The 72089-nt window shown below is 35.0% G+C and overlaps 2 protein-coding genes across 2 annotated transcripts; both read right to left on the minus strand.

Annotated features, from left to right (window-relative positions):
* Positions 1 to 46082: 46082 nt before the first annotated feature.
* Positions 46083 to 54864, minus strand: LOC142236074 (waprin-Thr1-like). Its single transcript, XM_075307330.1, has 4 exons — positions 54672 to 54864; positions 54517 to 54582; positions 46474 to 46647; positions 46083 to 46401 (listed from the first exon to the last, which is right to left on the minus strand). Exons 1-4 carry the CDS (start codon positions 54673 to 54675, stop codon positions 46298 to 46300), a joined length of 348 nt encoding a protein of 115 aa, XP_075163445.1. The 5' UTR covers positions 54676 to 54864; the 3' UTR covers positions 46083 to 46297.
* A 15332-nt stretch (positions 54865 to 70196) lies between these two features.
* LOC142234516 (uncharacterized) lies at positions 70197 to 71365 on the minus strand. The gene has a single exon (XM_075305677.1). The coding sequence runs from the start codon at positions 71118 to 71120 to the stop codon at positions 70359 to 70361; it is 762 nt and encodes a 253-aa protein (XP_075161792.1). The 5' UTR covers positions 71121 to 71365; the 3' UTR covers positions 70197 to 70358.
* Positions 71366 to 72089: the final 724 nt, after the last annotated feature.

Consider the following 72089-nt stretch of genomic DNA (forward strand, 5'->3'; position numbering starts at 1 on the left):
GGTTGGGACATCTCCCTTGTTGCAAACTACCAGATTAGTACGCAAAATAAACTCTATTAGCGACTCTCCCCTTGCATTAGTATCACTACTTCCCCATATACTATGATGTGCATTCGCATCGCATCCCATAATGAGTTTCGCCTTTGTTTTCAGTGACTCCTCCACTAAGGTCTTAACGGCACATGGAGGCATCTCCCTGTCATGTCCCATGTAGACCGAAGATACCCAATATTTGCATTTGGCTATTTCTAAACTTGCAACGACAGTGTCTGTATTGCACATTGAGGGAAGCAGAAACAAATTGAGCTCGTTTTTAGCAATTATACAGGCTCGATTTACATCATTACCAGTATACTGCAATAGTTTGAACCCCGGAGTACTTAATTCACATATTTTGTTTTTGTAAACATATGGTTCTTGAATAAGAACTATATCTATGTCCCCTTTCATCAGGAGAACTTTTAAGGCAGCACATGCAGCCTTACAATGATGAAGATTTATCTGGAGGATCCGTAGGACCATCGAGATTTTCAACAACCGTCACATCAGCCGCTTCGATCGAGTCATCAAGAATGTCCTCTTCAGAGATATCGGTGACTCTCGCAATAACCATAGGTTCGACTTTGGTGAGTTCTGAGGCAATAGAAGCCTCCTCACGCATACGGTATCTATCCATGTCTTCAACTTTGGTATCTCCCTCGACTTCGCAAGAGGATCCGCTTACTTCTGATTCAGACAGAGGCTTGTCCATTTCTGAATCCTTTAGCTGATCGTTTTTATACACCTTCATTTGGATATAATGAAAGCCATAACATACACGGCCCTGGGACTTTGCCAGATGTGGCAAAGACTGAGTGTTCAATATAAACACTGCATGCCGTCTTGGTCCATCCACTTCATCCAAACGGCCAACCTTCCAATCAGCTATTGGAAGATCTGGATTGCATCGTTTCAGTCTATTTAAAATAGATTCAGGGTCAGAAGGGTTTGCAGGTATCCAGGCATGTGCTCTAGGTCTAGCCGGTATGTCTTTCTTCTCGACTAACTCTAGAGCAGCTCCTTCCCAAACTTCACCAATTAGTATCAGAGCAGCTTTAAAACATTCTATAGACCTCTGGTCCTCAAATGCGACTAGCTTAAATCGTCCTTGATACCAACCAGCCTCTTGGTGTCGAGGATCTGGGCCGGGAAACTTTTCCAGTACCTGTGAGTAGACGACAGATAGAGCATTCTCAATTTCCCCCCATTTTTGCTTTGGAACCATACCGTCCAATGCTCCTTTATTAATGATAGCCATCACAAGGCTATCTTTAGCAACTGAGGCAAACGATCTTTGATCCCTTTTGGAGGATGGCAGCTCATCCGGCGATCGTTCCCTTTTTCCAGTCTCAAGAATTCCTTGAGCCCATTTAAGGAATCGCTTTGTTTAGCCGACAACGTGCTTGGGTCGACTGATCCTAACTTCTTTAGGATAAACAAAGCATTTCTGCGTTCCTTGAATCTCTTTCGTGAGGGATTACCTCCTTTTGATGTCGTTACCTTAGAAAAAGTTCGACTTGTCAGTGTGTCGCCACCTGTCGACCCGTCTACAGGTCGACTAATTGGGCCTAACTCTTGGTCATTGCCCAGATTTATAACTCCAGTCGATACCCGTCCACTGGGCCCTGAAGTTAGCAACCCAGTGGATGACTTGGAATTTCGCTGCATGGTGGCTTAATATCCCACCACACTTGAAATTCGTAGTAGGTACCTATTACTATGAGTTTATCCGCTATTGAAAAAACACGTCCGTTCCGTTCGACGGTTGAATAGGAATAGGAATAGGGTATGATATAGTCGGCCCCGCCCGACTTTCTACTTTACTTACTTGTTGAATAATGGAAGCAATATTAGTGGCATACTAACTATGTAGGTTCAGAATCAACTACACGCAAAAAAATAATTCTTTCCTCCCAAACGAAATTTTAGACAGAGTTCGTTTCTCATTTGCTTTTCATTGAAAGGAAGTATATTTGGAAGAAAAGTATATACTTTTTGTGATAAACGTTTATTCTTGTCCAGGATGTAAAAACAATTTCATAAAGACTAACTGAAAAAAAAATTTTTCTGGCTAATTGCATTTTCCCTCACATCTTTCTCACTTCCACGAAGTTTTTTAGTTCACCCAAAAAAAAGTGAACCCACCATGGAAGATAATGTAGGTTTATTATAGAAAATTTTAACTAAAATAGTTTATTTTTGATTTTTTTCTGGTGTTTAAGAAAATTTCATATGTTGAAAGAAAAAATTGGATTCAAAATTGTTAAAATGTCTTTAGCGCTGTATGAAGTTCAAGACAGGTACAATTTTAGTAAAATTTACTTATTTGAGAGATTTATGAACTCAATTTATGCAAACTTCTGCCATTTTAGTAAAATATGAACTAATTTATTTTTTAGTAAAATTGTGCACTATATTTGTATACAACTTTTTTTCTTGTTTTTAGTTCACGTCATTAAAGTTAGCAAAAAATTATTCAAATAAAGAACATTTGCTCATATTGTACAAAATCTAACTAAAATCAACTAATCTTCATGAACTAGGTTAGGTTAGGTTATGTGGCAGCCCGATGTATCAGGCTCACTTAGACTATTCAGCCCATTGTGATACCACAGTGGTGAACTTCTCTCTTATCACTGAGTGCTGCCCGATTCCATGTTAAGCTCAATGACAAGGGACCTCCTTTTTATAGCCGAGTCCGAACGGCGTTACACATTGCAGTGAAACCACTTAGAGAAGCTTTGTAACCCTCAGAAATGTCACCAGCATTACTGAGGTGGGATAATCTTCATGAACTAAACTAAAGTCCAGTTGGCTTTAGCGCCCCCTTTTTTGGGTGTTCCTAGCACCTTTTTCTGTAATACAAACAATCTAGAAGAAATTATACGATTTTATACATTTTTACAATTTTTATACCCTCCACCAAGGATGGGGGTATATTAACTTTGTCATTCCGTTTGTAACACATCGAAATATTGCTCTAAGACCCCATAAAGTATATATACCCTGGGTCGAGGTGAAATTCTGTGTTGATCTGACCATGTCCGTCCGTCCGTCCGTCTGTTAAAATCACGCTAACTTCCAAACGAAACAATCTATCGACTTGAAACTTTGCACAAGTAGTTGTTATTGATGTAGGTCGGATGGTATTGCAAATGGACCATATCGGTCCACTTTTACGTATAGCCCCCATATAAACGGACCCCCAAATTTGGCTTGCAGACCCTCTAAGAGAAGCAAATTTCATCCGATCCGCCTGAAATTTGGTACATGGTGTTAGTATATGGTCTTTACCAACCATGCCAAAATTGGTCCGCATCGGTGTATAATTATATATAGCCCCCATATAAACCGATCCCCCGATTTGGCTTTCGGAGCCTCTAAGAGAAGCAAATTTCATCCGATCAGGCTGAAATTTGGTACGTGGTGTTAGTATATGGTCTTTAACAACCATGCAAAAATTGGTCCACATCGGTCTATAATTATATATATCCCCCATGTAAACCGATCCCCAGATCGGTAAGATAAGAGAAGAAAATTTCACCAGATCCGGTTGAAATTTGGTACACGCACAGAAAAAAATTTCACGAAAACTTTTTCACTTAAAATTTTAATTGAGTTTTAAAAAATATTCAATTAAAAATTTAATTGATTCAACAGTTTTTTTTAATTGAAACAAAAAACAATCGCAAAAGTTAATAGTATCAATTAATCTTTTAATTTGATCAATTAATTTTTTAATTGACCTTCAATTAATTTTTTAATTGATACCATCATTAATTAGATCACTTAATTTCGTGATTGAATCAGAAAACTTTTTTTTTTCTGTGTGGTGTTAGTATATGGTCTCTAACAACCATGCAAAAAGTGGTCCACATCGGTGCATAATTATATATAGCCCCCATATAAACCGATCTCCAGATTTGACCTCCGGAGCCCCTTGGAAGAGCAAAATTTATCCGATTCGGTTGACATTTGGTACGTGATGTTAGTATATGGTATCCAACAACCACGCAGGAATTGATTCATATCAGTCCATAATTATATATAGGCCCCATATAAACCGATCCCCAGATTTGACCTCCGGTGCATTTTGGAGAAGCAAAATTCATCCGATCTGGTTGAAATTTGGTACGTGATGGTAGTATATTATATTTAACAGCAATGCCAAAAGTGGTCCATATTAGGCCATAATCATATATAGCCCCCATATAAACCGACCCCGAGATTTGGTTTTGGAGCCTCTTGGAGGAGCAAATTTCATCCGAGTCAGTTGAAAGTTGGTACATTGTGCTAGTATATGGCCGTTAACAACCATGCCTAACTAGGTCCATATAGGTCTATAGTTATATATCTCTCAGATAAATCGATCCCCAATCACACAAAAATTGGTCCATATCAAGTTCATAATTGTATATAGCCTCCATATAAGCTACCCCCATATATCAATTCTGGCTCGTATTCGTATTTATTTGTAGACTTACCTACACATACCATTTTTGTCTAATATATACCACGTATGGACTAACTCTCAATTTAGAAAACGATTTAAGATACCACAACCCAAGTATTTCGATTGTGGATGACAGTCTTTCGTAGAAGTTTCTACGCAATCCATGGTGGAGGGTACATAAGATTCGGCCTGGCCGAACTTACGGCCATATATACTTGTTTTTTTTTTACCTTTCGCCTGGACGGAGAACCGAACCGCGGACCATGAAATTTGCAAGCCAACACACTATCCACTGAGCTATGTAGCCGTTATTGTCATCAATAGACAATTACCCATATAAGTTATATTTATATAGCATAGCTTGCGGCGCCCACGAGCCTATTAAACAAAGTTTATTTAACAGAAAAATACATTTAGTTGGACACCGTGGAGCAGAGGTTGCTAGGTCCGACTTGCATGCCAAGGGTCGTGGGTTCGATCCGTGCTTAGACCAAAGTTTTTTTCTCTTTTTTTTACATATATTCTAGATATGGTCGGAAGATTCTGAAAAAATGTTCAACATTACATTCAACTATATTAAATTTTTACTATGAACTGTAAAATGTGTCTTATTAAAAACCTAAAGTCAGAAAAAGACATTGTTTGATATAAACGAAATGGACTGTGTTGTTGGTTCAAAAATAACTTTTTTATTGAAAAAATAAAAATTTTGTAACAAACGAATTTTTCGAAGCAATTCAAAAAACTCTAACAAAAGAAAAACGTTTTCGGTACACGTTTTCCAAACGTTTTTTTTCTTTGCGAGTATAGCTCCTAATATTAGGCATTTCTTTTCAGATTGTGATAAAACTCCCATAACTATGTACCCCTTAATGTTCTTACATAAGGAAATGCGGGTTATCTCCCAATCCTATACCACTTATACCCCATAAACAATGTTTACTAATTCAGTAGGGGTGGTTTAGGGTATGATATAGTCGAACTAACTTCCAATTTGGAAGGAGTTTTAAGATACCTTGCAATCGGCAAGTATTACCACAACTCAAGTAACTCGATTCTGGATGACAGTCTGTACTAGAAGTTTCTACGCAATCCATGATGGAGGGTACATAGGTTAGGTTAGGCAGCCCGATGTATCAGGCTCACTTAGACTATTAAGTCCATTGTGATACCACAGTGGCGAACTTCTGAGTTAGCCACTGTGGCGAACTTAACATGGAATCGGACACTGAGTGCTGTCCGATTCCATGTTAAGCTCAATGACAAGGGACCTCCTTTTTTATAGCCAAGTCCGAGCGGTGTTCCACATTTCAGTGAAAACACTTATAGAAGCTTTGAAACACTCAGAAATGTCACCAGCATTACTGAGGTAGGATAATCCGCCGCTGAAAAACTTTTTGGTGTTCGGTCAAAGCAGGAATCGAACGCATGCAAGGCGGGCATGCTAACCATTGCACCACGGTGGCTCCCGGCCTGGCCGAACTTACGGCCGTATGTACTTGTTATATATTTATATTTGAATAATCGAATCAATTCGAATGTCGACTCTTTGTTTCTGAATTCCACAAATCGCTGATATCATTCCCACTGTAGAGTGATGTATGAAGAAGGATTTGATGGTGTAGAAATAAAATCATTTGATGGGATGGTGAGGTATGGTATATCGTTTAACTGAAGTTGAAGCTACTGGCCAAACTGAAAACAAACAAACTAACAAACAAAGCAACAACAACAAACATTTTTCATACAAAAATTGTCAAAGTAAATCATTTATGGTTGTTTTTACTTTGAAGTAAATGCTGCTGCTATTCAGCAATTCCAGCTGCTGCTGAGAGCAACAAGAAAATTTCGTCGTCGTCATACATAAACAAGTAAGGAAAGTCTAAAGTCGGGCGGAGCCGACTATATTATACCCTTCACCACTTTGTAAGTCCACATTTTCGATACCATATCAAAGCCGTCCAATGTGTTGGACGCTATATGAATCCATACACATATATTCTGTATATCTGAGTAGATCTGTACAGAGTTCTGCAATACTTATAGATTTTACATTTGAGTCGGCTAATGCGCTGAGGTGGAACACAATGTTAGTAAAAAACCAGTAAGGAAAGTCTAAAGTCGGGCGGGGCCGACTATATTATACCCTGCACCACTTTTTATACCCACCACCATAGAATGATGACGGGGGTATAATAAGTTTGTCATTCCGTTTGTAACACATCGAAATATCGATTTCCGACTATATAAAGTATATATATATTCTTGATCAGGGAGAAATTTTAAGACGATATAACGATGTCCGTCTGTCTGTCTGTCTGTCTGTCTGTCTGTCTGTCTGTCTGTCTGTCTGTTGTAATCACGCTACAGTCTTCAATAATGAAGCAATTGTGCTGAAATTTTGCACAAACTCGTCTTTTTTCTGCAGGCAGGTCAAGTTCGAAGATGGGCTATATCGGTCCAGGTTTTGATATAGTCCCCATATAAAACGACCTCCCGATTTGGGGTCTTGGGCTTATAGAAATCGTAGTTTTTATCCAATTTGCCTGGAATTTGAAATCTAGAGGTATTTTATGACCATAAAGAGGTGTGCCAAAAATGGTGAATATCGGTCCATGTTTTGGTATAGCCCCCATATAGACCGATCTCCCGATTTTACGTCTTGGGCTTATAGAAACCGCAGTTTTTATTCAATTTACCTAAAATTTGAAATCTAGAGGTATTGTAGGACCACAAATACTTGTGCTAAAAATTGTGAGTATCGGTCCATATTTTGGTATAGCCCCCATATAGACCGATCTCCCGATTTTACTTCTTGGGCTTATAGAAACCGCAGTTTTTATTCAATTTACCTGAAATTGGAAATCGAGAGGTACTTTAGTACCATAAAGAGGTGTGCCAAAAATGGTGAGCATCGGTGTATGTTTTGGTATAGTTCCCATATAAACCGACCTCCCGATTTGGGGTCTTGGGCTTATAGAAACCGTAGTTTTTGTCACATTTGTCTGAAATTGGAAATCTGGAGATATTTTAGGACCATAAAGGGGTGTGCCGAAAATGGTGAGTATCGGTCCATATTTTGGTATAGCCCCCATATAGACCGATTTCCCGATTTTACTTCTTGGGCTTCTAGAATCCGAAGTTTTTATCCTATTTGCCTGAAATTGGACATCTAGAGGTATTTTCGGGTCATAAAGAGGTGTGCCGAAAACGGTGAGTATCGGTCCATATTTTAGTATAGCCCCCATAAGAACGATCTCCAGATTTAACTCCTTGGGTTTCTAGAAACCGTAGTTTTTATCTGATTCGCCTGAAATTGTAAATATTCTGGTATTTTAGGCTCACAAAATCGTGTATCGGATTAAGTTTTTATCGGTCCATTTGGTAATGCCTCCATATAGACCGACTTCACTTCTTGAGGGTGTAGAAGGCGCACTGATTATGAAAATTGCTTGAAACTCAATGTAAAATTTCCAGATTTTACTTCTACAGATTTAAGATTTCAAATCAAGACGTTGTTTTATAATTTTCTTGCACACTTACAAGAGATGTTAATGATTCCTCTAAAATTCAAACAAAAATGGTTCTTATAAATCCAGAATCTTCGGGAAGTGTCATCAAGCCCTCCTGAAATTTCTAAGGAAACCCTAATATTTGGTTCATGGTGGTGGGTATTAAAGATTCGGCCCGGCCGAACTTAGTGTGTATATACTTGTTAGATCTAAATTTTCGATACCATACCACATCCGCCAAATGTGTTGGGGGCTATATATAAAGGTTTGTCCCAAATACATACATTTAAATATCACTCGATCTGGAAGAATTTGATAGACTTCTACAAAATCTATAGACTCAAAATTTAAGTCGGCTAATGCACTAGGGTGGAACACAATGTTAGTAAAAAACCAGTAAGGAAAGTCTAAAGTCGGGCGGGGCCGACTATATTATACCCTGCACCACTTTGTAGATCTAAATTTTCGATACCATATCACATCCGTCAAATGTGTTGGGGGCTATATATAAAGGTTTGTCCCATATACATACATTTAAATATCTCTCGATCTGGAAGAATTTGATAGACTTCTACAAAATCTATACACTCAAAATTTAAGTCGGCTAATGCACTAGGGTGGAACACAATGTTAGTAAAAAAATATGGGAAACGTTTAAATCTGAAGCAATTTTAAGGAAACTTCAAAAAAGTTTATTTATGATTTATCGTTCGATATATATGTATTAGAAGTTTAGGAAAATTAGAGTCATTTTTACAACCTTTCGACTAAGCAGTGGCGATTTTACAAGGAAAATGTTGGTATTTTGACCATTTTTGTCGAAATCAGAAAAACATATATATGGAAGCTATATCTAAATCTATACCGATTTCAACCAAATTTGGCACGCATAGCAACAATGCTTATTCTCCTCCCTGTGCAAAATTTCAACTAAATCGGAGTTAAAAATTGGCCTCTGTGGACATATGAGTGTCAATCGGGCGAAAGCTATATATGGGAGATATATCTAAATCTGAACCGATTTCAACCAAATTTGGCACGCATAGCAACAATGCTAATTCTACTCCCTGTACAAAATTTCAACTAAATCGGAGTTAAAAATTGGCCTCTGTGGACATATGAGTGTAAATCGGGCGAAAGCTATATATGGGAGATATATCTAAATCTGAACCGATTTCAACCAAATTTGGCACGCATAGCTACAATGCTAATTCTACTCCCTGTGCAAAATTTCAACTAAATCGGAGTTAAAAATTGGCCTCTGTGGTCATATGAGTGTAAATCGGGCGAAAGCTATATATGGGAGATATATCCAAATCTGAACCGATTTCAACCAAATTTGGCATGCATAGTAACAATGCTAATTCTACTCCCTGTGCAAAATTTCAACTAAATCGGTGTTAAAAATTGGCCTCTGTGGTCATATGAGTGTAAATCGGGCGAAAGGTATATATGGGAGATATATCTAAATCTGAACCGATTTCAACCAAATTTGGCACGCATGGCTACAATGCTAATTCTACTCCCTGCGCAAAATTTCAACTAAATCGGAGTTAAAAATTGGCCTCTGTGGTCATATGAGTGTAAATCGGGCGAAAGCTATATATGGGAGCTATATCTAAATCTGAACCGATTTTGCTGATATTTTGCAAGTTTTTCGAGACTCATAAAATATTCGGATGTACGGAATTTGAGGAAGATCGGTTATTACACACGCCAATTATGACCAGATCGGTGAAAAATATATATGGTAGCTATATCTAAATCTGAACCGATTTTTTCCAAAATCAATAGGGATCGTCTCTGAGCCGAAACAGGACCCTATACCAAATTTTAGGACAATCGGACTAAAACTGCGAGCTGTACTTTGCACACAAAAATACATCAACAGACAGACAGACAGACAGACAGACAGACGGACAGACAGACGGACAGACAGACGGACAGACAGACGGACAGACAGACAGACGGACATCGCTAAATCGACTCAGAATTTAATTCTAAGCCGATCCGTATACTAAAAGGTTGGTCTATGATTACTCCTTCTTGGCGTTACATACAAATGCACAAACTTATTATACCCTGTACCACAGTAGTGGTGAAGGGTATAAATATGGGAAACGTTTAAATCTGAAGCAATTTTAAGGAAACTTCAAAAAAGTTTATTTATGATTTATCGTTCGATATATATGTATTAGAAGTTTAGGAAAATTAGAGTCATTTTTACAACCTTTCGACTAAGCAGTGGCGATTTTACAAGGAAAATGTTGGTATTTTGACCATTTTTGTCGAAATCAGAAAAACATATATATGGAAGCTATATCTAAATCTATACCGATTTCAACCAAATTTGGCACGCATAGCAACAATGCTTATTCTCCTCCCTGTGCAAAATTTCAACTAAATCGGAGTTAAAAATTGGCCTCTGTGGACATATGAGTGTCAATCGGGCGAAAGCTATATATGGGAGATATATCTAAATCTGAACCGATTTCAACCAAATTTGGCACGCATAGCAACAATGCTAATTCTACTCCCTGTACAAAATTTCAACTAAATCGGAGTTAAAAATTGGCCTCTGTGGACATATGAGTGTAAATCGGGCGAAAGCTATATATGGGAGATATATCTAAATCTGAACCGATTTCAACCAAATTTGGCACGCATAGCTACAATGCTAATTCTACTCCCTGTGCAAAATTTCAACTAAATCGGAGTTAAAAATTGGCCTCTGTGGTCATATGAGTGTAAATCGGGCGAAAGCTATATATGGGAGATATATCCAAATCTGAACCGATTTCAACCAAATTTGGCATGCATAGTAACAATGCTAATTCTACTCCCTGTGCAAAATTTCAACTAAATCGGTGTTAAAAATTGGCCTCTGTGGTCATATGAGTGTAAATCGGGCGAAAGGTATATATGGGAGATATATCTAAATCTGAACCGATTTCAACCAAATTTGGCACGCATGGCTACAATGCTAATTCTACTCCCTGCGCAAAATTTCAACTAAATCGGAGTTAAAAATTGGCCTCTGTGGTCATATGAGTGTAAATCGGGCGAAAGCTATATATGGGAGCTATATCTAAATCTGAACCGATTTTGCTGATATTTTGCAAGTTTTTCGAGACTCATAAAATATTCGGATGTACGGAATTTGAGGAAGATCGGTTATTACACACGCCAATTATGACCAGATCGGTGAAAAATATATATGGTAGCTATATCTAAATCTGAACCGATTTTTTCCAAAATCAATAGGGATCGTCTCTGAGCCGAAACAGGACCCTATACCAAATTTTAGGACAATCGGACTAAAACTGCGAGCTGTACTTTGCACACAAAAATACATCAACAGACAGACAGACAGACAGACAGACAGACAGACGGACAGACAGACGGACAGACAGACGGACAGACAGACGGACAGACAGACAGACGGACATCGCTAAATCGACTCAGAATTTAATTCTAAGCCGATCCGTATACTAAAAGGTTGGTCTATGATTACTCCTTCTTGGCGTTACATACAAATGCACAAACTTATTATACCCTGTACCACAGTAGTGGTGAAGGGTATAAATATGGGAAACGTTTAAATCTGAAGCAATTTTAAGGAAACTTCAAAAAAGTTTATTTATGATTTATCGTTCGATATATATGTATTAGAAGTTTAGGAAAATTAGAGTCATTTTTACAACCTTTCGACTAAGCAGTGGCGATTTTACAAGGAAAATGTTGGTATTTTGACCATTTTTGTCGAAATCAGAAAAACATATATATGGAAGCTATATCTAAATCTATACCGATTTCAACCAAATTTGGCACGCATAGCAACAATGCTTATTCTCCTCCCTGTGCAAAATTTCAACTAAATCGGAGTTAAAAATTGGCCTCTGTGGACATATGAGTGTCAATCGGGCGAAAGCTATATATGGGAGATATATCTAAATCTGAACCGATTTCAACCAAATTTGGCACGCATAGCAACAATGCTAATTCTACTCCCTGTACAAAATTTCAACTAAATCGGAGTTAAAAATTGGCCTCTGTGGACATATGAGTGTAAATCGGGCGAAAGCTATATATGGGAGATATATCTAAATCTGAACCGATTTCAACCAAATTTGGCACGCATAGCTACAATGCTAATTCTACTCCCTGTGCAAAATTTCAACTAAATCGGAGTTAAAAATTGGCCTCTGTGGTCATATGAGTGTAAATCGGGCGAAAGCTATATATGGGAGATATATCCAAATCTGAACCGATTTCAACCAAATTTGGCATGCATAGTAACAATGCTAATTCTACTCCCTGTGCAAAATTTCAACTAAATCGGTGTTAAAAATTGGCCTCTGTGGTCATATGAGTGTAAATCGGGCGAAAGGTATATATGGGAGATATATCTAAATCTGAACCGATTTCAACCAAATTTGGCACGCATGGCTACAATGCTAATTCTACTCCCTGCGCAAAATTTCAACTAAATCGGAGTTAAAAATTGGCCTCTGTGGTCATATGAGTGTAAATCGGGCGAAAGCTATATATGGGAGCTATATCTAAATCTGAACCGATTTTGCTGATATTTTGCAAGTTTTTCGAGACTCATAAAATATTCGGATGTACGGAATTTGAGGAAGATCGGTTATTACACACGCCAATTATGACCAGATCGGTGAAAAATATATATGGTAGCTATATCTAAATCTGAACCGATTTTTTCCAAAATCAATAGGGATCGTCTCTGAGCCGAAACAGGACCCTATACCAAATTTTAGGACAATCGGACTAAAACTGCGAGCTGTACTTTGCACACAAAAATACATCAACAGACAGACAGACAGACAGACGGACAGACAGACGGACAGACAGACGGACAGACAGACGGACAGACAGACAGACGGACATCGCTAAATCGACTCAGAATTTAATTCTAAGCCGATCCGTATACTAAAAGGTTGGTCTATGATTACTCCTTCTTGGCGTTACATACAAATGCACAAACTTATTATACCCTGTACCACAGTAGTGGTGAAGGGTATAAATATGGGAAACGTTTAAATCTGAAGCAATTTTAAGGAAACTTCAAAAAAGTTTATTTATGATTTATCGTTCGATATATATGTATTAGAAGTTTAGGAAAATTAGAGTCATTTTTACAACCTTTCGACTAAGCAGTGGCGATTTTACAAGGAAAATGTTGGTATTTTGACCATTTTTGTCGAAATCAGAAAAACATATATATGGAAGCTATATCTAAATCTATACCGATTTCAACCAAATTTGGCACGCATAGCAACAATGCTTATTCTCCTCCCTGTGCAAAATTTCAACTAAATCGGAGTTAAAAATTGGCCTCTGTGGACATATGAGTGTCAATCGGGCGAAAGCTATATATGGGAGATATATCTAAATCTGAACCGATTTCAACCAAATTTGGCACGCATAGCAACAATGCTAATTCTACTCCCTGTACAAAATTTCAACTAAATCGGAGTTAAAAATTGGCCTCTGTGGACATATGAGTGTAAATCGGGCGAAAGCTATATATGGGAGATATATCTAAATCTGAACCGATTTCAACCAAATTTGGCACGCATAGCTACAATGCTAATTCTACTCCCTGTGCAAAATTTCAACTAAATCGGAGTTAAAAATTGGCCTCTGTGGTCATATGAGTGTAAATCGGGCGAAAGCTATATATGGGAGATATATCCAAATCTGAACCGATTTCAACCAAATTTGGCATGCATAGTAACAATGCTAATTCTACTCCCTGTGCAAAATTTCAACTAAATCGGTGTTAAAAATTGGCCTCTGTGGTCATATGAGTGTAAATCGGGCGAAAGGTATATATGGGAGATATATCTAAATCTGAACCGATTTCAACCAAATTTGGCACGCATGGCTACAATGCTAATTCTACTCCCTGCGCAAAATTTCAACTAAATCGGAGTTAAAAATTGGCCTCTGTGGTCATATGAGTGTAAATCGGGCGAAAGCTATATATGGGAGCTATATCTAAATCTGAACCGATTTTGCTGATATTTTGCAAGTTTTTCGAGACTCATAAAATATTCGGATGTACGGAATTTGAGGAAGATCGGTTATTACACACGCCAATTATGACCAGATCGGTGAAAAATATATATGGTAGCTATATCTAAATCTGAACCGATTTTTTCCAAAATCAATAGGGATCGTCTCTGAGCCGAAACAGGACCCTATACCAAATTTTAGGACAATCGGACTAAAACTGCGAGCTGTACTTTGCACACAAAAATACATCAACAGACAGACAGACAGACAGACAGACAGACAGACGGACAGACAGACGGACAGACAGACGGACAGACAGACGGACAGACAGACAGACGGACATCGCTAAATCGACTCAGAATTTAATTCTAAGCCGATCCGTATACTAAAAGGTTGGTCTATGATTACTCCTTCTTGGCGTTACATACAAATGCACAAACTTATTATACCCTGTACCACAGTAGTGGTGAAGGGTATAAATATGGGAAACGTTTAAATCTGAAGCAATTGTAAGTAAACTTCGAAAAAGTTTATTTATGATTTATCGCTCGATATATATGTATTAGAAGTTTAGGAAAATTAGAGTCATTTTTATAACTTTTCGACTAAGCAGTGGCGATTTTACAAGGAAAATGTTGGTATTTTGACCATTTTTGTTGAAATCAGAAAAACATATATATGGGAGCTATATCTAAATCTGAACCGATTTCAACCAAATTTGGCACGCATAGCTACAATGCTAATTCTACTCCCTGTGCAAAATTTCAGCTAAATCGGAGCAAAAAATTGGCCTCTGTGGTCATATGAGTGTAAATCGGGCGAAAGCTATATATGGGAGCTATATCTAAATCAGAACCGATTTCAACCAAATTTGGCACGCATAGCTACAATGCTAATTATACTCCCTGTGCAAAATTTCAACTAAATCGGAGCAAAACATTGGCCTCTGTGGTCATTTGAGTGTAAATCGACCCAAAGCTATATATGGGAGCTATATCTAAATCTGAACCGATTTCAACCAAATTTGCCAATTCTACTCCCTGTGCAAAATTTCAACTAAATCGGAGCAAAAAATTGGCCTCTGTGGGCAAATGAGTGAAAATCGGGCGAAAGCTATATATGGGAGCTATATCTAAATCTGAACCGATTTGGCTGATATTTTGCAAGTTTTTCGAGACTCATAAAATATTCGGATGTACGGAATTTGAGGAAGATCGGTTGATATACACGCCAATTATGACCAGATCGGTGAAAAATATATATGGCAGCTATATCTAAATCTGAACCGATTTTTTCCAAAATCAATAGGGATCGTCTTTGAGCCGAAACAGGACCCTATACCAAATTTTAGGACAATCGGACTAAAACTGCGAGCTGTACTTTGCACACAAAAATACATCAACAGACAGACAGACAGACAGACGGACAGACAGACAGACAGACGGACATCGCTAAATCGACTCAGAATTTAATTCTAAGACGATCGGTATACTAAACTCAGTCTCAGATTTTTCCTTCTTGGCGTTACATACAAATGCACAAACTTATTATACCCTGTACCACAGTAGTGGTGAAGGGTATAAATATAGGAAACATTTAAATATGAACCAATTTTGAGGCAACTTCGCAAAAGTGTATTTATGGTTTATCGGTCGATAGATGTGTAATAGAGTAATAGGAAAATTTGAGTCATTTTGATAAGTTTTCGACTTGGCAGTGGCGATTTGATAAGGAAAATGTAGGTATTTCGGCCAGTTTTGCCTAAATAGGAAAAACATATATATGGAATCTATATCGAAATCTGAACCGATTGCAATCAAATTTCACATGCATAGTTACTATGTTGAATCTACTCCCTGTGCAAAATTTCACGTAAATCGGATAACAACTTTGATCTCTGTGGTCATATGAAGGATAATCGGGCGAAAGATATATATGGGAGCCATATCAAAATCTGAACCGATTTCAACCAAAATAAACACGCATATGCAGAACCTTAATTCTACTGCCTGTGCAAAGTTTCAAGTTCAATTATACTCCCTCTGCAAAATTTCACGTAATTCAGTGTAGCACTTTTCCCTCTGTGGACATATTAGTCCAAATCGGACGAAAGATATATATGGGAGCTATATATAAATCTGAACCGATTTCAACTAAAGTTGGCACAATTAACGATACTATTAAACGTACTCCTTGTACAAAATTTTAATCAAATCAGGCCAAAACTCTGGCTTTTGAAGCCATATAAGTCAAAATCGGACGAAAGATATATAGGGGAGCTATATCTAAATCTGAACCGATTTCAACTAAATTTGGCACAATTAACGATACTATTAAACGTACTCGTTGTGCAAAATTTGAAGCAAATCAGGGCAAAACTCTCGCTTTTGGGGCCACATAAGTCCAAATCGGACGAAAGATATATATGGGAGCTATATATAAATCTGAACCGATTTAGCTGATATTTGCCAGTTTTTACGGGACTAACAAAACATTCAGATGTACAAAATTTGAAGAACGTCGGTTCATAAATACGCGAATTATGATCAAATCGGTGATAACTATATATGGCAGCTATATCTAAATCTGAATCGATTTTTTCCAAAATCAATAGCGATTGTCTTCTATCCGAAGAAAGGCGTTATGTCAAATTTGAAGACGATCGGACTTAAACTGCGACCTGTACTTTGTGCACAAAATTACATATACAGACAGACGGACGGACAGACAGACTGACGGACATCGCTAAATCGACTCAGAATTTAATTCTAAGCCGATCGGTATACTAAAAGATGGGTCTATGACAATTATTTCTTGGCGTTACATACAAATGCACAAACTTATTATACCCTGTACCACAGTAGTGGTGAAGGGTATAAAAACAGACAGACTACTTTGTACAGGTAAACACAAGCTTAGGAACATACCACAAAAATCCCATATTCCCCTCGCCTTTAACCCTTCATTCGCTGTGCTACTTCTCGACCCATTTACCAAACTAGCAGCCTATCGACTACAACTCTAAGGATGAAGGCAAACAAGACATGAGTCAGAGTTAGATTTGTAGTCGTAGTTGGAGTCATAGTAAAATGTTGGAATTGTTAACCAAAGGTACGTCCGTCAATTCCACCGTTCGTCACTTCATCAGTCAGTCGCACGAAATATGTAGTTGTTTGTTCGCATAAATGTCCCAGACGATCTGAATGGAATCGTTGGTATTGAAAAAATAAACCATTTGAATGATATACATATGTGTGGAACATATCAGTTAACAATGATGCCAATGCTACTACAACAATGTCGAGTATGTATGAGGATGTATAAGGATGGTCGAAAAAATTTCGCGATCAAGAGATAGAATAATTTTGTTGGCAAAAAACTGATCGTTTTCTCCTCCATATTCATGTTCAATAAAAATATTTGTCATACCCACGGCCGTGGAGCCGGAGCCGGAGTCGTAAACATTTTGATCGACTCACAGTTAGTAGAATTCTACCATAAATTTTTGATTATTTTTTTTTTTGGGTAGATAGATAGGTAGAATTCCTGAGGTTTTTGCTGATTTTCAATTCAAAAATATTTTTTTTTTATCAAATTTTCTATAAGAACAAAATTTGACAAAATTTTCTATAGAAACAAAATTTTGAAAAAATTTCTATAAAAATAAAATGTTGACAAAATTTATTATAGAAACAAAATTTTGACAAAATTTTCTATAGAATAAAAAATTTTGTAAAATTTTCTGTAGAAAGACAAAATTTCCTATTGAAATAAAATTTAGCAAAAAATTTCTATAGAAATAAAGTGTTACCAAAATTTCTACACAAATGCAAATAAATATATAGAAATAAAATTTTGACAAAAATGTGATGAAGATTTTTTAAATTTGGTATTTTTTATACCCACCACCAATCCGATTTGCCTGAAATTGGAAATCTAGGGGCATTTTAGGAACAAAAATAGGTGTGCCGAAAATGGTGCCTATCGGTCGATTTTTTGGTATAGCCCCCTTATAGACCGATCTCCCGATTTTACATCTTGTGCTTCTAGGAACCGTATTTTGTATCCGGTTTGCCTGAAATTTGAAATCTAGACAGAGGTATTTTAGGACCACAAAGAGGTGTGGCGAAAATAGTGAGTACCGGTCCATGTTATGGTATAGCCCACATATAGACCGATCTCCCAATTTTATTGGAAAATTGCCTGAAATTTGAAATCTAGAGGTATTTAATGACCGCAAATAGGTGTGCCGAAAATTGAGTGTATTGGTCTATGGTTTGCTATAGCCCCCATATAGACCGATCTCCCGATTTTACTTCATGGGCTTTTAGAAGCCATAGTTTCTATCCGCTTTCCCTGAAATTGAAAATCTTGAGGTATTTGAGGACCATGGTCTATGGTTTGCTATAAGTCTAGATTTCTATACGTCTGGATTTCTAATTTCCGGCAAATTGGATAAAAACTACAGATTCTAGAAGCCCAAGAAATAAAGTAGGGAGATCGGTCTATATGAAGGTTATACCAAAAAATGGACCGATACACCTAAATTTCGGGTCCCAAAATACCTCTAGAAGTGATTTTTGGAGCAAACTTTTCAAATTATCAAATTTATGGTCTCTGTTTAAAAGGCGCTTGAGATTACACTAACGAGCACCAAAAATAGCGATCAGCTCTAGCGCCAAGTTCAGATCAATTAGTCGGATATTCCAAAACAAATAATAATAAAACTTAGTTGAATATGTCATGACGAGTTGAAACTCTTATTAGAAACAAAGTACTATGGGCTAAATACTAAAACATTCGATTTAAATGTATTATGCAAAAAATGCAAAACAGGATGAAAGCTTACTTATATTTTATTGTAATAAATGCAGTAATATAGATATATAATTTATCTGAATGTACAGTTTTTTTTTTTTTGTCAAGAAATTAAATATAAATGAAATAAATTTTGTTACAATTGGACTCAATATACGTTTTTATACCCAACACCATAGAATGGTGACGGGGGTATAATAAGTTTGTCATTCAGTTTGTAACACATCGAAATATCGATTTCCGACTATATAAAGTATATATATTATTGATCAGGGAGAAATTCTAAGACGATATAACAATGTCCGTCTATCTGTCTGTCTGTATATCTGTTGTAATCACGCTACAGTCTTCAATAATGAAGCAATCGTGCTGAAATTTTGCACAAACTCGTCTTTTGTCTGCAGGCAGGTCAAGTTCGAAGATGGGCTATATCGGTCCAGGTTTTGATATAGTCCACATATTTACCGACCTCCCGATTTGGGGTCTTGGGCTTATAGAAATCGTAGTTTTTGGGCTTATAGAAATCGTAGTTTTTATCCAATTTCCTGAAATTTGGTGAGTATCGGCCCATGTCTTGGGCTTATAGAAACCGCAGTTTTTATTCAATTTACCTGAAATTGGAAATCTAGAGGTATTGTAGGACCACAAATACGTGTGCCAAAAATTGTGAGTATCGGTTCATATTTGGGTATAGCTCGATATAGACCGATCTCCCGATTTTACTTCTTGGGCTTATAGAAACCTCAGTTTTTATTCAATTTACCTGAAATTGGAAATCTAGAGGTACTGTAGGACCACAAATACGTGTGCCAAAAATGTTGTATCGGTCCATGTTTTGGTATGGTACCCATATAAAACGACCTCCCGATTTGGGGTCTTGGGCTTATAGAAACCGTAGTTTTTATCCAATTTGTCTGAAATTGGAAATCTAGAGGTATTTTAGTACCATAAAGAGATGTGCCGAAAATGGTGAGTATCGGTCCATATTTTGGTATAGCCCCATATAGACCGATTTCCCGATTTTACATCTTGGGCTTCTAGAATCCGAAGTTTTTATCCTATTTGCCTGAAATTGGAAATCTAGAGGTATTTTCGGGTCACAAAGAGGTGTGCCGAAAATTTGGTTTGCCCACACGTTTGCCACTCGTGCCAAAATTCGAAGAAAATTTTACCACAAGTCCACCAAATTTAAAATGAAAAAAAATTACCAAATTTTAACAAAAAATCGTTTTTAAAAAAAATTTGTACACAATTTATTTCCATAGAAAATTTTATCAAAATTTGATTTCTATAGAAAATTTTGTCAAACATTTTTTTCTATAGAAAATTTTGTCAAATTTTTTTTCTATAGCAAATTTTTGTCAAAATTTTATTTTTATAGGAAATTGAAGTACATCTTAGTTGGAGAGGAATATTTTTCTTAAAATTTCATTTCTATGAGAATTTTGTCAAAATTTCATTTCTATAGAAATTTTTGAAAAATGTCATGGTTAAAAAAACAACTTTAACTTCACACCCTTAATTATACATATCCCCCATCGGCAATTGTTACCACAACCCAAGTAATTCGATTGTGGATGACAGTCTTTAGTAGAACTTTCTATGCAATCCATTGTGGAGGGCACATAAGATTCGGTCTTCTCGAACTTACGGCCGTATATATGTGTTTTCTTTACGTTTAGTTCAGTTTTAAGAACGCATTGTGAAAACTTCAAAAAATGGAATAATGGATTTTAATTTTCGCACAAGGTAATTCATTCTTCCCATAAAATACCCAGCAAAGTACTTCTAAAGGAACATCTTTAAAAGCACTTCCAAAAATGAACTACCACACATGTTCTTTTTTTAACTACTCAGGAAGATCTTTTGATTCAGTTCTTTATAACTCGCCTTTTTCATATTTTTAAAGGGTAATTTTTACTTTTTATACCCACCACCATAGAATGATGACGGGGGTATAATAAGTTTGTCATTCCGTTTGTAACACATCGAAATATCGATTTCCGACTATATAAAGTATATATATTCTTGATCAGGGAGAAATTTTAAGACGATATAACGATGTCCGTCTGTCCGTCTGTCTGTCTGTCTGTCTGTCTGTCTGTCTGTCTGTCTGTTGTAATCACGCTACAGTCTTCAATAATGAAGCAATTGTGCTGAAATTTTGCACAAACTCGTCTTTTTTCTGCAGGCAGGTCAAGTTCGAAGATGGGCTATATCGGTCCAGGTTTTGATATAGTCCCCATATAAAACGACCTCCCGATTTGGGGTCTTGGGCTTATAGAAATCGTAGTTTTTATCCAATTTGCCTGGAATTTGAAATCTAGAGGTATTTTATGACCATAAAGAGGTGTGCCAAAAATGGTGAATATCGGTCCATGTTTTGGTATAGCCCCCATATAGACCGATCTCCCGATTTTACGTCTTGGGCTTATAGAAACCGCAGTTTTTATTCAATTTACCTAAAATTTGAAATCTAGAGGTATTGTAGGACCACAAATACTTGTGCTAAAAATTGTGAGTATCGGTCCATATTTTGGTATAGCCCCCATATAGACCGATCTCCCGATTTTACTTCTTGGGCTTATAGAAACCGCAGTTTTTATTCAATTTACCTGAAATTGGAAATCGAGAGGTACTTTAGTACCATAAAGAGGTGTGCCAAAAATGGTGAGCATCGGTCTATGTTTTGGTATAGTTCCCATATAAACCGACCTCCCGATTTGGGGTCTTGGGCTTATAGAAACCGTAGTTTTTGTCACATTTGTCTGAAATTGGAAATCTGGAGATATTTTAGGACCATAAAGGGGTGTGCCGAAAATGGTGAGTATCGGTCCATATTTTGGTATAGCCCCCATATAGACCGATTTCCCGATTTTACTTCTTGGGCTTCTAGAATCCGAAGTTTTTATCCTATTTGCCTGAAATTGGACATCTAGAGGTATTTTCGGGTCATAAAGAGGTGTGCCGAAAACGGTGAGTATCGGTCCATATTTTAGTATATCCCCCATAAGAACGATCTCCAGATTTAACTCCTTGGGTTTCTAGAAACCGTAGTTTTTATCTGATTCGCCTGAAATTGTAAATATTCTGGTATTTTAGGCTCACAAAATCGTGTATCGGATTAAGTTTTTATCGGTCCATTTGGTAATGCCTCCATATAGACCGACTTCACTTCTTGAGGGTGTAGAAGGCGCACTGATTATGAAAATTGCTTGAAACTCAATGTAAAATTTCCAGATTTTACTTCTACAGATTTAAGATTTCAAATCAAGACGTTGTTTTATAATTTTCTTGCACACTTACAAGAGATGTTAATGATTCCTCTAAAATTCAAACAAAAATGGTTCTTATAAATCCAGAATCTTCGGGAAGTGTCATCAAGCCCTCCTGAAATTTCTAAGGAAACCCTAATATTTGGTTCATGGTGGTGGGTATTAAAGATTCGGCCCGGCCGAACTTAGTGTGTATATGCTTGTTTTGTTTCAAATAGGTTAAGAAAGAGTAAGGATTAATAAAATAATAAAATTTTTTATTTTTTTTTTTTTCAAAAAAATGCAAATACATTCTAGAAAATTTGCGAATTTTGGAAAATATTTAAGGTCAAGCGTTTCACACAAGCGTTAGAATGCATTAAAAACCATAAAAAATTTAAAAATTATTTATTTATCAAAATATCACAACATTTTTGTTAAATTAATCGCTTGGGAGCCTCCGTGGTGCAATGGTTAGCATGTCCGCCTTGCATACACAAGGTCGTGGGTTCGATTCCTGCTTCGAGCGAACACCAAAAAGTTTTCAGCAGTGGATTATCCCACCTCAGTAATGCTTGTGACATTTCTGAGGGTTTCAAAGCTTCTCTAAGTGGTTTCAGTGCAATTTGGAACGCCGTTCGGACTCGGCTATAAAATGGAGGTCCCTTGTCATTGAGCTTAACATGGAATCGGGCAGCACTCAGTGATAAGAGAGAAGTTCACCAATGTGGTATCAAAATGGACTGAATAGTCTAAGTGAGCCTGATACATCGGGCTGCCATCTAACCTAACCTAAGTTAATCGCTTCTGCCCCAATTTTTCACCACTTCCGGATCCAAAAAGAAAATTTTCACTACTTTTTTTGCGACACTTTTCTTACTGGGTAGTACACTTTTTTCAGTTCAAATTCTCAATCCTTCAGCAAAACAAAAAACGCCAAAATGAGCATCACTGATCACGCTAAAGCCTTGTTTTCGTGTATCGTGGCATTTGTATCCATCTCATAGACATGTGTTCGTGTTAAGTATCCAGAAGATATCCCGCATAGGACTGGTTACAAGTACAAAAGAATTTTGCCATGCATCAACCACCATGTCTAGGTGGTAACACAAAGCCAACGTACCAGTGAAATTAGTTTGGAAACCCTTTTGTTAATGGTTTAGGCATAGACCTCTATCGTTCATAGACTATAAAGTTTTTAAAGTTGGTGGGGAGGTTCAGGAACTATTCAATTCGGTTTCGTTGAATTTCTATAGAAAAATAAAAAACTATTTTTTTTTACTTTAAGTCCCGCTCTCGATAGAAATGATCGAAGAGGTGGAGCAGCATGATGGGTAGGGTTTATAAGGGTGCTGCTATATATGTTTGTTCTTGTTGTTGTTGTTGTTGCTGTTGTGTACTCTATTATTGTTGACGTTTGTTGTTTTTATTTTAACAACTTGCGATAAAAATCTAGTGACACGATCTTTTGGCCCAAAGCAGGCGCCAGTAACCCACTTTAATAGATTTTCATTTAAACTTTGTGGCTTCGATTGGATTCGTTTCGATTTCGTTTTGTTGCTTTACCATTTGTCAGGGCATAAAAGCTGTTTCTTTTTTCCTCTCTTGACCTGCCGAAATTTTATAGAAACCGAAAAGGGAGTTTTTCTTTCTTTGGCGTGCTATTAGAGCCAAGTTTGTGTATATTTGTCAAATGGATATATAGTATGAAGAGCTTTTTCTTACCCTCCATCATTGGATGACGGGCATTATAAATGTGCCGTTCCTTTCGGCCGATTCTACCATGTTCGCCCATTCGTCTCAGAATTTCCAAAAGAAAAACAAGTAAGGAAAGTCTAAAGTCGGTCGGGGCCGACTATATTATACCCTGCACCACTTTGTAGATCTAAATTTTCGATACCATATCACTTCCGTCAAATGTGTTGGGGGATATATATAAAGGTTTGTCCCAAATACATATATTTAAATATCACTCCATCTGGACAGAATTTGATAGACTTCTACAAAATCTATAGACTCAAAATTTAAGTCGGCTAATGCACTAGGGTGGAACACAATGTTAGTAAAAACAAGTAGGGAAAGTCTAAAGTCGGGCGGGGCCGACTATATTATACCCTTCACCACTATGTATATCAATATTTTTGATACCATCTTAACACCTTCAAATTTGTTAGGAACTATATAAAGGTTTATATTCACATATACAAATATTTAAATATGAACCGATTTGGACCAAATTTTCACAAAATGTCTGGACTTAAAATTTAAATTGGTTGATGGCCGGGGCGGACCACAATGTAAGTAAAAAATATCGAAAATATTTAAATTGCATAAAATTTAGCAAATCTGCATTTATGATTTATAGGTCGATATATACATATTAGAGTATAGGTAAATTTGAATCATTTTTGCGAGTATTCGACTTAACAGTGACGATTTTACAAGGAAAATGTGGGTATTTTGGCCATATTTGCTAAAATCGGAAGAACATATATATGGGGGCTTTGTCTAATTCTGAGCCGACTTTGATAAAATTTGGCACACATTGCTAAAATTTTAATTGAACGCTCAGTGCAAAACTTCAAAATTATTGAAATGAAACTTTGGCCTCCGTGGTCATATGAATCTAAATCGGGCGAAAGATATATATGGGAGTTATATCTAAATCTGAACCGATTTCAACCAAATTTAGCATGTGTTGCAAGAATATTAGTCCTACTCTCTGTACAAAACTTCAAGTAAATCGGCGTGAAATTTTGACCTCTGGGGCCATATAAGTTCGTATCGGACGAAAGATATATATGACAGCTATATAAAAATTTGAACCAATTTCAACTAAATTTGGCATGCATAGTAAAAATGTTATTTCCATTTTCTGTGCACAATTTTAAGTAAATCGGAGGAAAATTTTGATCTACGGTGGTCATATCTGTAAATCGGACGACAGATATATATGGGAGCTATATCTAAATCCGAACCAATTTCAATTAAATTCGGTTCGCATATTTATAATGTTAATTCTACTCCCTGTGAAAAATTTCACGTAACTCGGAGTAAACATTTGGCATCTGGCGTCATAGGAGTGTAAATCGGGCGAAAGCTTTATATGGGAGCTATATCTAAATCTGAACCGATTTCAACCAAATTCGGTGTGGACATTTATAATGTTAATTTTACTTACTGTGCAAAATTTCACGTAAATCGGACAAAAGATTGGCCTCTGAGGCCATAGGAGGGTAAATCGGGCGAAAGCTATAAAGGGTGATTCTTTTGAGGTTAGGATTTTCATGCATTAGTATTTGACAGATCACGTGGGATTTCAGACATGGTGTCAAAGAGAAAGATGCTCAGTATGCTTTGACATTTCATCATGAATAGACTTACTAACGAGCAACGCTTGCAAATCATTGAATTTTATTACCAAAATCAGTGTTCGGTTCGAAATGTGTTTATCGACAAATTTTGTTCAGCGATGAGGCTCATTTCTGGTTGAATGGCTACGTAAATAAGCAAAATTGCCGCATTTGGAGTGAAGAGCAACCAGAAGCCGTTCAAGAACTGCCCATGCATCCCGAAAAATGCACTGTTTGGTGTGGTTTGTACGCTGGTGGAATCATTGGACCGTATTTTTTCAAAGATGCTGTTGGACGCAACGTTACGGTGAATGGCGATCGCTATCGTTCGATGCTAACAAACTTTTTGTTGCCAAAAATGGAAGAACTGAACTTGGTTGACATGTGGTTTCAACAAGATGGCGCTACATGCCACACAGCTCGCGATTCTATGGCCATTTTGAGGGAAAACTTCGGAGAACAATTCATCTCAAGAAATGGACCGGTAAGTTGGCCACCAAGATCATGCGATTTGACGCCTTTAGACTATTTTTTGTGGGGCTACGTCAAGTCTAAAGTCTACAGAAATAAGCCAGCAACTATTCCAGCTTTGGAAGACAACATTTCCGAAGAAATTCGGGCTATTCCGGCCGAAATGCTCGAAAAAGTTGCCCAAATTTGGACTTTCCGAATGGACCACCTAAGACGCAGCCGCGGTCAACATTTAAATGAAATTATCTTCAAAAAGTAAATGTCATGGACCAATCTAACGTTTCAAATAAAGAACCGATGAGATTTTGCAAATTTTATGCGTTTTTTTTTTTAAAAAAGTTATCAAGCTCTTAACAAATCACCCTTTATATGCGAGCTATATCTGAATCTGAACCAATGTGAATGGTATTTTGCATTTACGAGACTCACAAAATATTCGATTATACGAAATTGGAAGAAGATCGGTTGATAAATACGTCATTTCTGACCAGATCGGTTATAAATATATATTACAGCTATATTTAAATCTGAGCCGATATATATTGGAGCTATATCTAAATCTGAACCGATTTCAACCAAATTTGGCACACATACCGATACTATTAAACGTACTCCATGTGCAAAATTTGAAGCAAGTCAGGGCAAAACACTGTCTTTTGAGGCCATATAAGTGCAAATCGGACGAAATATATATATGGGAGCTATATATAATTCTGAATCGATTTCAATCAAATTAACCAAGCATTGGTAGAATGTCAATTCTACTCTCTGTGCAAAATTTCACGAAAATCGGTAGTAAACTTTGGCCTCTGTTGCCATATGAGTCTAAATCGTATGAAAGATATATATGGGAGCTATATCTAAATCTGAACCGATTTGGCTGATATTTTGCAAGTTTTTCGAGACTCATAAAATATTCGGATGTACTGAATTTGAAGAACATCGGTTGATAAACACGCCAATTATGACCAGATCGGTGATAAATATATATGACAGCTGTATCTAAATCTGAACCGATTTTTTCCAAAATCAATAGCGATCGTCTTTGTTCCAAAAAACGACCCTGTGCCAAATTTGAAGACGATCAGACTTAAACTGCGACCTGTACTTTGCGCACAAAAATACATGAACAGACAGACAGACAGACGGACGGACAGACAGACAGACAGATAGACAGACGGACATTGCTAGATCGACTCAGAATTTAATTCTAAGACGATCGGTATACTAAACGATGGGTCTCCGACTCTTCCTTCTTGGCGTTACATACAAATGCACAAACTTATAATACCCTGTTCCACAGTGTGGCGCAGGGTATAAATATGGGAAACATTTAAATCTGAAACAATTTTAAGGAATCTTCGCAAAAGTTTATTTATGATTTATCGCTCGATATATATGTATTAGAAGTTTAGGAAAATTAGAGTAATTTTTACAACTTTTCGACTAAGCAGTGGCGATTTTACAAGGAAAATGTTGGTATTTTGGCCATTTTTGTCGAAATCAGAAAAACATATATATGGGAGCTATATCTAAATCTGAACCAAGTCCAACCAAATTTGGCACACATAGCAACAATGCTAATTCTACTCCCTGTGCAAAATTTTAACTAAATCGGAGTTAAAAATTGGCCTCTGTGGTCATACGAGTGTAAATCGGGCACAAGCTATATATGGGAGCTATATCTAAATCTGAACCGATTTCAACCAAATTTAGCACGCATAGCTACAATGCTAAATCTACTCCCTGTGAAAAATTTCAACGAAATTGGACCAAAACTCTGGCTTTTAGGACCATATTAGTCCATATCGGGCGAAAGATATATATGGGAGCTATATCTAAATCTGAACCGATTTCAATCAAATTTTGCACACTTGACTATACTACTAATTGTACTCCTAGTGCAAAATTTCATCCAAATTCGGTGAAAAGCCTGGCTTCTGGGGCCATATAAGTTCATATCGGGCGAAAGATATATATGGGAGCTATATCTAAATCTGAACCGATTTCAATCAAATTTTGCACACTTGACTATACGACTAATGGTGTTTTCTTTTCTGAAAAAAGTGCTTTGCCTTCATTTTGTCTGTACAGAATGCGCATTTTTAAAATGTTACCAGCAACCTAAAAAAATGCTCTCATTTCAGCGGGCAGAAAAGAATTCAAGGAAGGAAACAGGGCAATCGCAGCACTCTCGTTTGTTGGCAGTGCTGAAAATGCCCGTAATTTGCCCCTATGCGTGGCGATATTTTCACAACAGAATTCGAAGCCTTTTCGCACTTTTGCCTGTTTTTTTTAGAAAAGAACCTAAAAAGTACATTTTCCGGGCAAAATGCAAAAAAAGTGCGCATTTTTTACAAGAAAAGAAAACGCCATAAGTGTTATGTTTGTACAAAATTTCAAGCAAATCGGTATAAAACTCTGGCTGCTGGGTCCATATTAGTGCATATCGGCCGAAAGATATATATTGGAGCTATATCTAAATCTGAACCGATTTCTTCTAAAATCAATAGGGTTCTATTCTGACCCAAATTAGGAATATGTGCCAAATTTGAAGGCGATTGGACTTAAATTGCGACCTAGACTTTGATCACAAAAATGTGTTCACAGACAGACGGACAGACGGACATGGTTATATCGACTCAGGAATCCACCCTGAGCATTATTGCCAAAGACACTATGTGTCTATCTGGTCTCCTTCTGGGTGTATGCACTAACTTATAATACCCTGTTCCACAGTGTGGCGCAGGGTATAACAAGTATATACGATCGAAAGTTTGACGCTGAATTTTATATACCCTCTACCAAGAATTGAGTATAAAGTTCGACAAAAGACTGTCATCCACAATCGATTATTATGTACACGCAAAAAAATAATTCTTTCCTCCCAAACGAAATTTTAGACAAACAAGGTTCGTTTCTCATTTGCTTTTCGTTGAAACGAAGTGTATTTGGAAGAAAAGTATATTCTTTTTGTGATAAACGTTTATTCTTTTCCAGGATGTAATAACAATTTCATAAAGACTAACTCAAAAAAAATTTTTCTGGCTAATTGCATTTTCCCTCACATCTTTCTCACTTCCACGAAGTTTTTTATTTCTTAGCACCTTTTTCTGTAATACAAGCAATGTAGAAGAAATTATACGATTTTATAAATTTTAAATTTTTTTTACCTTTCGCCAGGACGGATAATCGAACCGCGTACCATGCAATTTGTAAGCCAACACACTATCCACTGAGCTATGTAGCCGTTATAGTCATCAATAGACAATTACCCATATAAGTTATATTTATATAGCATAGCTTGCGGCGCCCACGAGCCGATTAAACAAAGATTATTTAACAGAAAAATACATTTAGTTGGGCACCGTGGTGCAGTGGTTGCTACGTCCGACTTGCATGCCAAGGGTCGTGGGTTCGATCCCTGCTTCGACCAAAGTTTTTTTTTTGTTGTTTTTTTACATATATTCCAGAGATGGTCGAAAGATTCCGAAAAAATGTTCAACATTACATACTACTATATTAAATTTTACTATGAACTTTAAAATGTGTCTTATTAAAGACCTAAAGTCAGAAAAGAACAGTGTTTGAGATAAACGAAATGGACTGTGTTTTTGGTTCAAAAATAACTTTTTTTATTGAAAAAATAAAAATTTTGTACCAAATGAATTTTTTTGGTGATAAAAGTGTATACTTTTCGAAGCAATTCAAAAAACTCTAACAAAAGAAAAACGTTTTCGGTACACGTTTTCCAAACGTTTTTTTTCTTTGCGTGTAAGAGCTACATGTAAGTCTAAATACGATCGGCAAGTACATACATCAAAATGGTGGCGGGTATAAAAAGCATAAAATATAACAAGTATATAAAGCAGCAAGTTCGGCCGGGCCGAATCAAATATAATGAATCACCACCATGAATCAAATATAATAGTTTCCTTTGAAAACCCTTCGTCGCTGCGGGTTACTTGATAATATTATAGGATTCCAGGGGGTTTGATGACAGATATTATCCCAAGCAGATCAATTCAACCAGTACACTTCCCGAAGATACATTTAAAGATTCTATCTATGAAGACTAGATGCAATTCTGAATTATAAAAAAAAAGAACCATTTTTATTTGAGTTTTAGAGGAGTCATAAACATCTCGTGTAAGTGTACAAGAAAAAGATTAAATAACGCCTTGATATGAAATCTAAAATCTGTAGATTTTTACCCCTATTATTCAAATGATTACTAGAAGTAAAATCTGGAAATTTTACATTCAGTTTCAAGCAATTTTCTTGATTAGTGTGATTCAATACCATCAAAAAGTGAAATCGGCCTTACCAACAACCACGGTTTATATACGACCAAAGACTTAATTGGAAGATCAGTCTATATGGGTGCTGCGCCAAAAACACGCACCGATACACACAAAATTGAACACACCTAATTGTGGTTCTGAAACCCCTACAGAATCCAGACCACAAATAGGAGGGCGTGTTTTTAAAGGGGATATATCAAAATCTGTACCGATACAATATATATTCGGTACACCTACTTATGGTGCTAAAAAACCACTAGATTTTAAATTTCAGGCAAATTGGATAAAAAAGCTCAAGAAGTAAAATCGTGAGATGGGTCTATATGGGGGCTATAGCAAACCATAGATCGATACACACCATATTGTAGATTACAAATTTCAAGCAACTTGGATAGAAAATTCAGTTTCTAGACGCCCAAGAAGTAAAATTAGGAGATCGGTATATATGGGGTTATACCAAAACATGGACCGATAGGCTCCATTTTCGGCACACCTATTTGTAGTCCTGAAATAGTTTTGGATTTCAAATATCAGGCAAATCGGATTGAAAATACGGTTTCTAGAAGCCCAAGAAATAAAATCGGGAGATCAGTCTATATGGGGGCTATACCATAACATGGACCGATATACCCCATTTTCGACACACCTATTTGTGGTCCTAAAATACCTCTAGATTTCTAAATTTCAGACAAATCGGATAAAAATTACGGTTTCTAGATGCCAAAGAAATGAAATCGGGAGACGGTCTATATGGGGGCTATACCAAAACATGGACCGATACTCACCATTTTCGACACACTTAGTTGTGGTCCTAAAACACCTCTAAATTTCTTATTTCAGACAAATCGGATAAAAACTACTGTTTCTAGAAGTCCAAGAAGTAGAATCGGGAGATCGGTCTATAAGGAGGCTATTCCAAAAAATGGACCGATTCAGTCCATTTTCGGCACATCTATTTGTGGTCTTCAAATACTTCTAGATTGCCAATTTTAAGCAAATCGAAAAAATACGGTTTCTAGAAGCCCAAGACCCCAAATCGGGGGATCGGTTTATATGGGAGCTATATCAAAACCTGGACCGATATAGCCCTTCCTCGAACTTGGCCTGCGTGCAGACAAAAGACGAATCTGTGCCAAATTTCAGGACGATAGCACCATTATTGATTGTCTTAAAATGTCTCCCTGATCCAGAAAAGATATACTTTATATAGTCGGAATCAGGGCCGTGGAGTCGAGCCAATTTTGCTCGACTCCGACTCCAGCATTTTTCATCAGCTCGACTCCGACTCCGGGTAATATAACTAAATCTCATACCACTAATTTGTAATTCTATTGTACCGTAAGTGGATCGATATAAAGTATCGTATTCATTTATGTGTGCAAAAAAAAAGGTCTTAATTTCACATTAGATGCCAATTAAACTCTATATTTCAAATTTAGGGCAATGTTTAATAAATAAAATAATGACATAAATACCCATCATAATATGAGAAGATAACAACAGTATGCATTTGTGGACCAAATTTAAATTTGTTGCGAGCTATATAAAGGTTTATATTCCCATATGCATGAATTTGAATCTGAATCGATTTAGACAAAATTGTATATACTTCTACAAAATTTATGTACTTAAAATTTGAATCTAACGTTATGGGACGTAACACAATTTTAACAAAAAATAAAAATGCAAGGAAAGTCTAAAGTCGGGCGGGCCGAATATAATATACTCTGCACAACTTTGTATTTAGATCTACATTTTGTTAAAATCTCAAATCAGACTTCTACAAAATCTCGGGCAATATTTTTATTTAGACAATTTCGCAAAAATGCATTTATGATTCATTCATTAAAAAAATTGAAAATTTGAGTCATTTCTACAAGTTTTCGACTTAGCAGTGAGTATCAGTGAGCATACAATTTTGGAAAAATTTTGTCTAGTAAATACATCAAGTAGTTTCTACAGAAACAAAATTTTGACTAAATTTTCTATAGAAATAAAATGTTGGCAAAATTTTCTATAGAAATCAAATTTTGACCAAATATATAGAAATAAAATTTTGAATAAAATTTTTATAGAAATAAAATTTGGCAAAATTTTTTATAGAAATAAAAGTTTGAAAAAATTATCAATAGAAATACAATTAAAAAAAATTGTGTAGCAAACAAAATTTTGCAAAATATTATAACATATAGAAACAAATTTTTGACTAAATTTTCTATAGAAAAAAATATTTCTATAGTAATAAAATTTTGAATACATTTTTTATAGCAGTGGGTATTCGTGAGCATCAGTAAGAAAAAAATTTTGAGAAAACTTGTTATAGAAATAAAATTTGACAATTTTTTCTCATAGAAATAAAATTTTTAAAAAATTATCAATAAAAATACAATTTTAGAAGAACTTTTGTGTAGTTAATAAAATTCTGAAAAATATTCTACAGAAACAAAATTCTGACTAAATTTTCTATAGAAATAAAATTTTGACAAAATTTTCTCTAGAAATAAAATTTTGACCAAATTTTCTAATAAAAAAATCTTTACTATAAAATTTTGCCAAACTTTTCTAATAAAAAAATCTATTACTATAAAATTTTGGCAAAATTTTCTATAGAAATAAAATTTTGACATAAATTTTTATAGAAATAAAATTATCAATAGAAATAAAATTTTGAAAAAAATTTTGTGTAACAAACAAAATTTTGCAAAATATTATTTCTATATCAATAAAATAGTAATAAAATTTTGAATAAATTTTTTATAGAAATACAATTTTGACAAAATTTGCTATAGAAATAAAATTTTGACAAAACTTTTTATAGAAATAACATTGTGACAAAGTTTTCTATAAAAAACAACTTTGAAAAAATTTTCTGTCAATATTCCACATATGTATATGGCCTTTAAATAAAATTAAAAAAAAAAACAAGTTCGGCCAGGCCGAAGCTTATGTACCCTCCATCATGGATTGCGTAGAAACTTCTTCTAAACACTGCCATCCACAATCGAATTACTTAAGTTGCGGTAACGCTTGCCGATGGCAAGGTATCTTAAAACCTCCTAACACCATCTTCTAAATTGTATGGAAGTCCATACGTGGTATAAATTAAATCAAAAAAGATCGATCCAATACGTATAGAATTCAGTTTGACAAAGTAGACATAAAATTTTGACAAAATTTTCTACAGAAATAAAATTTTAACAACATTTTCTATAGAAATAAAATTTTCACAAAATTTTCTATAGAAATAAAAATTTTGACAAAATATTCTATAGAAAGAAAATTTTGACAAAAATTTCTGCAGAAATAAAATTTTAACAAAATTTTCTATAGAAATAAACTTTTGACAAAATTTTCTATAGAAATAAAATCTTGGTAGATTATTTGTGACTCGAGTGGCAACCATGATTATGAACCGAATAAAATTTGAACAAAATTTTCTATAGAAATAAAATTTTGACAAAATTTTCTATAGAAATAAAATTTTGAAAATGATGAAAATTTTATTATGAACCGAATAAAATTTTAACAAAATTTTCTCTAGAAATAAAATTTTGACAAAATTTTCTATAGAAATAACATTTTGACAAAATTGTCTATAGAAATAAAATTTTGGTAGATTATTTTTGGCTCTAGTGGCAACCATGATTATGAACCGATATGGACCAATTTTTGTGTGATTGGACCAATTTTGGTATGGTTGTTGGCGACCATATACTAACACCACGTGCCTAATTTGAACCGGATCGGATGAAGTTTGCTCCTCCAAGAGGCTCCGGAGGTCAAATCTGGAGAACGTTTTATATGGGGGCTATATATAATTATGGACCGATATGGACCAATTCTGGCACGGTTGTTAAAGATCATATACTAACACCATGTTCCAAATTACAACCGGCTTGGATGAAATTTGCTTCTCTTGGAGACTTCGCAAGCCAAATCTGGGGATCGGTTTATATGGGGGCTATATATAATTATGAAGCGATGTGGACCACTTTTTGCATGGTTGTTAGAGACCATATACCAACATCATGTACCAAATTTCAGCCGGATCGGATGAAATTTGCTTCTCTTTGAGGCTCCGCAAGCCAAATCTGGGGATCGGTTTATATGGGGGTTATATATAATTAAGGACCGATGTGGACCAATTTTTGCATGATTGTTAGAGACCATATACCAACACCATGTACCAAATTTCAGCCGGATCGGATGAAATATGCTTCTCTTAGAGGCTCCACAAGCCAAATCTGGGGATCGGTTTATATGGGGGCTATATATAATTAAAAACCGATATGTACCAATTTTTGCATGGTTGTTAGAGACCATATACCAACATCGTGTACCACATTTCAGCCGGATCGGATGAAATTTTCTTCTCTTTGAGGCTCCGCAAGCCAAATCTGGGGATCGGTTTATATGGGGGCTATATATAATTATAAACCGATGTGGACCAATTTTTGCATGGTTGTTAGAGACCATATACCAACACCATGTACCGAATTTCAACCGAATCGGATGAAATTGGCTTCTCTTTTAGGCTCCGCAAGCCAAATCTGGGGATCGGTTTATATGGGGGCTATATATAATTATGGACCGATATGGACCAATTTTTGCATGGTTGTTAGAGACCATATACCAACATCATGTACCAAATTTCAGCCGGATCGGATGAAATATGCTTCTGTTAGAGGCTCCAAAAGCCAAATATGAGGGTCCCTTTATATGGGGGCTATACGTAAAAGTGGACCGATATGGCCCATTTTCAATACCATCCGACCTACATCGATATCAACTACTTGTGCCAAGTTTCAAGTCGATAGCTTGTTTCGTTCGGAAGTTAGCGTGATTTCAACAGACGGACGGACGGACGGACGGACGGACATGCTTAGATCGACTCAGAATTTCACCACGACCCAGAATATATATACTTTATGGGGTCTTAGAGCAATATTTCGATGTGTTACAAACGGAATGACAAAGTTAATATACCCCCATCCTATGATGGAGGATATAAAAAATAATTTCGATTGTTCGAAATATTTCAAATAAAGGGTGATACGGTCAAAATTTGGTTAAGGGAAAACGCGTGTAAATCGGTAAAATCGTTTATTTAAAAAATCAAATTAAATTTCTTTTTCAAGTTCAATTAGTATAAAATTCAGGAAAAATATTCAGTTAGGCTTTCGCTTTTCCAAATCCGAATTGCCGGGCCTCACGCTTGACACCTGCCATCAGATTTTGTACAGCCACCTTGTCCACCTTCTTCGCCGCAGAAAGCCAGTTTGCCTTGAACTGCTGCTCGTCCTTAGCAGTTTTTTTGGTCTTCTTTAGGTTCCGCTTGACAATAGCCCAGTATTTCTCAATTGGACGGAGCTCTGGCGTGTTGGGAGGGTTCTTGTCCTTGGGAACCACCTGCACGTTGTTGGCGGCGTACCACTCCATGGCCTTTTTACCGTAATGGCAAGATGTCAAATCCGGCCAAAACTTTACGGAACAACCGTGTTTCTTCTGGAAAGGCAGCAGACGTTTATTCAAACACTCTTTCACGTAAATTTCTTGGTTGACAGTCCCGGAAGCTATGAAAATGCTGCTTTTCAAGCCACAGGTACAGATGGCTTGCCAAACCAGATATTTCTTTGCGAACTTTGACAGTTTTATGTGCTTGAAAATATCTGCTACCTTTCCCCTTCCTTTTGCCGTATAAAACTCCTGTCCCGGAAGCTGCTTGTAGTCGGCTTTGACGTAGGTTTCGTCGTCCATTACCACGCAGTCAAACTTCGTCAACATCGTCGTGTACAGCCTCCGGGATCGCACTTCGGCCGTCGTATTTTGTTTATCATCGCAATTTGGAGTCACTACCTTCTTGTAAGTCGATAGTCCGGCTCGTTTTTTGGCTCGATGCACGGTTGTAGACGATACACCCACCTTATTTGCGGCATCTCGGAGAGAGAGATTAGGGTTTCGCTTGAAACTACCGGCAACTCTCTTTGTCGTCTCAGGGGCTTCCGGTTTTCGATTTCCCCCCGATCCAGACTTCCTGGCTGTCGACAAACGTTCCCCAAACACTTTAATTACATTTGTAACGGTTGATTTGGCAACTTTTAGCGATTTTGCCAGCTTTGCGTGCGAGTAGCTCGGAGCAAAATTTTGATACGCTGCTCTTCTTGCTTGGACGGCATTTTGACAACTGAAGAGTGAATTCCAAAATCAAAATAGGAGCAACATTCTACACACATATCTTCAAAATGAGGTGTGTTCAGGTTTTTTAAATGCAAAATTGAAAGAAATACGTCAAGTTTATATTGACCAAATTTTGACCGTATCACCCTTTAAATTGATATGGCCATTAAAATGGATCGATCCAGCCCATCTGCTAGTCGAACATTCTAGGAAACATAAAAAGATAGCCGTAATTGGAAGTTGATTTTCATTACAATCATGCTGTACATTGATCGAATGAATAACGCAATGGAAACTAATTTGCGTAAAAACTTGCTTAGTTACAAAAATGTGAAGTGTTTTAAAAAATTTGGTTTGTCGGAGTCGAGCAATATTTTTACGACTCCGACTCCAGCAAAATCTTCAGACTCCGACTCCAGCTCCACAGCCCTGGTCGGAATTCGATATTTCGATGTGTTATAAACGGAATGACAGACTTATTATATGTTGGGTATAAAAATGTATTTAATGAATTGATAAAACCATTTTTTAAATCAAACTAAGAACTTAAAGTTAGTTAATGAGTGAACAATTAATTGTTCCAATTAACAATTTAATTAAGAAATATAATCGATTTCGATTGTATTTCAGCGACATATATATCAGGATGACATATATTCTCCCAAGCAAAGCAGTTCAATCAGTACACATCCCGAAGATAAATGTAAAGATTTTACCTATTTATAAAGACTATATCAGATTCTGGATTTATAAAGACCATTTTTGTTTGAGTTTTAGAGGAATTATTAACTTCTCTTGTAAGTATGCAAGAAAATGATGAAATAACGCCTTGATTTGAAATCTAAAATCTGTAGATTTCCACTCCCACTATTTAAATTATTACGAGTAGTAAAAATTTTCATGATCAGTGAAGTGAAATCGGCCTTACCAACTGGACCGAAAAGAACTAAATCCGATACACGATTTTTTGAGTCTAAAATACTAGTATATTTATAATTTCAGGCAAATCGAATAAAAACTACGGTTTCTAGAAACCCAAGGAGTTAAATGGGAAGATCGGTCTTATGGCAGCTATACTCAAATTTCAGGCAAATTGGATAAAAACTAATTTTTCTATAAGCCCAAGAAGTAAAATCGGGAGATCGGTCTATATAGGGGCTATACCAAACCATGGACCGATACTCACCATTTTTGACACACCTCTTTGTGGTTCTAAAATACCTTTAGATTTCCAATTTCAGGCAATTTCGATAATAACTACGGATTCTATAAGCCCAAGAAGTAAAATCGGGAGATCGGTTTATATAGGTACTATACCAAAACATGGACCGATACTCACAATTTTGAGCACACCTCTTTGTGGTCCTAAAATACATATATATTTCCAAGTTCAGGCATATTGGTTAAAAACTACGGTTTCTATAAGTCCTACACAGAAAAAAATTTCACGAAAATTTTTCCAATTAAAATTTTAATTGAGTTTTAAACAATATTCAATTAAAAATTTAATTGATTCAACAAATTTTTTAATTGAAACAAAAATCAATCATAAAAATTAATAGTATCAATTAATTTTTTAATTGGATCAATTAATTTTTTAATTGACCTTCAATTATTTTTTTAATTGATACTATCATTTCTGTGATTGAAGACATTTCAATTAAAAAATTAATTGGATCAATTAATTTCGTGATTGAACCAGAAAAAATTTTTTTTGTGTGTAGACTTCAAATCGGGAGCTCGGTTTATATGGGGACTATATCAAAACCTGTACCGATATAGTTCGAAGATGGAACTTGACCTGCCTGCAGACAAAAGAAAGTTTGTGCAAAATTTCAGCACGATTTATTCATTATTGAAGACTGTAGCGTGATTACAACAGACAGACAGATATGGGGGGTTAGGTGGCAGCCCGATGTATCAGGCTCACTTAGACTATTCAGTCCATTGTGATACCACATTGGTGAACTTCTCTCTTATCACTGAGTGCTGCCCGATTCCATGTTAAGCTCAATGACAAGGGACCTCCTTTTTATAGCCGAGTCCGAACGGCGTTTCACATTGCAGTGAAACCACTTAGAGAAGCTCTGAAAGCCTCAGAAATGTCACCAGCATTACTGAGGTGGGATAATCCACCGCTGAGAAACTTTTTGGTGTTCGGTCGAAGCAGGAATCGAACCCACTACATAACCATATCTGGCTCCCACAGATATGGTTATATCGTCCTAGAATTTCTCCTTGATCAAGAATATTTATACTTTATATAGTAGGAAATCGATATTTCGATGTGTTACAAACGGAATGACAAACTGATTATACCCCCTCACCAATCCATGGTGGTATAAAAACCTTAGCCTCGTTAAAAAAAATACTTACAAAAGCGCGAAACCACCCAAGGCGCTGGGCCCCGACGTAATTTCAATGCTAATGCTGAAGCATCTGGGAATACTGGTAGTTGAGTACCTGACCAGACTCCTCACTTTGTACTTAGAATCACTCATTATACCCGATGTCTTGAAGATGTGATAAGCTCCGCGGTAGAAACAAGGTCCTCAAGTCGCTTGCCGGCAGCACTTGGGGTGCGGACAAAGTAACCTTGTAGACTATATATAAGGCAATTGGCCGGTCAGTGGTAAACTATGCAGCGCCAGTGTGGACACCTCAAACGAGCGACACGCAGTTGAATAACATACAGACCTGTCAGAACGCTGCTCTTAGAACTGCAACAGGATCAGCGTTGCCAATTTAGCTTTTTTCCCGCTAGATTTGGCTTTTTTTGAAGACGTTTAGCGGGAAAAAAAATGCATTTAGCTTTTAGCTTTTTTTCTGGCTTTTTTTCATGACCCTTTTAGCTATTTTTGGCTTTTTTTATTTTCGACATGTTTCTATTGAAATATGGATAAATCGGCGTTTTTATCTAAGCCTTGCTGCAAGTATAAGAGTTTCCACATATTTCAAAGCTCAGTTGAAACATTAATAATGAGTCCAGCCATTATGCGGGCATTTTTGTAGCAAATACACCTTGTTGTAAAGTTTTTTCATTATATACATAAAAGTTATCGTAAACTTTAAATCTACTATTACCATACAAATTTGTTAGATACTCTGTCAGTAAATTATTGGGAATATTATCATTTGAGTCGTTTATCCTTTTTATGTTATTATAATATTCTAAAGTTATTACGATATTACTAAATGAAAATAGTAGATGTGAATAGCTTTGTAAAATACGAACGCGAATTTTGGTTATAATAGCATTTGTGATTTTTTTTATATAAACTGTTTTCCTTGTCCAAAAGACGATAAAGTCGTTTTGTCCTTATAATTAAGTGATTCAACTTAAAAATTGGTATGTTTTCATGAAAGAAGGAAGAATTAATGAAATAGTCTTTAAATGTGAGGAGTTTTTGCATCTTAACCACAAACCAAAATAGCGTTCAAAAATAGAAGATGTTTTTCAACACTTTATTTTAAAAACGTATATATACAATAATTTCTACTTGAAGTCGAGTCTGAATTTGGAAATTTAAGTTGGCGTTAGAACGTTTTTAAAGCACTTTGATAGCTCATGAAGAAAAGGAAAATATTTTTACTGGGATATGTAAACTATAGGTATTTTCTACAATTTAAATAAAAGTAGTGTATTTCGAATTTTTCACAATTTCAAATCCAAACTAAAATTTTATTTAAAAAAATGACAAATCATTTTTTTACCAAATCCAAAGCATGCTTAGATCATTTAATATTTTAAAATAACAAGTAAATAAAATAGAGGTGTTGGGAAGGTAGCTCCCACAAAACGAAGGACTTCCAGTAAAAAATTTGTGATAGTAATCAAAATGTATCGAATACTCAAACAGAGCTAATATGCCTTAGATATTGTTACAGTCTCACAGAAGTGGAATTAAAATGAAAATAATATGCATTGTAAGTGAAATAAAGCATTTAAGTTTGTTAAATTTCAATCAAAAATGTGACTTTTGATATAAAAAAATTTAGCTTTTTTTCTAGCTATTTTTTAACATTTTTTAGCTTTTTTTAGAAGAACTATTTTTTTGGGCAAATCTAGCGGTTTTTGGTGAAACAATTCTGGCAACGCTGAACAGGATGTCTCCGCAGTACACCCCTGGATCACCTTTATGCGGAGACCAAGATTATCCCAGTGCGTCGACACAATTACATGTTGTCAAAGCAGTACCTCTTGGGTTTTCATCCAAATCACCATCTTGTGGATAGACAACCTCCATCCAGGAATGTAAGAGTTGATCTTCACCTTCTAGAGCCCGAGATCCAGCGTTATAAAAGAAAGCCTCTAGAACAGGCAGCATACCAGACAGGTCTGAACAGGACTCAATTCCTACTTATCAGTGATTAATAGCAGCGTAGCTGACTTGTGTCCCATCTGTAATCAAGGGCCACATGACACTCGTCACCTTTTCGCTTGCCCAGCTAAGCCTAACCGTCTCACCACCAGATCACTCTGGACACACCCCATCCTTGTCGCAGAGTTCCTTGATCTGGCTACTAGTTGAACTACACAAGCATAGAACAAAATGGATGAAACTACATTAAAAACTGTTACAACAACTTACAGCTATTTTTCTGTCCACATGTGTATATGCGAACTATACCTAAATTTGGCCCGATTTCTTCCAAATTCAATAGCGTTCGTCGTTGTGCCCAAAAACACCCGAAATCCTGTGAACAACAAATACATGGATAGATGGACGGACGGACGGACACCAAGCGCTAGACCGACTCAGGAGGTGATTCTGAGTCGATCGGTATATATTTTATGGTGTCTAAAATCAATATTTCTGATAGGCACATATTTTGGCATATCAAAAATAAGGTTATTAGGGGCAAATTTTTCAAAATCGGGCAATACATATATATGGGAGCTTTATCTAAATCTGTTTATATCTTTCGATGAAGTTTTGCACTTACAGTTAGTACTATAGGGGACTGGATCTAGCCAACTTTGAGTAAGATCGCTTAATAAATAAGGTTTTTATTGCCAAATGTGGGATAATCGGGCAATATATATGATATGGGAACTATATCTAAATTTGACCCGATTTCTTCTAAATTCAATAGCGTTCGTCCCTGTGCCCAAAAAAAGCCCAATATCACCCTATACCAAATTTCATCAAAAGCGGTTAATAATTACGACCGAAATCCTGTGAACAACAAATACATGGATAGACGGAAGGACTGACGGACACCAAACGCTAGATCGACTCAGGAGGTGATTCTGAGTCGATCGGTGAATATTTTATGGGGTCCAAAATCAATACTTCTGGTAGGCATATTTTTTTGGCAGCTCAAAGTTATTATACCCTGACCACTATGTCGTTTAGGGTATAAAAAAGGTTGAACTTTTCGACGGAAACGTTTTTTGTTTTTGTTTTTATACCCTCCACCACAGGATGGGGGTATATTAACTTTGTCATTCCGTTTGTAACACATCGAAATATTCCTCTAAGACCCCATAAAGTATATATATTCTGGGTCGTGGTGAAATTCTGAGTCGATCTGAGCATGTCCGTCCGTCCGTCCGTCCGTCCGTCCGTCTGTTGAAATCACGCTAACTTCCGAACGGAACAAGCTATCGACTTGAAACTTGGCACAAGTAGTTGTTATTGATGTAGGTCGGATGGTATTGCAAATGGGCCATATCGGTCCACTTTTACGTATAGCCCCCATATAAACGGACCCCCAAATTTGGCTTGCGATTGCTCTAAGAGAAGCAAATTTCATCCGATCTGGCTGAAATTTGGTACGTGGTGTTAGTATATGGTATCTAACAACCATGCAAAAATTTGTCCATATCGGTCCACTTTTACGTATAGCCCCCATATAATCGGACCCCCAAATTTGGCTTGCAATCGCTCTAAGAGAAGCAAATTTCATCGGCTGAAATTTGGTACATGGCGTTAGTATATGGTCTCTAACAACCATGCAAAAATTGGTCCATATCGGTCCATAATTACATATAGCTCCCATATAAACCGACCCCCAGATTTGGCTTGCGGAGCCTCTAAGAGAACCAAATTTCATCCGATCCGGCTGAATTTTGGTACATGGTGTTAGTATATGGTCTCTAATAACCATGCAGAAATTGGTCCACATCGGTCCATAATTATATACAGCCCCCATATAAACCGATCCCCCGATTTGGATTGCGGAGCCTTTAAGAGAAGCAAATTTCATCCGATCCTCCTGAAATTTGGTACATGGTATTGGTATATGTTCTCTAATGGCCATGCAAAAATTGGTCCACATCGCTCCATAATTATATCTGGCCCCCATATTAACCGATCCCCCGATTTGGCTTGCGGAGCCCCTAAGAAACGAAAATTTCATCCGATCCCGCTGAAATTTGGTACATGGTGTTGATATATTTTCTCTAATGACCATGCAAAAATTGGTCCATATCGGTCCATAATTATATATAGCCCCCATATAAATCGATTCCCAGATTTGTCCTCCGGAGCCTTTTGGAGGGGCAAAATTCATCCGATCCGGTTGAAATTTGGATGATGGTGTTAGAATGTGGTCTCTCACAAACACGCAAGAATTGGTCCATGTCGTTCCATAATTATATATAGCCCCCATATAAACCGTTCCCCAGATTTGATCTCCGGAGCCTCTTGGAGGAGCAAAATTCATCCGTTCCGGTTGAAATTTGCAACGTGGTGTTAGTATAAGACCGCTAATATCCATGCCATCGGAAAGCGTTACCGCAACTCAAGTAATTCGATTGTGGATGGTAGTGTTTAGAAGAAGTTTCTACGCAATCTATGGTGGAGGGTACATAAGCTTCGGCCTGACCGAACTTACGGCCGTATATACTTGTTTTTTTTTTTTGCCTGTATATACACGCAAAGAAAAAAAAACGTTTGGAAAACGTGTACCGAAAACGTTTTTCTTTTGTTAGAGTTTTTTGAATTGCTTCGAAAATTTTAAACTATTATCACCAAAAAAATTAATTTGTTACAAAATTTTTACTTTTTCAATAAAAAAAGTTATTTTTGAAACAACAACACAGTCTATTTCATTTATATCAAACACTGTTCTTTTCTGACTTTATGTCTTTAATAATACACATTTTGCAGTTCAAAATTTAATATACTACAATGTAATGTTGAACATTTTTTCGGAATCTTCCGAACATATCTGGAATAAATATATGTAAAAAAAACAAAAACAAAAAAAAAACTTTGGTCGAAGCAGGGATCGAACCCACGACCCTTGGCTTGCAATCGGACTTAGCAACCACTGCTCCACGGTGCCAAACTAAATGTTTTTTTCTGTTAAATAAACTTTGTTTATTCGGTTCGTGGGCGCCGCAAGCTATGCTATATAAATATAACTTATATGCATATTTATCTACTGATGACCATAACAGGTACATAGCTCGGTGGTTAGTGTGTTGGCTTACAAAGTGCATGGTCCGCGGTTCGATTCTCCGGGCGAAAGGTAAAAAATTTTAAAAATTTATAAAATCGTATAATTTCTTCTACATTGGTGGTATTACAGGAAAAGGTGTTAAGAACTAAAAACCCTGGATGTGAGGGAAAATGCAATTAGCAAGAAAACAATGTTTTTTTATACCCTGCGCCACACTGTGGAACAGGGTATTATAAGTTAGTGCATATGTTTGTAACACCCAGAAGGAGACGTGATGGACACATGGTATCTTTGGCAAAAATGCTCAGGGTGGGTTCTTGAGTCGATATAGCGATGTCCGTCTGTCCGTCTGTCCGTCCGTCCGTCTGTCTGTGAACACATTTTTGTGATCAAAGTCTAGGTCGCAGTTTACGTCTAATCCACTTCAAATTTGGCACATGTTCCTGTTTTGGGTCAGAATAGAACCCTATTGATTTTGGAAGAAATCGGTTCAGATTTAGATATAGCTCCCATATATATCTTTCGCCCGATATGCACTTATATGGATCCAGAAGCCAGAGTTTTATCCCGATTTGCTTGAAATTTTGCACGAGGAGTACAATTGGTAGTATAGTCAAGTGTGCAAAATTTGATTGAAATCGGTTCAGATTTAGATATAGCTCCCATATATATCTTTTGCCCGATATAGACTTATATGACCCCAGAAGCCAGAGTTTAGGCCCAATTTGGTTGAAATTTCGCACATGGAGTGCGATTAGTAGTGTAGTCAAGTGTGATAAATTTAATTGAAATCGGTTCAGATTTAGATAGAGCTCCCATATATATCTTTCGCCCGATATTGACTAATATGGTCCTAGAAGCCAAAGTTTTGGCCCAATTTGGTTGAAATGTTGCACTTGGAGTACAACTAGTAGTGTAGTCATGTGTGCCAAATTTGGTTGAAATCGGTTCAGATTTAGATATAGCTCCCATATATATCTTTCGCCCTATATGGACTAATATGGTCCTAGAAACCAGAGGTTTGGCCCAATTTGATTGAAATTTTGCACTAGGAGTACAACTAGTTGTGTAGTCAAGTGTGCCAAATTTGATTGAAATCGGTTCAGATTTATATATAGCTCCCATATATAGCTTTCGCCCGATTTACACTCATATGACCACAGAGGCCAATTTTTAACTCCGATTTAGTTGAAATTTTGCACAGGTAGTAGAATTAGCATTGTTGCTATGCGTGCCAACTTTGGTTGAAATCGGTTCAGATTTAGATATAGCTCCCATATATAGCTTTCGCCCGATTTACACTCATATGACCACAGAGCCCAATTTTTTTCTCCGATTTAGTTGAAATTTTGCACAGGGAGTAGAAATAGCATTGATGCTATGCGTGCCAAATTTGGTGAAATCGGTTCAGATTTAGGTATAGCTCCCGTATATATGTTTTTCTGATTTCGACAAAAATGGTCAAAATACGAACATTTCCCTTTTAAAATCGCCCCTTCTTACTCGAAAAGTTGTAAAAATTACTTTAATTTCCCTCTACTTCTAATACGTATATATCGAGCGATAAATCATAAATAAAAGTTTGTGCAGTTTCCTTAAAATTGGTTCATATTTAAATCTTTCCTATATTTTTTACTATCATTGTGTTTCACCCTAGTGCATTAGCCGACTTAAATTTTGAGTTTGTAGAATTTGTAGAAATCTATAAAATTCTGTCCAGATCGAGTGATATTTAAATGTATGTATTTGGGACAAACCTTTATATATAGCCCCCAACACATTTGACGGATGTGATATGGTATCGAAAATTTAGATCTACAAAGTGGTGCAGGGTATAATATAGTCGGCCCCGCCCGACTTTAGACTTTTCTTACTTGTTTTAGTTTGTCTTTGTGAAAATGTTTTTACATCCTGGAAAAGAATAAACGTTTATCACAAAAAGTATATACTTTTCTTCCAAATACACTTCCTTACAGCGAAAAGCAAATGAGAAACGAACTTTGTTTGTCTAAAATTTCGTTTGGGAGGAAATAATTATTTTTTGCGTGAATGTACTTGTTTTATGACCATAAAAATAATTTAGCTTTTACATCAGTTCAACGATGAATCTCTTGCTGTAAGAAGTTCAATGATTTCTAAAATTAAAAATATCTAACGGCCAATGTAGTTAACGAATGCATAAAGAAGGAGACAAGAAGTCGCTTTCTTAGAATATATATATTATTTCCATATATAAAAATGCTTGCTTAATGATTAATGCAGATTTCATTTCTTTATTGATTCTAAAAATATGGGGAAATAAACGATATAAAAAAAAAAACTTTATAAAAATATGGCTTGGTTTTTTTCCAAGTATTTATGTGCCCTTAAATATATGTATATTCTAAACATTATATATTTTATAATTTTTAGCATTCCGACTTGTTCCGTTATTTACTATTATTATTATTCGAAATTGATCTCAGGCTCTTACACATCTCTCCTTCTTGGTAATGCGGTGAACTTCACATTTCTCAAATGCAGTACATTTTACATTGCCACAATACACTGATCCTTTATTAGGGCCTATGAAAAATAAAATACAAATTTTAGTAAAATATATTATTTGTGTTTTTTTTCTTTATTTTATATACAAACCATATTTGTCGGGTCGAGTGTTACTTGAATCACCAAATTTCGTAAGCATATGACGGGGAACACAAGATTTTTGATTGCAATTATCCGAACAACATTTTCCACCAAATTGAGCACAATCACTGTCCTTATAGCAACGTGGTGAACATGTGTAGATTTTCGATGGGGTGGGACATTCTGAAATAAATGGAATCAATTGTAATTGCTTCAATAATTGGTTAATTTCGCGACAAAGTAGACAAAAACAAGCATAGACAATTAGGATCCATTTAAAACAAGTAGGGAAAGTCTAAAGTCGGGCGGGTCCGACTATATTATACCCTGCACCACTTTGTAGATCTAAATTTTCGATACCATATCACATCCGTCAAATGTGTTGGGTGCTATATATAAAGGTTTGTCCCAAATACATACATTTAAATATCACTCGATCTGGACAGAATTTGATAGACTTCTACAAAATCTATAGAGTCAGAATTTAAGTCGGCTAATGCACTAGGATGGAACATAATGTTAGTAAAAAACTATGGGAAACATTTAAATCTGAAGCAATTTTAAGGAAACTTCGCAAAAGTTTATTTATGATTTATCGCTCGATATATATGTATTAGAAGTTTAGGAAAATAAGAGTCATTTTTACAACTTTTCGACTAAACAGTGGCGACTTTACAAGGAAAATTTTACCAACATTGACCATTTTTGTCGAAATCAGAAAAACATATATATGGGAGCCTTCTGGGTGTTGCAAACATATTCACATGTTCCACAGTGTGGCGCAGGGTATAACAAATGCCCTATACTGAAAAAAATCTTGCTCTAATATGAAAGATTATGCATCGTAAATTTAGGACACAATATTTCCACAACTGAACCTTGGTATTAGAGATAAAAAACCATGCCAAAACCATGTAAATATATTCAAATTAAAGTTTTTTTTTTTGAAATTAAAAAAATATTGTTATACGTTAATAAGGTATTACTATATCGCAAAGAGAGAATGCAATTTCGATGCGATCTGTATCCTAATTTTAATTTTTTAGAAAAAGGTTTTTATCTTATAGAATATGCTATTGAAAATTTTGTCAAAATTTTATTTCTATAGGAAATTTTGTCAAGATTGTATTTCAATAGAAAATTTTGTCAAAATGTTATTCCTATACAAATTTTTGTCAAAATTTTATTTCTATAGAAATTTTTGTCAAAATTTTATTTCTATGGAAAATTTTGTCAAAATTTTATTTCTATTGAAAATTTTGTCAAAATTTTATTGCTATACAAATTTTTGTCAAAATTTTATTTTTATAGAAATTTTTGTCAAAATTTTATTTCTATAGAAAATTTTGTCAAGATTGCATTTCAATAGAAAATTTTGTCAAATTTTTTTTCTATAGAAAATTTTGTCAACATTTTATTTTTATAGAAATTTTTGTTTCTATAGAAAACTTTGTAAAAATGTTATTTCTATACACACAATTTTTTTTGTTTTTGATTCAATCACGAAATTAATTGATCCAATTAATTTTTTAATTGAAATGTCTTCAATCACAAAAATGATTGTATCAACCACAGTTTTAATTTGGCATAGAAACAATTCTTGATCAACAAATTAATTGATTTCGTTAGCAAGTTTCAATTACTTTTTTAATTGATACAATTAAAAATTTAATTGATGTTGATTGCAAACCTCAATTAATTTTTTTATTAAAAAAGTAACTATTTTCAATTACTTTCTGAATTGGCTTAGAGTTTTTCTTTCGATTAACAATTGATTGTTTGAAATACATTTTTAAATAAAAATTTAAAAAATGTTCATCACTTTTTTTACTGACTTAGTCTTCCGAATTTGATTAAAAAGTTAATTGTATCGATTAATTTTTTAATTAAAAAAATTAAAAATTTTCGATCATTGACTTAATTAGCTTAATGTTTCTATCTTGATTAAAAAGTTACTTGTATCAATTAATTTATTAATTTGGATAAATTTTCAACCACAATTAACTTTTTAATTGGAAATATTTTGGTGATATTTATTTCTGTGTAGATTTAAAGACAAAATCTTTAAAATAACAGAGATATTGAATCTTGGGATAAACGATAAAAGATAATGTTGCATTTTTGATTTAAAGTGTTTTTTATACCCTCCACCATAGGATCACATCGAAATATTGGTTTCAGATTATATAAAGTATTTATATTCAGGGTCAGGTTGAAATCTCGCCAACATCGAAACGAAAAAAGCTATCGACTAGTAAGTTGCATATGATTGCAAATAGGTATAAACCGACCTCTAGATTTGACTTGCGAAACCTCTTGTAGGATCAAATTTCGTACGAACCGGTTGAAACAACAATACGCAAATTGGTCTATATCGGTACATAATTATATGTATTTAGTTATATATTCAGCTATGGTAAGCGACTTCGAAGGTAAATTCATGAATACAATAATTTTATATTTATAAAATAATTACGGACCAGAAAAAAATAATTACGCATATAAAAAACTGGTTTAAAATGATCAAAACAAAATCAAGTTCTTTAGAGTATAAAAACGTGACTATCTAGACACCATATAAATTTGGAGATGCAAATGCAATCCGATCCGTCTGCTTTCTACTAATCATGCACAAAATGGACGATATCGGTTCATAATTATATAGCAACCATATAAACTGACTTCCGAAAACTTATGAGGAACAAATTTCATCCGATCCGGTTGAAATTTTGCTCTCTAATTTTCGTGCGAAAATTAATTCATAAATTTTTTTTGACTCCTCTATATAAACCGAAACTAACAAACGTTTCTCTCCATGTACTTTATGGAATCTAACATGTATTGTATTGTAAATATAATGATTATATTATCGGTCCACTCTATATGTGGTGTAGGGAATAAAAGTAAAACAAACAAAATTTTGTGTAAAATTCTAGTGAATGCATTTACTGCATATTTTGAGACAAGCATTTGGGAAACTTAGTACATGATTAAACTACGCTCATTCCATATGGCGGTGTATCATCTCGTTAAGATTGACACGTTTATAATTATTTTTCATATATATTTTGTTGACTAAATTATTTTTATTTTAGGACAGTTGCTTACAGCTTTCCAAAAAAAAAAAAAACAAGTATATACCGCCGTAAGTTCGGTCAGGCCGAAGCTTATGTAGCCTCCACCATGGATTGCATAGAAATTTCTACTGAAGACTGTCATCCACAATCGAATTACTTGGGTTGCGGTAACTTTTGCCGATGACAAGGTATCTTAAAACTTCCTAATACCGTAATATATACCACGTAGTCCATACGTGGTATATATTAAACATAAACTGGCCCATTAAATACGTCTATAATTAAGTTTGACAAAATTTTCTATAGTAATAAAATTTTAACAAAATAAAATTTTGACAACATTTTCTATAGAAGTAACATTTTGACAAAATTTTCTATAGAAATAAAATTTTTAAAAATTTTTGAAAAGATTTAACATTTTGACAACATTTTCTATAGAAATAAAATTTTGCCAAAATTTTCTATAGAAATAAAATTTTGACAAAATTTTCTATAGAAATAAAATTTTGACAAAATTTTCTATAGAAATTAAATTTTGACAAAATGTTCTATAGAAATAAAAATTTGCAAGATTATTTTTGCTCGAGTGGCAAGCATGATTATGAACCGATATGGACCAATTTTTGTGTGATTGGGGATCGGCTAAATATATCTATAGACCGATATGGACCAATTTTGGCATGGTTATTAGCGGCCATATATTAACACCACGTTGCAAATTTCAACCGGATCGGATGAATTTTGCTCGTCCAAGTGGCTCCGGAGTTTAAATCTGGGGATCAGTTTATATAGGGGCTATATATAATTATGGGCCGATATGGAACAATTTTTGCATGGTTGTTAGAGACCATATACTAACACCACGTACCAAATTTCAACCGGATCGGATGAATTTTGCCTCTCTGAGAGGCTCCGGAGTTCAAATCTGGGAATCGGTTTATATAGGGGCTATATATAATTATAGACCGATATGGACCAATTTTTGCATGGTTGTTAGAGACCATATACTAATACCATGTACCAAATTTCAGCCGTATCGGATGAAATTTGCTTCTCTTTGAGGCTCCGCAAGCCAAATCTGGGGATCGGTTTATATGGGGGCTATATATAATTATGGACCGATGTAGACCAATTTTTGCATGGTTGTTAGAGACAATATACTAACACCATGTACCAAATTTCAGCCGGATCGGATGAAATTTGCTTCTCTTAGAGCAATCGCAAGCCAAATTTGGGGGTCCGTTTATATGGGGGCTATACGTAAAAATGGACCGATATGGACCGCTTTTTGCATGGTTGTTAGAGACAATATACTAACACCATGTACCGAATTTCAGCCGGATCGGATGAAATTTGCTTCTCTTAGAGCAATCGCAAGCCAAATTTGGGGGTCCGTTTAAATGGGACTATACGTAAAAGTGGGCCGATATGGACCAATTTTTGCATGGTTGTTAGAGACCATATACTAACACCACGTACCAAATTTCAGCCGGATCGGATGAAATATGCTTCTCTTTGACGCTCCGCAAGCCAAATCTGGGGATTTAGAGACCCTATAATAACACCAGGCAACAAATTTCAACCGGATCGGATGAAATTTACTTCTCTTAGAGGCTCCGAAGGTCAAATCTGGGGATCGGTTTATATAAGGGCTATATATAATTATGGACCGATATGGACCACTTCTGACGTGGTTGTTAGAGACCCTATACTAACACCACGTACAAAATTTCAACGGGATAGGATGAAGTTTGCTTCTCTCATGTATGGGGGGGTATACGTAAAAGTGAATACCATCCGACCTACATCAATAACAACTACTCGTGCCAAGTTTCAAGTCGATAGCTTGTTTCGTTCGTAAGTTAGCGTGATGTTAACAGACGGGCATGCTTAGATCGACTCAGAATTTTACCGCGACCCAAAATATATATACACTGAAAAAAAGCATGCCCGGTTCCAAAGATTTGGTCTTGACTTTAACAAATTTGGTATTGATTCCGAGCCAAAGAAGCGGAGAATACAAGAAAGGATAATTTTAAGACACAATTTTCTTTTAAATTTGGGTTTTGTGAACTTGCTACTAAGAAGCAAATTTTTCGTTTTTTCATCTTTTTTTTTTTGTCTTCATAAGCCATCAATGTCCCTTAAAAACGAGTTAACGACAACTTTATTTTACAAATTCAGACTATACTTCCAGTAGAATTTGTGCTATGTTTCAAGTAAAAAACGTCTTTAAAATAAATTGTTTAAAAACATGTCCTGCATTTGAAAGATTTTTTGCTTTGTAGTGAAGATGCAAAAAGACAACAAATTTAAAGACAATTTCATTAATTTTAAAGAATTTTTCTAAATTATTAAAGTCAAGTTGACCTTAGCCCAAACATTTTTTTTCATGTTATGATACCCATTTTTAAGCCAAATCACTTAATTATAATGACAATACGACTTCATTGAAAAGTTTATCGACTTTTGGACAAGGAAAAAACTTTATATTAGAGAAATGCGTCTTCTATGCTAAGCAAAATTTGCATTCGTATTTTAAAGAAACGAAATCTTTGATCTCACGACAATATTTTTTTCAGTATACTTTATGGGTTCTTGGAGCAATATTTCAATGTGCTACAAATGGAATGACAAAGTTAATATACCCTCCATCCTATGATGGAGGGTATAAAAATGATGGAATTTACTTGCGAAAGAGGTCAGCTCGAGAATTTAAACTTTCGAATGGCCAGAAGAACTCAAGCGCCCTCAATGGTACACAGATAAAAAAAAGTTTGAGAACCAATAACTTTTGTTGGAAAACAAATAACAAAATTTGTTAATTTTCCTGCAACAAACTAATTTGTACTTTTAATAACCATTATTACAAAAAAGTTGTTAGCAATCGTTACCATCAGAAGGCAACAAATAATCTGTGTTCTCAATAACATAATTTGTAAGTAATTTGTTGAGTACAAAATATTTGTTGTTGAACGTTAGTTTAATCCTCAACAAATATTTTTGAATTTGGACGAAAAAATTTGTATGTGGTTTGTTGGAGTCTATCAATGACCTGTAACTAATTTATTGGTGTATTGACAAAAAATTAAATTGAAATTAAAATTGACCGAATTATGCTATGAATTGTACCAAAATTGCCGGAACAATTTTGGATATATTTTGTTAAGTACACACTGAGAAGAAATGTGCCCAAAATGTTATTTTTGGATGGGGAACTTGTAACATTTTTATGTCGAAAATCCTATACTCACTTTTGTAAATGTATGACGATTTTAAATTTGAGTATTAGTCCAGGGTCTAGCAAACATTTTGACAACTTCTTGCCCAGTGCTAAACATTCTAGTTAATTAGAATTGTAATAACTCTAATTCCGATATTAATATGGGTTTTCCAATGATCTCATACAACAAACACATTTAAGAAACTATCAAACTGAAAAATATAAATTTTTCACAGATATTTATAAATGCTTTTCTGTATTCTCTGATGAGTGAGCTCTTTGTTTGCTATCATACACGTGCATGTGCTCATACTCATTTTGTTCTAACGGTATTCTTCGCATACTTCTTTTAGCTTTCGTACATATTCTCAGCGATGTGCGCGTAACCAGTCTTGTATTTTTGATTTCATATCGAAAGCAGTCAACTATTTTCGCAACAAAATAATTTGTTGAAAATTCACAATATTTCTATTATTTCCTCTGTCAAGCATCTACAAACACATTTCAACAACAAATGCCTCATATTCAATAGACAAATTTGTTGAGCATCAGCAGATTTTACATACAAATAAAGTTGTTAATATTTATTTGCAGTTATTTTTTTGTGTGTAATTTCCTCGCTTCATTTCTACTTCACAATGGCCACCAAAATATCCGGATTTCACACTGAAAAAAATATTGTCGTGAGGTCAAAGATTTCATGTCTTTAAAATACGAATGCAAATTTTGCTTAGCATAGAAGACGCATTTCTCTAGATAAAGTTTTTTTCCTTGACCAAAGGTCGATAAACTTTTCAATGAAGTCGTATTGTCCTTATAATTAAGTGATTTGATTTAAAAATGGATATCATAACATGAAAGAAAAAATGTTTGGGCTAAGGTCAACTTGACTTTAATAATTTAGAAAAATTCTTTAAATTTAATGAAATTGTCTTTAAATTTGTTGTCTTTTTGCATCTTGACTACAAAGCAAAAAATCGTTCAAATATAGGACATGTTTTTCAACACTTTATTTTAAAGACTTTTTTACTTGAAACACAGCATAATTTGTACTAGAAGTCGAGTCTTAGTTTGGAAAATAAAGTCGTCGTTAACTTGTTTTTAAAGGACTTTGATAGCATATGAAGAAAAAAAAGCTGAAAAAGCGAAAAATTAAAATTTGCTTCCCAGAAGCAAATACACAAAACCCGATTTTAAAAAAGAATTGTGTCTTAAAAGTATCCTTACTTGTATTCTCCGCTTCTTTGACTCGGAATCAATACCAAATTTTTTAAAGTAAAGACAAAATCTTTGGAACCGGGTATGCTTTTTTTCAGTGAAATCATTTGGACTTTTACACCTGGAACATTTAGAAGAATAAAGTTGCCACTGAAAAGACCAAAGTGTCGATCAACTCCAGAGAGCGCATCGCCGGCAATGTGCGAAAGTACAGCAGAGTTACTTTCGTGCAGCGCGTAAAGGTTTTGTGATGCCAAATGTATACCCAGAAAAAAATGCACCCACCATGGAAGAAAATTTAGGTTCATTTTAGAAAATGTTAACCAATTTTTTTTTTAATAATTGCAACATGATAAAAAATATTAAAAATAACAAACTTTTTCTATTGTTTAAGAAATTTCAAAATTTTCTAAAATTAATTAAACATTTTCTTCCTAGTGGGTTCACTGTTTCTTCAGTGTAGATTGCAAAATAATAAATTTAATCTAAGTGAAATAAATTTCAATATTTACTATATAAAAAACAGTATCATACCATTTGCTATTACAAAAACGACTGCAGCCATTACCACAATTGAAATTACGAAACAATTATAATTCACTGCAAATTTAGAATAACATAATATCAATATTTCTGTAGTAATTATAGATATGAAGAATACAGAAAAGTATTAATTTCATTAATTATACCCATTTTTTGTTTATTTATTTATGAACGCTGAATCTTTAGATTAATTGTTTTTTTTTTCAATTTTTTTTTTATTTTTTTGCAAATGAGTTTTCAAAACGTTTTGTATATTTAATTGATTGCTTTAAATGATCACAAGCGCAACACCATCAACTGACAGACGTTCGTTGTATTTGCACGACAGTTTTGTATGAACTGAAGAACTGTTTTTATTCTATGAAGATATTAGCCTCGGTCTCTGTAAGTATGCTGACTTTCATTTCCCCTACCTTACGAGGTTGAGTCATCATAGTTGAGTTGAATTAAATGCGCACTATGGTTGATATTAAATTAAAACAGAAAAGAAAGCAACATTAACTAATGATTGTTTTCCACTACTTGAGATTGTCCGATTTTATTTTAAAAATAAATACACTGAAAAAAAATAATATAGAGATAATAAAAAAATCTTTGTAACATACATTAATGGAAATAAAAATTATATATAGTAACTATATCTGAATTTGAAACAACAAAGGTAAAATTATGCACATTTAAGGGACCCTTTATGTTAGGTTAGGCATGGGAATTAATTTTTTTTTGAAACACAATAAGGCTATATTATGACCAGGTGGTGATTCTGAGACAATGTGCTGATCGTTTTAGTCAATTGGCAAATGAGTCGATCAGTATAAGAGGTTAACAACCACCATTAAATCATGTACATTTTTAAGCAGATCAACGTTATTGTAAGCTGACCACATATTTATTTAAAACCTCCACCATAGTATGGCGGTTATATTAAGATTGTCATTCAATGTATAACGCATATTGGGTCCAGACCCCATAATACGTGGCCGTGGTGAATTTCAAAGTCAGTCCGTTGCCAGATTGTGGGAGCCCAAAAAACACTGAAAAAAATCGAATGCGCAATTTACACAATATTAAAGACAAAATTCTTTAAAATAAATAAGTTTTAATTAAAATAAAGTTAACAAACTTTTATTTAAAAACATTTTTTATTAAATTTAGGACACAAATTTTAGTATTTTGCGTCCCTCCGTTAAAATCCTATGTCTTTGAACTAAGGCAAAATTTACTTACAGTTAAAGAAATCGTCCTTAAATTAACTGAAATATTGAATCCTTAGATTTGAGATAAAAATTTCTTCAAATATAGACGAAGACTTATTTTGAGGATTTTGTATCTTTGGTTTAAAGTTGTTTTGGAAATAAGAAAACACTTTTTACTTTGAAGTTTCTGTTATAATTTGGAATATATGTAAACCATTTTTGGAATATATGTAAAACACAAGTATATACGGCCGTAAGTTCGGCCAGGCCGAATCTTATGTACCCTGCACCATGGATTACGTAAAAACTTCTACTAAAGACGGTCATCCACAATTAAATTACTTCGGTTGCGGCCGAATGGCAAGGTATCTTAAAACTTCTTAACATCATCTTCTAAATTGTTATTTAGTCCATGCGGGATATACAGTAGACAAAAGAAAGGTCGATTAAATACATATATAAAGGGTGATTCTTTTGAGGTTAGGATTTTCATGCATTAGTATTTGACAGATCACGTGGGATTTCAGACATGGTGTCAAAGAGAAAGATGCTCAGTATGCTTTGACATTTCATCATGAATAGACTTACTAACGAGCAACGCTTGCAAATCATTGAATTTTATTACCAAAATCAGTGGCAGAAAATCCGCTTTTTTATCGACAAATTTTGTTCAGCGATGAGGCTCATTTCTGGTTGAATGGCTACGTAAATAAGCAAAATTGCCGCATTTGGAGTGAAGAGCAACCAGAAGCCGTTCAAGAACTGCCCATGCATCCCGAAAAATGCACTGTTTGGTGTGGTTTGTACGCTGGTGGAATCATTGGACCGTATTTTTTCAAAGATGCTGTTGGACGCAACGTTACGGTGAATGGCGATCGCTATCGTTCGATGCTAACAAACTTTTTGTTGCCAAAAATGGAAGAACTGAACTTGGTTGACATGTGGTTTCAACAAGATGGCGCTACATGCCACACAGCTCGCGATTCTATGGCCATTTTGAGGGAAAACTTCGGAGAACAATTCATCTCAAGAAATGGACCGGTAAGTTGGCCACCAAGATCATGCGATTTGACGCCTTTAGACTATTTTTTGTGGGGCTACGTCAAGTCTAAAGTCTACAGAAATAAGCCAGCAACTATTCCAGCTTTGGAAGACAACATTTCCGAAGAAATTCGGGCTATTCCGGCCGAAATGCTCGAAAAAGTTGCCCAAAATTGGACTTTCCGAATGGACCACCTAAGACGCAGCCGCGGTCAACATTTAAATGAAATTATCTTCAAAAAGTAAATGTCATGGACCAATCTAACGTTTCAAATAAAGAACCGATGAGATTTTGCAAATTTTATGCGTTTTTTTTTTTTAAAAAAGTTATCAAGCTCTTAACAAATCACCCTTTATTTAGTTCTTGACCGGTATACGTAGGGAAGAAATAATTACGAACCGATATTAACTTTTGTGCGGTAATTATAGAGCCAGAATTGAAATATGGGGATCGCTTTACATGGGGGCTATATACAATTATGCACACGAATTTACCAAAAATGGCAGATTTTTTACTGTTTGGCAGATTGGTAGAATTCTTGATGTTTTGGAAGATTTTGCAAAATATTGCTCTCCAACTAAGAGGTGCTTCATAAATTTTCTAAAGAAATAATATTTTAACAAAATTTTCTATAGAAATAAAATTTTTACAAAATTTTCTATAGAAATAAAATTTTGACAAAATTTACTATAGAAATAAAATTTTTACAAAATTTTCTATAGAAATAAAATTTTGACAAAATTTTCTATAGAAATAAAATTTTGACAAAATTTTCTATAGAAATAAAATTTTTATTTTAATTTTTTTATAGAAATAAAATTTTGGAAACTTTGATTTTATTCGATCTTTCTTTAATCCAATAGAAAATAATTAATGAAGCTTGAGATCGTTTTTTTGCATGTATTGTTTTCTTTATTTTCTTTTCTTTATAAAATTTTGACAAAATTTTCTATAACATAGAAATAAAATTTTTATAAAATTTTTTTATAGAAATAAAATTTTCACACAATTTTCTATAGTAATAAAATTTTGGCAAAATTTTTACAAAATTTTCTATAGAAATAAAATTTTGACAAAATTTTCTATAGAAATAAAATTTTTATAAAAATTTTTCATAGAAATAAAATTTTGGAAACTTTGATTTTATTCGATCTTTCTTTAATCCAATAGAAAATAATTAATGAAGCTTGAGATCGTTTTTTGCATGTATTGTTTTCTTTATTTTCTTTTCTTTATAAAATTTTGACAAAATTTTCTATAACATAGAAATAAAATTTTTATAAAATTTTTTTATAGAAATAAAATTTTCACACAATTTTCTATAGTAATAAAATTTTGGCAAAATTTTCTATAGAAATAACATTTAGAGAAAATTTTCTATAGAAATAAAAATTTGACAACATTTTCTATAGTAATAAAATGTTGACAAAATTTTCTATAGAAATAAAATTTTGGTAGATTATTTTTGGCGATATGGACCAATTTTTGCATGGCTGTTAGCGGCCATATACTAGCGCAATGTACCAATTTTCAACCGAATCGGATGAATTTTGCTCCCCCAAGAGGTTCCGGAGGTCAAATCTGGGGATCGATTTATATGGGGGCTATATATAATTATGGACCGATATGGACCAATTTTGACATGGTTGTGCACCACGTACCAAATCTCACACGGATCGGATGAAATTTGCTCTTCCAAGAGGCTCCAGAGTTCAAATCTGGGGATCGGTTTATATGGAGGCTATATATTATTATGGACCGATATGGACCAATGTTTGCATGGTTGTTAGAGACCATATACACAGTCTCACACAAGTTTACATACGATTAAAGAATTTGTATTTTATTTAAATAATAAAATATTATAAACTATGCATATAAAGGGTGATTTGTTAAGAGCTTGATAACTTTTTTAAAAAAAAAAAACGCATAAAATTTGCAAAATCTCATCGGTTCTTTATTTGAAACGTTAGATTGGTCCATGACATTTACTTTTTGAAGATAATTTCATTTAAATGTTGACCGCGGCTGCGTCTTAGGTGGTCCATTCGGAAAGTCCAATTTTGGGCAACTTTTTCGAGCATTTCGGCCGGAATAGCCCGAATTTCTTCGGAAATGTTGTCTTCCAAAGCTGGAATAGTTGCTGGCTTATTTCTGTAGACTTTAGACTTGACGTAGCCCCACAAAAAATAGTCTAAAGGCGTCAAATCGCATGATCTTGGTGGCCAACTTACCGGTCCATTTCTTGAGATGAATTGTTCTCCGAAGTTTTCCCTCAAAATGGCCATAGAATCGCGAGCTGTGTGGCATGTAGCGCCATCTTGTTGAAACCACATGTCAACCAAGTTCAGTTCTTCCATTTTTGGCAACAAAAAGTTTGTTAGCATCGAACGATAGCGATCGCCATTCACCGTAACGTTGCGTCCAACAGCATCTTTGAAAAAATACGGTCCAATGATTCCACCAGCGTACAAACCACACCAAACAGTGCATTTTTCGGGATGCATGGGCAGTTCTTGAACGGCTTCTGGTTGCTCTTCACTCCAAATGCGGCAATTTTGCTTATTTACGTAGCCATTCAACCAGAAATGAGCCTCATCGCTGAACAAAATTTGTCGATAAAAAAGCGGATTTTCTGCCAACTTTTCTAGGGCCCCTTCACTGAAAATTCGACGTTGTGGCTCGTTAGTAAGTCTATTCATGATGAAATGTCAAAGCATACTGAGCATCTTTCTCTTTGACACCATGTCTGAAATCCCACGTGATCTGTCAAATACTAATGCATGAAAATCCTAACCTCAAAAGAATCACCCTTTACATGCTTTAATTTTTGTAAAATAATTTGAAAAACATAGTATTTGTTAATTTTTAACAAACATTTTTTAGTGTGGTTTATAAACAACAACAAGAAACATGTTTAGTTAGAAGGTTAAAAACTCAGGGGTATGTAAACTTGTGTAAGACTGTGTACGTACACTATGTACCAAATTTCAACCGGATGGGATGAATTTTGCTCCTCCAAGAGGATCCGCAAGCCAAATCTAGGGGTCGGTTTATATGGGGTGTATATTCTTTTAGTTACCACAGGAAGTAAATCTAATAAGATCTGGAACTTAGGTTCTATGCGCGAGAAGTCAGGATTTTTATTGGCTTCAGGCCAAGTGCTGAACTTAGGTTCGAACACTATGAATAGTTACACCACCGTGTAAAAAGGAATGCTGATGGGCTTAGGCTCTTGCCAGGGAAGGCGCAGTAGAGAAAGAATACTTATGTGGTAACCCTTACCACAAACACCAGTGTAGAAAAAAATAGTAAAGCAAAGGGATGTCCAGTTCAACTTACATTTATTGAGATGGGATGATGTGCTTACGGTGAATGTCCAAGAGAAAAGAAGGAAGCATGTACCCCTGTTTTTTACCAAGTCACCTCGGCTCAAAACGGAATGAGAGAAAATGTTGCCACTTATTAATATAAATACTGGTTTTTGATTTCATTTATAATCTACAAATTCATGATTGCATTTAAATTAAAAGGCTAATTCAGTACTTTAATTACTACTTCATTTAGGAAATTCATTTAAAAATTCAAATTAGGCAAAACTATACTAAACATGGGGGCTATACTTGATAGTGGTCCGATATGGCCCATTTGCTATACCATCCTACTTACATCAATAACAACTACTTATGTCAAGTTTCAAGTCAATAGCTTGTTTCGCTCGGAAGTTAGCGCGATTTCAACAGACGGACGGATGGACATTCTTAGATCGACTCAGAATTTCACCACGACCCAGAATATATATACTTATGGGATCCTAGAGCAATATTTCGATGTATTACAAACCTATGGTAGGGTATAAACATATTTGGTGTTCGGTCGAAAAAGGGATCGAACCCACGACCCTTTGTATGCAAAGCCGGCATGCTAACCATCGATCCATGGTGCCAACTAAATGAAAGTTTCTGTCAAAAAATGTTTTTTTACTTCGGCTCGTGGGCGCCGAAAACTATGCTTTATAAATATAACTGCTTGACTGTGTGTGTTCACACCAAAAAATTTTTTTTGTTTTCAATCACGAAATTAATTGATCCATTATGGCTATAGCGATAATGGTCTGTCGATGACAATAACAGCTACGTTGCCCAGTGGATAGTGGGTTGGCTTACAAACTGTATGGTCCGCGGTTCGATTCTCCGTCCAGGCGAAAGGTAAGATTTAAAAAATGTATAAAAATCGAATCATTTCTTCTAGATTGTTTGTATTACAGACAAACTCGTGGAAAAGAGAAAATTGTTACGGAAGATGCCAGATTCCAGAAAAAACAAGTAAGGAAAGTCTAAAGTCGGGCGGGGCCGACTATATTATACCCTGCACCACTTTTTAGATGTAAATTTTCGATACAATATCACATCCGTCAAATGTGTTGGGGGGTTTGTCCCAAAAACATACATTTAAATATCACTCGATTTGGACAGAATTTGATAGACTTTTACAAAATCTATAGACTCAAAATTTAAGTTGGCTAATGCACTAGAGTGGAACACAATTTTAGTAAAAAAAATAGGGGAAACATTTAAATCTGAAGCAATTTTAAGGAAACTTCGCAAAAGTTTATTTATGATTTATCGCTCGATATATATGTATTAAAAGTTTAGGAAAATCAGAGTCATTTGTACAACTTTTCGATTAAGCAGTGCCGATTTAACAAGGAAAATTTTGGTATTTTGACCATTTTGTCGAAATCAGAAAAACATATATATGGGAGCTATATCTAAATCTGAACCGATGTCAACCAAATTTGGCACGCATAGCTACAATGCTAATTCTACTCCCTGTTCAAAATTTCAACTAAATCGGAGTTAAAAATTGGCCTCTGTGAACATATGAGTGTAAATCGGGCGAAAGCTATATATGGGCGATATATCTAAATCTGAACCGATTTCAACCAAATTTGGCACGCATAGCTACAATGCTAATTCTACTCCCTGTGCAAAATTTCAACTAAATCGGAGTTAAAAATTGGCCTCTGTGAACATATGAGTGTAAATCGGGCGAAAGCTATATATGGGAGCTACATCTAAATCTGAACCGATTTCAACCAAATTTGACACGCATAGCTATAATGCTAATTCTACTCCCTGTGCAAAATTTCAACTAAATCGGAGCAAAAAATTGGCCTCTATGGGCACATGAGTGTAAATCGGGCGAAAGCTATATATGGGAGCTATATCTAAATCTGAACCGATTTGGCTGATATTTTGCAAGTTTTTCGAGACTCTTAAAATATTCGAATGTACGGAATTTGAGGAAGATCGGTTGATATACACGCCAATTATGACCAGATCGATGAAAAATATATATGGCAGCTATATCTAAATCTAAACCGATTTTCAAATCTAAACCAAAATCAATAGGGATCGTCTCTGAGCCGAAACAGGACCCTATACCAAATTTTAGGACAATCGGACTAAAACTGCGAGCTGTACTTTGCACACAAAAATACATCTACAGACAGACGGACAGACAGACAGACGGACATCGCTAAATCGACTCAGAATTTAATTCTAAGACGATCGGTATACTAAACGATGGGTCTCAGACTTTTCCTTCTTGGCGTTACATACAAATGCACAAACTTATTATACCCTGTACCACAGTAGTGGTGAAGGGTATAAAAATTACATCCTTTAAAAGAATCAAAGTTTATCACAAAAAGTATATACTCTTCTCCCAAACAAACTTCCTCATAGTGAAAAGCAAATGGGAAACGATATTTATTTGTCTAAAATTCCATTTGGGAGGAAGGAAATATTTTTTTGCGTGTATAGAAAGAAAATTTCCAATGATATTTTGCAGGATTGTTTAACACTATAGGATGTACAATTGTTGCAATTTTGAATACTATCGTTTATTATGGCTAAATTTTGGAAAATCGGGCAATACATGTATATGAGAGCTATATCTAAATCAGGACTGATTTCGACAACATTTTGCTAGCTTGAGAAATGCTGAAAAATTACCTTGTGTCAAATTTGTCTTTACAATAACGATTTTAGTATTGATGCCGGGCCAAAGAAGCGGTGAATTGAATTGAGGATACATTTAAGACACAATTCCCTTTTAAATTTGAGTTTTGTCATTAATTTTCAACTTGTCAGAATTATTAAAGCCAAATTGTCCTTAGTCAAACAAAATCCTTTCGAATCACAACTATAAGGACAAAACTACTGCATTGAAAAATTTATCAACTTTGGACAAGGAAAAAACTTTATATCGGAAAAATTCGTCTTCTATGTTAAGCAAAATTCGCATACGTATTTTGAGGACATGAAATCTTTGGCCTCACGACAATATTTTCTTTGGATCTTCGTTCGCCCTTGTGCCAAACAACCACCCGATACCAAATATCATTAAAATCGGTTAATAATTTCGTCCGGAATCCTAAGAGCAACAAATTAGAGGTGTGCACGTAAGTAATAGTTTACTCACGCACACTCACGACTGAAAAATCATACTCACGCACGCTCACGCACGATATTTTTTGGTAGGTCTCACGCACACTCACGAAAAGAAAATTTGTACTCACGCACGAAAAATACCGTGACTCACGAAAAATATCGTGACTCACGAATTTTATGATTAATTTACCTTACCGAAATGTCTGAAAACATGTACATTATTAAAATCGAGAGTGTTATTAAACTCTTAACATCCCAGGTGCCACTAAAATTGTAATTGAATTTAACTCTTATGCGTTTTATGTTGGTGAGCAGGAATATTTTCGTGATTGTAATTCGTTACTCACGCACACTCACGAAGATATTATTTTCGTGACTCACGCTCACTCACGACATTTTGGTTTGTTAATCACGCTCACACACACTCACGCTGTTGTCATGAGCGTGACTCACGACTCACGCACGAATCACGAAAATTTTCGAGAGTCACGACAATTTCGTGTCACGTGCACACCAATAGAGCAATAGAGCGCCATTTCTAGTCATCTATGCGGACTCTTCTTAAAACTCTTTGATAAATGAATTTATAGTGGTTATAGTGGCTTTGTACTCATTTATCATTACTGGTTCAATTAAGATGAACATTCGCAGCAAATCTGAATATTTTAAAATATGTAGCAGGTTTTCTGACGTCCACTTTCTTCTGGTAGAATTTCAAACTTGAACTGAAATATTAAGATGTGTTTCGACAGCAGACTTTTAAATGTTGTTCTAGCAACTCCTTGCGGAAATGTCGAAAGTAGAATACAATTTGGTTAAATTTTCGTACGAGGTAGTTTATTTGTGGTATAAAACAGTTTACTCTGTTTTCTATATAGACGGAAAAAAATATTGATCTAACATGAAAGATTACACAACAAAAAGTTTAGGGCACGACATTTGTACAATATTGAGGACAAATTTCTTGGAAAGAATTAAATATTAACGCAAGTTTATATTTCAAACGCAAATTTATAAACTTTGCTTAAAATTAGATTAATTATTCCCTGCGCCACACTATGGAACAGGGTATTATAAGTTAGTGCATATGTTTGCAACACCAGAAGGAGACGAGATAGACACATGGTGTCTTTGGCAAAAATGCTCAGGGTGGGCTCCTGAGTCGATATAGCCATGTCCGTCTGTCCGTGAACACATTTTTGTAATCAAAGTCTAGGTCGCAGTTTTAGTCCAATCGACTTCAAACTTGGCACAAGTATGTGTTTTGGGTCAGAATAGATCCCTATTGATTTTGGAAATCGGTTCAGATTTAGATATAGCTCCCATATATATATTTCGCCCGATATGGACTTATATGGCCCCAGAAACCAAAGTTTTACCCTAATTTGCTTAAAATTTTGCACAATAAGAACAATTAGTACTATAGTCAAGAGTGCCAAATTTGGTTGAAATCGGTTCAGATTTAGATATAGCTTCCATATATATCTTTCGCCCGATATGGAGTAATACGGTCCCAGAAGCCAATTTGGTTGAAATTTTGCACAAGGCGTAGAATTAACATTGTAGCTATGCGTGCCAAATTTGGCACGTCTGTCCGTGAACACATTTTTGTAATCAAAGTCTAGGTCGCAGTTTTAGTCCAATCGACTTCAAACTTGGCACAAGTATGTGTTTTGGGTCAGAATAGATCCCTATTGATTTTGGAAATCGGTTCAGATTTAGATATAGCTCCAATATGTAGCTTTCGGCCGATTTGCACTCATATGACCACATAGGCCAATTTTTTGCTCCGATTTAGTTGAAATTTTGCACAGGGAGTAGAATTAGCATTGTAGCTATGCGTGCCAAATTTGGTTGAAATCGGTTCAGATTTAGATATAGCTCCAATATATAGCTTTTGGCCGATTTACGCTCATATGACCACAGAGGCCAATTTTTTTGTTCCGATTTAGTTGAAATTTTGCACAGGGAGTAGAATTAGCATTGTAGCTCTGCGTGCCAAATTTGGTTGAAATCGGTTCAGATTTAGATATAGCTCCCATATACAAAGTGGTGCCGGGTATAATATAGTCGGCCCCGCCCGACTTTAGACTTTCCTTACTTGTTAAATATAAATTTTTATACCCTCCACCATAGGGTTAACTTTGTCATTACGTTTGTAACATATCGAAATATTGCTCTAAGATATTCTGAGTCGCTCTAATCATGTCCATCCGTCCGTCTATTGAAATCACGCTTACTTCCGAACGAAACATATAGAAAATTTTGACAAAATTTTAATTCTATAGAAAATTTTGTCAAAATTTTATTTCTATAGCAAATTTTGTAAAAATTTTATCTCTATAGAAAATTTTATTTCTATAGATAATTTTGTCAAAATTTTATTTCTATAGAAAATATTGTCCAAATTTTATTTCTACAGAAAATTTTGTCAACATTTTATTTCTATAAAAAATTTTTAAAAATTTTATTTTCTTTCTATAGAAAATTTCGTCAAAATTGTATTTCTATAGAAAATTTTGTCAAAATTTTATTTCTATAGAAATTTTTTTCAAAATTTTATTTCTATAGAAAATTTTGTCAAAATTTTTTTTTTCTATAGAAAACTTTGTCAAAATTTTATTTCTATAGCAAAAAAAAAATATCTATAGAAAATTTTATCAAAATTTTATTTCATATTGTTGTTTTTGATTTCAGCTTAAAACCATGCATTGACTAAACTACAAGTGTAGCTTAACCAACAGAGGAAAAGAATGTTTGTCAAATTTATTTGGGCAAAGTCCTATAGATTGCAAGATGGTTGGATGGACGCACGTTTCGGAATTACCACATTCCTCATGAGCATCTTCTACTGCAGCAAAACTATCAACCAATTATCAACGTTTTCAAAATTTTTGTTTCTTTCTATAGAAAATTTTGTCCAAATTTTATTTCTATAGAAAATTTTGTCAAAATTTTATTTCTATAGAAAACTTTGTCAAAATTTTATTTCTATAGAAAATTTTGTCAAACTTAATTATATACGTATTTAATCGGCCTTTTTTATACCCACCACCATATAAAGTGACGGGGATACAATAAGTTTGTCATTCCATTTGTAACACATCGAAATATCGTTTTCCGACTATATAATATATTTATATTCTTGATCAAAGAGAAATTCTAAGACGATATGGCCATTTCCGTCTGTTTGTTGTAATCACGCTACAGTCTTCAATAATGAAGCAATCGTGCTGAAATTTCGCACAAACTCTTTTCTTTTATCTGCATGCAGGTCAAGTTCGAATATAGGCTATATTAGTCCAGGTTTTGATATAGTCCCCATATAAACCGACCTCCCGATTTCAGGTCTTGGGCTTATAAAAACCGTAGTTTCTATCCAATTTTCCTGAAATTGAAAATCTAGAGGTATTTTAGGACCACAAAGAGGTGTGCCGAAAATAGTGAGTATTGGTTCATGTTTTGGTATATCCCCTATATAGACTGATCTCCCGATTTTATTTCTTGGGCTTATAGAAACCTACAAGGGATATTAATGATTCCTATAAAACATAAACAAAAATTAGAGTAGTACATTGTAATTCGTTAATTTGGCCTATAAATCCAGAATCTGATATAGTCTTCATATGTAAAATCTTTAGATTTATCTTCGGAAGTGTACTATTTGAACTGCTCTATTTGGGAGAATATCTGTCTTCAAACCCCCCTGATATATCAGGGGTGGTGGGTGCTTAAGATTCGGCCCGACCGAACTTACTGCTGTTGTTTTTGTTTATTATATACCCGGTATGGACTAACATACAATTTAGAAGACGGTGTTAAGAAGATTTAAGATACGTTGCCATCGGCAAGTGTTACCGCAACCCAAGAAATTCGATTGTGGATGACAGTCTTTAGTAGGAGTTTTTATGCAAATATACATGGTGGAGGGTACATAAGATTTGGCCTGGCCGAACATACGGCCGTATATACTTATTTATATTAACTTCATTACAATTTGCGTCTCTCCGTTAAAGTTGTATACCTTTGTAATAAGAATGCAGGGTATTTTAAATTCGTCAAATTTGTAGAAAGTGCCTTTGAAGTAATATCAACGTGACATGTTACCACCATTTAATAGATAAACAAATGAATGTGATTATATGCTTCCGAAAACACTGACTTTGAATTCTGTAAATATTGCGATAATGAAAGATAAATGTCTTACAATGAAATTACAAAAAATAGAAACAATTAATGTTACATGTTCGTACCATATTTCAACCGGATCGGATGAAATTTACTCCTCCAAGGTATAAGGGCTCTATATAAAAATTCTAAGCATTTTATAAGAAAAAAGTGTGTACCTATGTGCTTAAGATAAAACGTTTGACTCCACAATTTGTAATTTAAAAAGTACCGAATTTTGACCAATTTTTTCGAAAAAAGTATCTATATATCTGTCGTAACATTTTTTCTGGACTTTTTCCAATTCTTTTTTTATTGTTTTTTATAGAAGACCAAATAAATACGTTTTAAGCATTTATCGGCTATTTTGGTCAAGTAGTATAAGAGTTCATCTCATCCCAATTCGGTACTTTTTAAAAAAGAAAAAAAATTGTTTTAAAAAATTCTAGAAACAATTCCAAAAAGCCTCATGTGTGCACTAACTAACTGTGAAAGGTTTCAACATCCTACCAGTAAACATCTGAGAAATGAAATTACAAAAAAATTAAGTTTTTTAAGATATGTCGCCACTTTTGGGGATTTTTGATACGAATTTTGGGAATGGTAATCCCCGCTAATCAAAAAAAAAAAAAACAAGTATATACGGCCGTAAGTTCGCCCAGGCCGAAGCTTTTGTACCCTCCACCATGGATTGCGTAGAAACTTCTTCTAAACACTGCCATCCACAATCGAATTACTTAAGTTGCGGTAACGCTTGCCGATGGCAAGGTATCTTACACCTCCTAACACATAGTATCTTTGGCAAAAATGCTCAGAGTGGGCTCTTGAGTCGATATAGCGATGTCCATCTGTCCGTGAACACATTTTTGTAATCAAAGTCTAGGTCGCAGTTTTAGTCCAATCGACTTCAAATTTGGCACAAGTATGTGTTTTGGCTCAGAATAGATCCCTATTGATTTTGGATGAAATCGGTTCAGATTTAGATATAGCTCCCATATATATCGTTCGCCCGATTTACACTCATATGACCACAGTGGCCAATCTTTTACTACGATGTACTTGAAATTTTGCACAGGGAGTAAAATTAGCATTGTAGCTATGCGTGCCAAATTTGGTAGAAATCGGTTCAGATTTAGATATAGCTCCCATATATATGTTTTCCTGATTTCGACAAAAATGATCAAAATAACAACATTTTCTTTGTAAAATCGCCACTGCTTAGTCGAAAAGTAGTAAAAATGACTCTAATTTTCCTAAACTTCTAATACATATATATCGAGCGATAAATCATAAATAAAATTTTGCGAAGTTTCCTTAAAATTGCTTCAGACTTAAATGTTCCCATATTTTTTTACTAACATTGTGTTCCACCCTAGTGCATTAGCCGACTTAAATTTTGAGTCTATAGATTTTGTAGGAGTCTATCAAATTCTGTCCAGATCGAGTTATATTTAAATGTATGTATTTGGGACAAACCTTTATATATATATCCCCCAACATATTTGACGGATGTGATATGGTATCGAAAATTTAGATCTACAAAGTGGTGCAAGGTATAATATAGTCGGTCCCGCCCGACTTTAGACTTATACTTATTATTATTCTAACTATGCATGTCAAAGTTAGTCAAAATTGGTTGAGATTGTATATAGCTCCCATATATACGTACACCAGAGTTGGGGAAATATGGTAGACTGTTTCATATTTTAGACCCATTTTCAATGGGATTTTCCTCCAATTGACTGGATAGTTTCCTCTGAGAATACAAATATGGCCAAAATTCTAACACTTTACACAAAATTCTGTGATGATTTCCCCATATCTTAGCCATATCCTACACACTGCAATGCCAAAATTTCCACAGAACGGATGAGTTTTAAATAAGGCTCCAAGTCGCCCGACTAGACCAAATAATATATCACAACCCACACTTGACCACATATCTTGGCGAGATCTAACCAATATCCTTGTAAAATCGCCACTGCTGAGTAGCAAAAATTGTAAATATTACTCTAATTGTCCTATATCTCGAATACATATGTATCGCCTGAAAAATCATAAATCTCTTTTGTACAGTTGCATTAAAATTTCTCTCGCTTCATATTTCGCATATTTTTTACTATCATCGTGTTTTATCCCAGGGCGTTAGCCGATTTAAATTTTAATTCTAGAGTTTTTGTAGAAATACAACAAATTGTTTCCATTAACAGTATTTGTATCTGGAAATGCAAACTTTTGTATAGCTCCCAGCAAATTTTAAGTAGTTGAGATGGTAACACAAATGTTTGTCTACATAGTGGTGAAGGGTATAATATAGTCGGCTCCGCCCGACTTTAGACTTTACTTACTTGTTTTTTACTAACATTGTGTTCCACCCTAGTGCATTAGCCGACTTACATTTTGAGTCTATAGATTTTGTAGAAATCTATCAAATTCTGTCCAGATCGAGTGATATTTAAATGTATGTATTTGGGACTAACCTTTATATATAGGCCCCAACACATTTGACGGATGTGATATGGTATCGAAAATTCAGATCTACAAAGTGGTGCAGGGTATAATATAGTCGGCCCACCCAACTTTAGACTTTCCTTACTTGTTTTACTTAGAGTTGCTTGAAATTTCCCATAGGGACCCACAAACTTGCAAATTAGAGGAAAACACCTCAGCTTTCACCCAAAGAAAAAATTATGTTGATATCTTTATCCGTTCAAAAGTTGTAGAATTATTACCAAAAAAAGCGATTTGGAACCACTGTGTGGTGGAGGGTATAAAAGTTGGGGTATATAAAGGATTAACACACACTAGTTTATGCTGACTACAATAAAAAGTTTTAATCGTATACCTATGTTGGATGAATGAAATTTACATGGAACAAATATGAGATAGATGAACAATTAAATAAATCGAAAAAAAAACAACAAAAAGTATTTACAATATTCTCCAATTGAGATGAATTTTTCAAATCACTCAATAACCCCAATGGGTTCCAAATCCATCAAAGCTCATATGAGAGACCATATTTGCTGGTGAATAACGAACAGTTTGGCTCGAACCATATGCGGAGACTCCTTGACCATTGTGGCTATAAGTTGAGGCAGCTGGACCATGTGTATACGTGGTAGTAGATGGAGTTTCTTTGTGGTAGAGAGAATGTTGACCACCATTTTGATGGTTATAGGATGAAGCAGTTGATTCTTGGATATAAGACTTAGAAGGAGACTCTTGTTGGTAGGTAGCAGCAGAGTTAGGGGTATAATGGCCAAATGTTGCTGGTGAAGAATAAGTGTAATGTGTGGGACCGGGAGTGGGATGAGTATATCCAATCAAAGCTGGACTATACATGGAATTATCAGGGACGGTCTGTGTGTAAACCGAAGCAGTTGGAGCTGGTACATTATACACATGATCGGGTTGATCCTCATGAATTTCTGGCATATGATAGACTGGCTTTGGTGCGGCTGGAGTTGAATAAACAGCAGTCTTTTGATGAATAGAAGGTGAGGAATAAGTCACTGCTTTATTATTGTTGCGTATATCCTCCTTTTTGTGCAAGTTGGTGTATGGTGTATGCATCAATTTGGAATATTGAGTTTGGGCCTCGACTTCCTCACTAGGATTTGATTGCTTAGTAACATATGTAGGAGTGGCGTAGTAAGTGGGAGAAGAACCAATATAGCCGGCGCTGGCAGCTACCAACATAGTAATAAAAATGCTATATTTAAAGGCCATTTTAATCTTTTTTTTGCTTTGTTTTATATAAAAATCCTACGAATATGTAGGAGGTTATGTTGCTATTTGTTGAAATCTTGAGGAACTAATGAAGACATTTCGACAATCAACCACTTTTATATGCAATCCCAATTTTTCTTGTTTTTCTATTGAACAAACGTACCTCAGTAAATTCACTTTTATTGCAAATCCAAATAAAATCAAAATTCAATGTTACATCCATCACGATGACCAGCACCCTTTGATCTCCGCCCAAAGCCAATGCTACAATTACAACATTGGAAATTCATTGTATTTGTTCCAGTAATAATTCGAGTGTTCCGGCCAGCCCTTTCTTTATCATTCATACTGTCCGTCTTTCGGCATGTCTGTCCATCACTAATTGCAGATAGTTGAGCGCCACTTGAGCACCTGCCACAATCGCCCTCCAAAAAACTGTATCACACTACAAATAGGGCACAGTGTTTAAAATCTCTACCTGACAGATAAGAATTTGTTTCATATACTGAGAATGTACATATAAAAAGATAATAGTATAAGTTGGTGGTCCGATTAATACTTGCCTCATTAACAGAAAGTATGATTCCCGATCTAAATATCTCTAAAATATGTCCAAATTTTCAATTTTAGGCAAATATGATAAAAAATAGCGCTTTCTAGAATGCCAAGAAGCAAATCGGAGGGTTACTTTTATGGTTGCCACTCTAGTCAAAAATAATCCAAAAAACTTTGAAGAAAATTTTAAAACAAAAAAAACTTATTTTGCAATACGTTTTCTAAAGAAAGAAAATTTTGACAAATTTTTCTTTCGTTAGAAAAACGTTATTTCTTTAGAAAATTTGTCAAAATTTTATTTCTTTAGAAAATTTGTCAAAATGTTATTTCATTAGAAAATTTTGTCAAAAGTTTATTTCAGTAGAAAATTGTGTCAAAATGTTATTTCTATAGAAAATTTTGTCAAAATTTTAT

The sequence above is a fragment of the Haematobia irritans genome, chromosome 4 (genome assembly GCF_050003625.1).
Source record: "Haematobia irritans isolate KBUSLIRL chromosome 4, ASM5000362v1, whole genome shotgun sequence".
Lineage (NCBI taxonomy): Eukaryota > Metazoa > Arthropoda > Insecta > Diptera > Muscidae > Haematobia > Haematobia irritans.

Coding starts and splice junctions, on each gene's coding strand:
- LOC142234516 (XM_075305677.1), bottom strand. CDS start 71,120: ATGGCCTTTAAATATAGCATTTTTATTACTATGTTGGTAGCTGCCAGC.
- LOC142236074 (XM_075307330.1), bottom strand. Junction 46,648..54,516: donor CGTTTTTGTAATAGCAAATG/GTATGATACTGT, acceptor CATTTATTTCAG/AATGTCCCACCCCATCGAAA. Junction 46,402..46,473: donor CACTCGACCCGACAAATATG/GTTTGTATATAA, acceptor TATTTTTCATAG/GCCCTAATAAAGGATCAGTG.